Genomic DNA, 68986 nt, shown 5'->3' on the forward strand with positions numbered 1-68986 from the left:
ACTCAGGAGACTGAGGTGGGAGGATGGCTTGAGCACAAGAGGTCAAAGCTGCAGTGAGCCATGTATTGCACCATTGCATTCCAGCCTGGGTGACAGACCCAGTCTCAAATAGATAATTAAATTAAATTAAATTAAATATTAAAGGGACCTAACATTCTGGTGTCGAATTCCAAAAGCTGTTGTCCAACAAAGAGAAGACAGTCCCAAGAACTCAGCCCAAGATGGTAAGATGGACCTCCTCCTTTGAGCAAGCAATTAGACTTCTCTGCCACTTGATAACAAGTAACCGACACTTCTAAGCAGAACCCTTAGGGTGCAGAGAGGATGCCCCATCACAGAACACCTCTGTCTGGGAACGTTGGTGCCATGTAGCCCTAGCTGTAGTTGACAGATATGTGAGGTCCAAGTAGTAGGCAGGTGTCTATGCCCAGCAGCATGTGGGCTTTCCAGGAGAGCTGGGTTTGGATTCCCAAGTGCACCAGTGCTGTGGCCTCTGCTTGCCATTCAAACATGATACAGACAAAGTGAGTGGCGTGCATTCGCTGTGTCACCCTCAGTATGCCTATGCCACCCCACTCCCTTAACTCCCGACTCAAGGACAGGCCCAGATGATAGCTAATTGCACTATGTTTTTCAATACTAGAGCCCTGAACTCCTGGGAGCATTTCATTAAGACTGGCTTCTACCCTTTTAATCTCTGCCACAGTCATAATATCATCCTAGTAAATGTAGATGCCTTCATTTAAATGGCAGGCTTTACCTTGTATAGACCCAATTGCATCAGCCTTTCCTGTTGCCAGGTATGAATCGAAGTTAAATGTGGAGTGTGAACAAGTAGAGGTCAACTTGAACTTGATCCTAGAAATGTACTTCTTTGCTGGGATAGGGATCATAATATTGGAACTACAGAAAAGAAAGTATAATCATAGCCACCTACTAGGTTCTGCAGCGAAAAATTACCTATTAATTTTCAACATTTTAATCAACCTTTGGCCAAATCATGAAAAGACAGAATTATGAATACAAAGCTTAACATAATCAACATTAACAGTGAAAAGCAGACCTGTAATGACAAAGTTTAGGAGGTAGAGGTGGAGGGTCAATTTTATTATCTGTTGTTAATGAAAGAAGAAATGGAGTTTTAAAATGTGATATATGAAGATGCAGATCTGACAGATGGAAGAACTGAGAATAGTGATAGAACTATGTAGGGGGAGTGTTATAAAGTGAGTTAAGTTCTTCCGTATCATAGCAGAAATCGTATCTATTAAAAGATATATTTAAAATTGATGTCAGGGTTGGGTGGTGTGGCTCACGCCTATAATCCAAGCATTTTGGGAGGCCAAGGTAGGCAAATCACTTGAGGTCAGGAATTCAAGACCAGCCTGGACAACATGGCAAAAACGTGTCTCTACTAAAAATATAAAAATGAGCCAGATGTGGTGGTGCGCACCTGTAGTCCCAGTTAGTGAGGGGGCTGAGGCAGGAGAATCAGTGAAAACCAGGAGGCAGAGGTTGCAGTGAGCCAGGATGGCACCACTGCACTCCAGCCTGGGTGACAGACAGAGCCTCTCTGTATAATTTGACTTAATTTTAACCATATATAGAGAGCAGGTTGATTAAAATGTTAATGAGAAGTTTTTGGAGAGATGAGAAAAAGTTTGTCTAGGTCCAAATCAAATTTAAAAGAAAAACAGCAAGCTTTATACAATACAACAAAAGGGTTAATATTCAATATGTAAAGAGTTCAGACAAATTGGTAAGAAAGACAGTATGGTCCTCAACAGATAAATGAGGAAAAGACATACACAGGTCACAAAAGGAGTATGGGGAGGAGCTAATGAATAAATATAAAAAATAATGTTTAATCTTGCTTGTGATTAGAAAGCAATTTTAAATAATATGCCACTTTTTGCTTGTTTAATTAGCATAACTGATTTTTTTAAAATTATTTTTTAAATGGTGCAAAGAGAAAGATACTGCTGGAGAGCCCAGATTTCGTTGGGAGATAAAATTTCACAATCTTTTGGGGAGCAATTAGGAAGTTTATAGCAAAATCCTAAATAATATATTTACTATTGACCTAGTTACCCTGCTTCTGGGAATTGATGCTGTCTTAGACCCTTCAGGCTGCTATAATAAAATACCATAGACTGAGTAGCTGATAGACAACAGACATTTATTTCTCCCAGTTCTGGAAGCTGGAAGTTTAAGATCAAGGTGCTGGCGGATTCAGTGTCTGGTCACGGCCCACTTTCTGGTTTCCAGATGCCATCTTGTGGCATTGTGTAGATGTGTCCTCTATACCATGGAAGGGGTGAGAGAGCTCTCTGGAGTTTTAAATAAGGGCACTAATCCCACCATGCGGGCCCCACCCTCATGACCTAAGCACCTCCTGAAGGCCCCGCCTCCTAATATAATCACTTTGGGGATGAGAATTTCAACATAGGAATTTGTGGGGATGCAAACGTTCAGACCCTAGCAGATACTACTAAATTAACATGTGGAAAATCATCATATACAAAGATATTCATTATGACAGAAAAAATTAGAAAGAACCTGAATGTCCAAAAATAAGAGAATGATCAAATAAAGCATGAAGCGTATACTTGATGGGCTGTTATGCAGTGGTTAAAAATCAGGGTTCAGAAAACTGTTGATAACTTAAAATTCACTGAAATTCACTGAAAATGTGCACAATTACATAAAACAAAAAGAGCCAAACGGTGAGAGTGGCTTTCTATGTCTGATTTTCCTTTTTCCTTCTAGTTTTCTGTATTTTCTAAATTGTCTATAATGCATATGATTTAGTTTTATAGTGAGAAGCAATTAGTGAACTTTGTTTTTAGGAAATTAATACAGTGGATAAAGATAAGTCATTCCAAAACAACTGAACTGAAGTATGAATGTATATGGGATATGAGAAGCAGAGTTACAAAGCTAGTGGATCTTGTGTAACACTCAACCACATGCCAGTTTCTGTTCTGGGAATGTGACATATGTTAGCTCAACACACACACACACACACACACACACACACACACACATTTATAACTACTACCCGGCGAGAAAAAAATGCCGTCATTTTCCTCATTTTAAAAATGTGACAACTGAGGCAAGTTAATTAGTCGGTAAAAGGACTTGAAGCTATCAAGTCTCAGAGCTGAGGTCTGAACCAAAGTCAAAAGGCTCGAATCTTTGTGCTAAGCCACTTGGCTACACTGTTTACAAGACTTAGAACTTAACTGAAGGAAGAAGACATGTATAGAGAAACACCAATGACACCATCACGTCTGTGATGACTGAAAGACAATTAGTTCCAATATCTTTTTTGTCTTTCATTATTTTCTACCAGAGGTTTCTTTTTTCTCCCCAAACTACCTCTTATTTGCTAAAGCCCCCCAAAATATGCCAGCATCTCCGACAGAGAATTCACATTCTCTGTGGATTGCTAAAGAAAAATTATTAAACTTTTAAAAATGGAAGGGCCCCATATTTGCATTTCAACCCCTCTATGTCTGAGGGGTTCGCCTACATTTTTATCTTTTTTTTTTTTTTTTTTGACACTTGCTGTTAACTAGAAATCTTTCTGTGTGTGCATGAGGGATGAGGGGATCTTTTTATCTGGTCTCAGCATGATTCCTTGCCAAGGTCCTACCAATGGCTGAGGGCACCCAGTGATGAGACAGCTGGGGAGGTCAAGAGCACAGTCTATAAATACTTCAGTCAGCCACCATCTGGTCCTGGAGTCATTGGCTGGTGAGATCCAGAAACATGGACAAGAACAAGTCCCCTGTGGCCTGTGTCAGAAGAGACACATGTCACTTGGGTTATGGCGCCCTCTTCCCAAGCCCTAGTGGTATAAAACTCCAGGCCTCATGCTTTCCCGCTCCTGCCTTTTCAGTAGTTGAATTATCCTATTCCAATCCCCAAACCCTCTGTTTAAAAGGTCTACTTCTGGCTGGGAGCCGTGGTACATGCCTGTAATTCTAGCACTTTGGGAGGCTAAGGCAGGTGGATCACCTGAGGTCCGGAGTTCGAGAGCAGCCTGACCAACATGGAGAAACCCCATCTCTACTAAAAATACAAAATTAGCCAGGCGTGGTGGTGCATGCCTGTAATCCCAGCTACTTGGGAGGCTGAGGCAGGAGAATCACTTGAAACAGGGAGGCAGAGGTTGCAGTGAACTGAGATTGCACCATTGCACTCCAGCCTGGGCAACAAGAGCAAAACTGTCTCCAAAAAAAAAAAAAAGAAAGAAAAGAAAAAGTCTACTCCTTACCTTTTTCCAATTAGTTTTCCAAGCCAGCATCTTTCTATCATTCCTGAAGTTTACTTTGACTGAAGCTTTCCGGAACCATTAAGTTGGAGAAGAGAAGTCTCCCAGTGAGGCCCTTCAGATGTCACAATGGTCCCTCTGCTGAGAGCATTCTCCTTCCTCCCCTCCAGTTTCAACCTCCACCCCACCTTCCCCCTTTTCTAGCTAATTGATCCCACATGTCTTAACTAAAATGGCACTTCCTCAAGGAAAGCTGTCCTGGAATGCCTAATATATCATCTTATAGCATCTGCGTTTTCCTTCATATCTCAGTTTTTGTAAAGCACGTGTGTGATTAGATACACCCCCCAGTCTGTAAGCTGGACAGGGCAGGTCCAGATCTCATGTTCACTGCTATATCCCCTGAACCTCCTCAGTGTTAGATTTGTGAATGAGACTTGATAAGTGAGTGACAGAAAACGGTTAAGAGTGTAAACAATCTTTGGGGTCCCAAGGTGGGAGATGGGGACTGCACTGGTCAGGGAGAGGGGAGAGGATCGTGTCCACCTTTCTGTCAGGTGGAATCAAAGCTGTCCCCCTTGCTGAGTCAGGGACTACTAATGGCATGACTTCAATGTTAATGAGGAAATTTCACTCAGCGAATTTCTCCTGCCTTCTTGCTTGGGCCTGAAATCTGCCATGAGAGCTGCATTCTTTTAAGACTTTGGCCCTTGTTAAAAGGCAGGATTTTTCCAAAACGTAATGGCTTAAATATCAACCATTTTCTTGTGATCAATTTCAGATTCTCCAGTGAGAGCAAATATGGTGGGGATGAGGCACAGTGCATGGAAGTGCCTGTAAACAAGGTTCAGCTGCTTGCCAGGGCTTTGCAGGATGAGCTCCCCTGGTAGAGCTGCCTCCCTGGAAGGGAGAGAAGAAACAGGTGAATCCCAAAGGAGAGGAACCTGGCAGTAGGAAGTGTTTTGGCTCAGAAGCAGGGATGTCAGGCACCCAATCATACCTGAACATTATCCTAAAAGTGGAAATGAGTGTGGGGCATAGTGGCTCACACTGTAATCCCAGTACTTTGGGAGGCCAAGGCTGGCGGATCACCTGAGATCAGAAGTTCAAGACCAGCTGACCAACATGGCGAAACCCCGTCTCTACTAAACATACAAGAATTAGCCAGCAATGGTGCATGCCTGTGGTCCCAGCTACTCGGGAGGCCGAGGCAGGAGAATCACTTGAGCCCAGAAGGTGGACGTCGTTGCAGTCAGCCCAGATCGTGCCACTGCCCTCCAGTCTGGGCGACAGAGTGAGACTCTCTCCAAAAAAAAAAAAAAAAAAAAAGGAAAGGAAATCGCAGTCCCCAAAACCTATGCCCATTGTGAGGCCACCTAATATGGGTTTGTTTCTCTATCCTTGATATAGCACCGATTCTAAAATCCTGGAAATGAGGATCTGTGCCTTACTCATCTTGTTTTATACTCCAGCACCTATCATGATGTCTTGCCCTTAGTAGATACTCAGCCATGTCTTGTATAATGGATGGGACATTTATGCTAATGTGTACAGTACCTAATATACTTTAAGATATGTCAGCTGCTATGTAGCACCTGCTATAGACACTGTTGAAAACTAACTCAACACAAGGTAACCCAGTGAAGTCATAGGCATAGATCGTGTGGCCATTAGTAGTGCATAGTTTGCATCTCAAAAAGATCTTTGATTTTTCATTATTTCAGTGGGAAGGATTCCTCGGTTTCCACGAAATGCTCATTGCTTCGGTTCTGTCCGTGGTCAAAAGAGTTGCCTTTCCAGCCTCCAGAAGGGAGCATTTCTTCACACCTAGGATCAGGAGCCAGTGACAGTGAGACCGAAGAGACCCTGAGAGGTATGAGTTAGGGCAGGCGCCGTGACTCACCCCTGTAATCCCAGCACTTTGGGAGGCCAAGGCGGGTGCATCTCCTGACGTCAGGAATTCGAGACCAGCCTGGCCAAAATGGTGAAACCCCGTCTCTACTAAAAGTACCAAAAATTAGCCAGGCGTGGTGATGGGCACCTGTAATCCCAGCTACTCGGGAGGCTGAGGCAAGTGAATTGCTTGAACCCAGGAGGTGGAGGCGGTGGTTGCAGTGAGCTGAGATTGCACTACTGCACTCCTGGGCAGCAAGAGCAAAACTCTGTCTCAAAAAAAAAAAAAAAAAAAAAAAAAAAAAAAAAGGAAGAAAAAAAGGTATGAGTTGTTTCACATATGGTACTATAAATATAAGTCTGTATTATATTTATATATGTTTCCCACTGTCTTTTTATTGATCCCGATTTTTGAAAGTTAAATGAGAGGATTGAGTCAGAATCTCCCTCTAAGGTAGAGTGTTATCTTGTTGCCCACTGTTGAGAAAGGTGGGGAATCCACCCACGGTCACTTAGCTACTTTGAGTGGAAGCTGCTGCACTGTCCACCTGGCCACATTATCTGCACGGGTCTGGGATAAGGACCGCATGCTCTTTGGAAGAGGTTTTGGTGAGGTAGAGACTCCATTCAGTGAAGGCGAGGAAAGCTTGGAGGCTTTGCGTTGCAGTCCAGTCTTCACTGTGGCGGTTTGGCAGAATTCTGATGACTTAGGCTCGAAGGATCTGGCCCAGCCCCTCTTCACCTCCCTTTTGCTCCTAGATCCCAAACACACATGTGAATGTGCATGTCCAGACAGAGGCAGAAGGGACATTGTGTTTTTCTCTCTGGGCTCAGCGGCAGTGTTCACAAATAACACTGAGTAAAGACCCTGAACAGGAGGTGAAAATGGGAATGGGAGAGAATAAGCTGGGTGTCAATAGCAAAGGTGGGGCTCTGTGAGTAGCTGATAGAGGAAGGAAGTGAACAGGGAGAGCTCTCTAACATTAGCCTTGGTGAGGTAGCTGTTTTCTCAAACGTCCAATTTTCAACAAAAGAACAAAGGCCTACAAAGAAACAGAAAATGTGGCCATGGTTTATTGACCCCTGCCTAAATAAAAGGGAAATGAAGTTACTTTCAAGTAAATTTTATTTGCAGACCCCGTCAACACTCATCATTCACGACAGTATTTTATAAATGCACAACAATTTCTTTAATAAACTGAAATTTGCTAAGATTTAAAGTCAAATGTGGTTGAGCGCAGTGGCTCATGTCTGTAATCCCAGCATTTTGGAAGGCTGAGGTGGACAGATCACTTGAGGTCAGGCATTCGAGACCAGCCTGGACAACACGGTGAAACCCTGTCTCTACTAAAAATACAAAAAGCAGCTGGGTGTGGTGGCGTGCACCTGTAATTCCAGCTACTCAGGAGGCTGAGGCAGGAGAATCACTTGAACCCGGTAGGTGGTGGTTGCAGTGAGCCGAGATTGTGCCACTGCACTCCAGGCTGGGTGCCAAAGTGAGACTGTCTCAAAAATAAATAAAAATTCAAATGTACTGATTTGTAAACCTTTATTCCTATTTTTTTAAATGGCAATATTATTTGTCTCCAACACTGTTCTCACTGTGGATGAATTATCTAAGCCTGGATACTCTAAAACTGCTTCCATAAGCAATTCCAGCACCCCAAGATACAATTTAGCTGGTTCTAGGACTTGAACAGATTGAAAAAGGAGGCCTACTCCTCTACCGTCTGCTTTCTTCTCAACATGTTTGCTTTGCTCTTTCCTGTTTAAAAAATATCCCCACGGATAAAAACAAAAACCAGCAAACAGGGAAGGGCTGGACACAGTGGCTCACACCTGTAATCCCAGCACTTTGGGAGGCCAAGGCGGGAGGATCACCTGAGGTCAGCAGTTCAAGACTAGCCTAGCCAACATGGTGAAACCCCATCTCTACCAAAAATACAAAAATTAACCAGGTGTGGTGGTGGCACATGCCTGTAATCCCAGCCACTCAGGAGGCTGAGGCATGAGAATCATTTGAACCTGGGACGTGGAGGTTGCAGTGAGCTGAGATCGCACCACTGCACTCCAGCCTAGGTGACAGAGCGAGACCTGGTCTCAAAAAAATAAAAAAAATAAAAAAAAGGAGGAGTTTTTTTCTTTTCTTTTGCTGATAACAATACCCTCTCAAACAATGTCTTATTTTTTCTTTGAATATATCCTAAAAAGGTCAATGTTCCCTTTGACTTTTCATTGCTTTGGTTTGGCCAGTAGATCCAGTCTTCATAATCTTATCCGTCATTTCCGTTTCTCTCACTCTCTATAGAATCCTCTGCTTTACTTTCTCAATCCCTGCTACTCTGCTTTCTTACCAGTGAGAATTCTGCTTCTGCTATGGCCACCATGCCTCTACCTTTCTTCTCTATATTCTAAACTCCTCCTGCTTCCCACAGTCCCTGGAGAAACCGAGATCCAGATGTCTTCCTGCTTGGTGAGCAGGCCAATCTTTAGAGGGCATTAAATGAAGCTTCTATAGCAAGAACTTCACTTCACTGTGTGTGTGTGTGCATGTGTACGATTGTGAAAAGAGTACCTAGTGGAGCATTGTTACAGAGGGCATGAGCAAGTGGAAGAATCGCTAGTGGCTGCACACTGTAGCATCCTGCGGTCATTGGGCAAGTTGATACAACCTACGGCTTGTTTAGCCATGTACATGCTATAGTCTGACCTCGTCCACTATTGTTCTTCCTTGAATGTCATTTCTTTCTCTCTTTCTTTTTTTTTTTTCTTTTTGGCCTCAAGTGATCCACTCACCTTGGCCTCCCAAAGTACTGCGATTACAGGTGTGAGCCACTGCACCTGGCCTCATTTATTTCTTATAGTTTGTCATGAATGAATTCTAGAAATTGTTCTGGTGCTTATATCATGCAACACTTATTTTCTTTGTACCAAGAAACCAAGGGATTAACTATCATTTTTTCTGAATGTTTTACAGCACTGCCTATACAATCATTTTCACGTGAAAAAGAGTCTCACCAACACAGAAAACACTCGGTCCCAGTCATCAGTCGCCCAGGTTCCAATGTCAAACCCACCCTCCCTCCAATCCCTCAGGGCCGCAGGTAGACCAGCACTTGATGTCTGATCCTAACATGGAAAACTTGCTCTGCTGATGTCGAATTCCTTGCCTTACCTGGCCATGGATCCAGCTGTTTCTCACTCAACCCATTACCCACAGAAGAATGTTTTATCTGCCTTAATTCTCTCAATCAGTTTCTTTTGTGATTCTTTGGCTGGTGTCTTTAGTTTTTTTAATTAAAAAAAATTGTTTCTTAAATAATTTTTAAAGATGTGAGTTTTTTTTTAGAATGTGAGTTATTCTTAGCTTTTAAAAATATCATTTCTTTTTTTTCTATAGCTATAAATAAATTTTTTCCAGCTGCTACCTGCTTGGAAATATCAGATGGGAAAATCTCCCAAGATCTCTGCACTGTGATATACAGAGTGGCTTTCGGATATATCCAACTGGGATCATGCTCTTAAAATTTCAATATGTCCATTTACAACATTCCTGTATGCTCTAGAGGACTGATTTATTTTGTTCTGATTATGAAAGGACTGCAGAGTTCCATTTAACTTGTAGCCAACATGATAGCGACTGCATCTCTCATAAGGAATTAATGTAATTTTCAGGGGTTCTTGACTTGCTTTAGCAACACGAAACAATAAAGAGTAACAGTTCTTTTATTTCACCCTTCTTTGACTCTGATTATGGACTGCTTGTGATTAGATATACTTTTAGACAACTTTCATCATCTTTGTGGTTTCACTTCTTGTCTTAAAAAGAAATACCTCCATTGAGCAGTTATAGACAAGGCTGGTATTCAGCTAGCATGTGCCAGTAAGGCTATCCGGATCGTTAAAACTTTGAGATACATTCCTTTGTACTGGTAAATGGCCTCTTCTCTGAGTACTCTGTGCATGACGACTAGTGAAAAGAGAAGCCTCCACATAGTACTATACTCATTGTTAAATATTTTGAGTATCATAATCCTCTAATGACTTTACTTTTTAAAATATCAAAACCCCTTTTAATAATCCACTTCGCTGTGACAAATTTGGTGGTAACACAATTTGCTGTTGGCTCCTGTCCTCCCCCTAGTCCTGCTCTCAAACAGAAGCTGATGAAAATTCTTTTCTTGGGATTGGTGAGGGTGGAGCCGGAGGACCATGAAGGAGATGACCAGGTTGGGCAGGGAAATCGGAGGCAGCTAAATCCTCTTCAGGTATGAAGGAGAAATCAAGATATTCTGAGATGAAAGAAAACAAAAATAATTTGTTGGCAACAAACCTATCGTAAAAGAATAGTTGAAGGAAATTATTGAAACAGAATGGAAATGATAAAAGAAAGAAACCTGAAAGATCATGAAGGAAGAAAGAAAAATGGAATGAGTAAAAATATGGAATACTACGCAGCCATAAAAAGAATGAAAACCTGTCCTTTGTAGCAACATGGATGCAGCCAGAGGCCATTATCCTAAGTGAAATAACTCAGAAACAGAAAATCAAATATCACATCTTCTCATTTACAAGTGGGAGCTAAACAATGGGTACACATGGACATAAAGATGGCAACAATAGACACTGGGACTCCAAAAGGGTGGGGAGTGATATGGTTTGGCTGTGTCCCCATTCTAATCTCACCTTGAATTGTAGCTCCCATAATTCTCACGTGTTGGGGGAGGGACCTGGTGGGAGACAATTGAATCATGGGGCACTTTCCACCATACTATTCCCATGAGTAGTGAATAAGTCTCACGAGAACTGATGGTTTTATAAGGGGTTTCACCTTTTGCTTGGCTCTCATTCTCTCTTGCCTGCTCCCATGTAAGACGTGCCTTTCACCTTCTGCCATGATTGTGAGGCCTCCCCAGCCATGTGGAACTGTAAGTCCATTAAACCTCTTTTTCTTTGTAGATTACCCAGTCTCTGGTATGTCTTTATCAGCAGCATGAAAACGGATTAATAGAGGGGGCAAGGTTTGAAAAACTTCCTATTGGGTACCATGTTCACTATTTGGGTGATGAGTTCACTAGAAACCCAAACCTCAGCGTCATGCAATATGCCAGTGTAATGAACCTGCACAAGTACCCCCAGAATCTAGAATTTAAAAAAACTAAAATAAAATACATTGAACTGAATAAAAATGAAAATATACCATATCAAAATTTGTAGTATGCATCTAAAACAGTGCTGAAAGGGAAATTTATACCACTAAATGCCTACATTAGGCAAGAAAAGTCTTAAATCAATAAGCTCCTATCTCACGAACCAGAACAAAAGCAAAATAAACCCAGATCAAGCAGAAGAAAAGAATAAAGAGCAGACATTAATGAAAGTGGAAAAAACAGTAGGGGAAAATCAATAAAACAGGACTATCTATTTAGTAAAAACAGATGAAGATAATATAGTTTAATACAAATTACCAATAACATAAATGAAATAGGGGATGAAACTACAAACTCCTTGAATATCAAAAAGATAATAAGGAAATACTACAAACAACTCTACATATGTAATTTGACAATTTAGATAAACTCATTTCTTAAAAAACACAAACTCCCATAACTCACACTGCATGGCATAGATAATTCGAATAACCCTATAAATATATTAAGGAAATCGGAGAATTAGGTTGAATTAAAGAATTCATAATTGAATTTGAAAAAGTTTCTCCAAGCCCAAATGCTTTCACTGAAGAACCAATTGCTAACGGAAGCATTCACACCAATTCTATACAATCCCTTCCAGAAAACAGAAGAGGAAGGAAAACTTCCCAGTTCGTTTTATGAGGCCAATATTACCCTGATACCAAAATCAGACAGACAATATAAAAAAAGAAAACTACAAACCAATATCACTTATATACGCAAAAATTCTTTTTTTTTTTTTTTTTGAGACAGAGTCTGGCTCTGTTGCCCAGGCTGGAGTGCAGGGGCTCCATCTCAGCTCATTGCAAGCTGAGCCTCCCAGGTTCACGCTATTCTCCTGCCTCAGCCTCCCGAGTAGCTGGGACTACAGGCGCCTGCCACTGCACCCGGCTAATTTTTTTTGTATTTTTAGTAGAGACGGGGTTTCACCGTGTTAGCCAGGATGGTCTCCATCGCCTGACTTCGTGATCTGCCCGCCTCGGCCTCCCAAAGTGCTGGGATTACAGATGTGAGCCACCGCGCCCGGCTGCAAAAATTCTTAACAAAATATTAGCCAAAAAAGCCCAGGACTAGACAGATTCATAGCCAAATTCTACCAGATGTACAAAGAGCTACTACCAATCTTACTGAAACTATTCCAAAAAATCATGAGGAGGGATTCCTTTCTTACTCAGTTCAATGAATTTTTAATTCCCTTTAGACTTCCCTGTAGATCCACAGATTATTTAGAAGTGTGTTGTTTCATTTCCAGATACTTAGAGATTTTCCTGCTACCTTTCTGTTGTTAATTTCTAGTTTGATTTCATTGTGGTCAGAGACATACTCTATATGATTTCCATTTTTTTTTTTTCTTTGAGAGAGGGTCTCTCTCTGTTGCCCAGGCTAGTGTGCAGTGGTGCCACCATAGCATGCTGCAGCCTTGACCTCCTGAGCCCAAGCAACCCTCCTGCCTTAGCCTCCCAACTAGGTGGGAGTACAGGTGTGTGCCAGTACACCTGGCTAAGATCTTTTTCCAGGCAGTGACTTATCTTTTCAACTTTTAAAATGTTATATTTTAATGAATAAAAGTTTTTTATATGGCCAACTTTCTCAATCTTTTTCTTTTTGATTTGTACTTTTTACATCTTATGAGTTTCTTTTTTATCCTATTGTCATAAACATAATCTCGGATATTTTTCTAAATTTTTGTTAAGTTTCGCTCTTCAATTTAGGCCTATATTTTACTTGGAATGAACTTCTGTGTATGATGTGAGATAGGATTGAATTTTTTAAAATTCCAATTGTCCCATTACTCTCCCCTCCTAGTTTGTAAGACCTTCTCTCTCATAGATTGTTTCCCTAAATGCTTGGATTTATGTTTCAAATTCTACAAATGCCTCACTTGGAGTTGGTTAGAATTACATTTAATTCAAAAATTTGAGGAGGCTTCTCTTTTTTTATGATACTTTCTCTCCATATCTATAAACATTCTCTATTTATGTAGGTTTTCATTAATTTCTTTAATAAAATTGTGTACTTTTCTTCATAAAGGACAAATGTATCTTTAGTGAGATTTATTCCTAGATGTGTTTTATCTTGGTTGTCATAAATTGAATGTTTTTAAAGGTTATATTTTCTCTGTCTGGTGTATAAAATGCAATTCATTTCTACAGATAACCCTGTGTATTAATTCTGACAATGTACTATAGATTATTTCAGGATTTCTATGCAGATAGTATAATAAAAAATAACAATGTTCCCTTTCTTTCCATTCTTGTTATTATTTTCTTTTTTTCCTTTCCTTTCTTCTTTACTAAGCTGCACTGGAGACAACCTTCAATACAATGTTGAATAGAAACAATGATAACGAGCATCCTTGTCTCACATCTGAATCTGTCTAATGCTTCACTATTAAGTGTGAGAGTTGCTATAGATTTCAGGTAGATAAACTTCTTTGGAGAAAGAAGTTTCATTTTCTTCCTGGTATACTAAGAGTTTTACCATGAATAAGTATTGATAAGAGGGTGTTTTCTTTGTAGGGTACAACAATTTGCAGTATGTATTAATTCAGTCATATTAATTGTATTATTCAAACCATTTATTTCCTTTTTCGTTTTTTCCTACTTATTCATACTGATAGGTCAAAAAACTTCTCACTGTGATAGGGTTTCTGTTCCCTTCTCTTCTTTCCTTTCCCTTCTTACCTCCCTCCCTTCCTTCCTATATTGCTGGATGGTTGTAGAAAAGTCAGTGGTATGTAAGAAATGCTTACAGAAGAATCAGAAGTAAATCCCATACAAATAAAAAGCAAGGAGGGGCAGGAATATTACAATCAGACAAAGGAGAAGTCAAGACAAAAATCATTCAATGATACATAAAACACCTTTTACATTAAGTCAGGTATATCCCATTATTAAGGTATAATAACAGTTATAAGCCTTAATGAGTTGAATAACATGACATCAAAGTATATAAGGCAAAAAGTAAAAGAAATGTAAATTACTTTCTATCTGAATGACAGTACTATCATTTATAAAACTAACAGAATTGCTTATTAAGAGTCTTGTGATGATTAAACTAGATAATGCATCTATGGTGAGTATGAATACTTCAGGCCACAAACTTTTAACTTGAAGTGCAAATCCAAAGTGAAAGAATTAATCTTATTCTCAGTCAATTCAGGACAATCTCAATTAATTCACAGTTTCTCCTCTCTTGCATTTTACTTCGGATTTTATCCAATTTCCAGGGGCTTGTGGGGTTTCAAGGCATCAGGGGAGACATTAGGTTCCTCCCTGAATTCATGAGAAAGTCTTGGGTATTGTCTATTTGCCAGAAAGCATGCCTGGCTGTGGCTGCATCCCCATCATTCTGACCTCTCGAGGTGTGTCAACAGTCTTCTTCATGGAACTTTGGTTCCCTTCATGAAAGCACATAATAAATCAACTGCTCCCTGTGCCAAGAGTCAGGCTCAGCCCTTCTCTGCCTTGACACACACCTGGTCTTCCCCTGACTAGGGGAAGACATATTGAGATGTGGACATATTGAGAACTTGGTGAACCTGATGCCTGGTAGAGCTTTCTATGGTAGAGCCAGGCAGTGGGCATGAAAGCCCTTGCTCTCAGAGTCCCACACTCAGATGAGATGTCTATGGTACCCTGGTCCCTGAGGTTATGCCTCCAAAGTAATTGTTCTCAACCTGGTCTGCATATCAGACCCTTTATAAGCTCCAAAAATACCAAAGCCGACTATCCAACCCAAGCCAATTAAATAAGAATCTATGGGCAGGGAAGCTCAGGCATTGCATTTTTTTTTTAAGTCCTCAGAGTGAGTCCAATGTGCAAATAGATTTGAGAACTGCTGCTCCACAAGGTTGAATGGGGGCTTTCTAGAATGATTTTGTCAAATTTTTTAACTTTTGGCCTTCAGCAGTTTATGAGTGATCATATTAACACACCCTCATTAGCATAAAGTATATTATACTTTTTTAGAATTATTCATTTGTTTGTTGAAAAATATGTTATTTTACTGATTAGGTTTACTATTGTTCATAAGCTTATTTTTTGTTAGTATTTCCTTCTTAATTGAACCACGAATTGTTGGCTCATGTCTTTGTTACATTTTTATTCCGGGATGTTAGTGTTTTTCTCTTATATTTTTGTGAAAGTGATTCAACATTAATAATAGCCTATTCAATATTAACTATGTGGTTCCCATTTGTTATAAATATCCATCTCAATTTGTTATTGGTTTTCATTTATTTTAAGTAGAGAAGTTTTTAACTCTATATTTTCCTATGTAGTGTTTGCTTGTGTATACACACAAATCCTGTCTTCCACAAGCAGCACAGTCCAATAGAGCTTTCTGTGATGATGGAAAGGTGTAGAAATACCTACATTGTCCACTACAGTGGTCACCAGCTCCATGTAGTTGTTGAGCACTTGAAATGTGACTGGTGTGACTGGGAAACTGAACTTTTCATTTTACTTGTTTTTAATTAATTGAAAGGTAGATAATCACATGTGACCAGTGACTACCACAATGGACAGTGCAATTATAAAGGGTTTATCATTATACTTTTGTGCTTTTTGATCCAACAGTCATTTTGAGAGTTTTCTTCCTTATAAGTTCTAGTTTTGGTGAATTACAATAAAGAAATAAAAGTTTGGCTTATGTAGTTTATATTTCTAAATTTTATTAATGTACTTTGTGCCTTATTATAATGTGCTCAATTTTAGAAAATCAGTGGAATTGAAAAGAAAATCTGCGATATAAACTTTTGCTACATCTACTGATTCAGTTTTACTGATTATGTTATTTAAATTACCTAGATACATCCTCTTATTTTTATCAACTTGTTCTGTAATAGACGGTGTGGGATTTCAGTACCTAATTGTAATTGTGTTTCAGTCTCTTTCTTCTTATATATCAAATAGTCTTTTGTTATATAAATTTTGATGTTATGTTAATCAGCTCATAAATGCACAGGACTATTATACCATAATTACAGATTTCATCTTGTTTCAATGGAAAAGAGTCCTTTGTGTTTCATTGTTGTATTGAATTGTTTTTGCTTTGAACTTTCCTTTGAAAATATCAGTGCCACCTGTGCTTATTTTTATTTGCCTTCTATACCTATCCTTTCAATCGTATCTTTTCAATGTAATTTAATTTTGGTCTCACTCTTGATCTTCTTTAACTCAATTCAAATCTTTCATTTCAGTTGTAGAGCAAAACTATTTTAATTTATTTTTCATACTAAGTTCAGTCCTACTTCTACCATTTTGTTTTATATTTTTTATTGAGTTTGACACTGATGTTTTGCTATTTCGCTTATTAGTTTACACTTTTTGCTATACATTTTTTTGCTCTTCTCATTTATAGTAATTTAAAGGGTATATTTTTCTCTACTCTGATATATAACATAGTATTTATTGTTTTTCATTTTTCCTTATCTTTTCCATTCCCACAATTATAAGTTTAATTAGAAATTACAGACTCAGTTTATAGAATCCCATCTCCATTTTTTTCAAATAAATCTTTAAGAGCTGTTTTGACTTTATATTCAATATGCATGTTATTGCAATTCTCTCTGAACTTTTTTAGTAATTTAAATGTTTACTACCAATTGTTTTATATGATGACTGTCTCATGGTCAAATTCTTGATCTAAAAGCCAGAAAAGAAAGTGAGGGGAAGCGAGCATTTTGGAAAATACACAGTAATAGAAGAGTCTGCTTGATTTCTGTATTCCAGCAGGAGAGATGAGAGGTGAGAAATGACAGAATTTTTTTCTTTTCATTTTCTTTGCTATTCCCAGGATATATATCTTTTTTTCTGTTATGCTCAGGATACTGTGCTCAGTGGAAATACCAAGACTTTGGCATATGGACTTAACTTGAGATGTTATTTCTACTACCAGTTACTCTTGTTATTGTTGAAGATTTTTCCTGGATTTTATCAAGCTGTTGTCTTTCACCCCCTTGACAAATTCATTGGATAAGAAGTTTAGGAGAGGTAGCTGCCAATATGCTACCGTATTAACCAGGTTTATCTGCACTCCAATTTCTAGAGAGCACTAAGTTTTCAAAAGTTCATAAAAGTGTGTGCATTTATGTATTTTTATCTCATCTCATTCCAAAAATCTTTGAGAATATTTAGTAGTAAATTCAATTCAATTAGATATAGCACAAAAAGGGCAAGGATATTGGGGCAAAAAGAAAGAAAAATATTTACTATATCAAATGCAAGCTCTAATTGTTAGAGTCACAAAATTAAGCTTCCTGGTAGCCAAAGCAAAGAAAGAAGCGAGCTCCATTCCACAGTAGCAAGACTCATGGTGACCCTAAGACCGTAAGTCAAACAATTGCTCAGAAACAGCACAGCTTTTCTTGATAATGACTTCAGAGACTTTCCCAATTCTCCCAAAGGGGGCAATGGTATGAAGGTATGGACCACCCTCTCAGTAGCTTATAGGCATTAAATACAGTCTTGAGTTTGACAAAGCCACTTCTATTCCTTGTAACGTCTTCTAATGTAGACTATAGAATACGAAATCACAATTCTCCCTACCCTCACCAAAGGCGTGATTTGACAGACATGTCTAACTGTGTAGGAAGGTATTATCATAGAATTATTCACTGTGGGAGACTGCTCTCAGAATTCCTGAGTTCAAATCCTGGTTCATCCCTTTTAGGAGTCTGACTTTAGGCAATTTACTCTGCTCTCCGTTTCTTCATCTGTTAGGCTCGGCCATGGAAGGACTGATGGTGGTGTCATTCACAGAATGGTGGGGGACGGGGTGGGGGAGATGGATGGGGGCATATCATGAATCAGGTTGAACAATATCAGGCAGGCCTCTAGCCTCAAGTCCTCAATTCCCTGTGGCTGCATCTTGGAAGAGAGTTAATAATCAAGTGGTGGAAAATAGAAGGGAAAAAAAGTATTCCATTGATTTTAAGAGGGCATTTTTCACATTTTAATATCTCTAAACTCAGGGCACATTTAAAAATTGATGGCATGCCATGGCTGAACTGGCAGCGTTGTTTTTCTTTCTTGGTGGAATAGAAAATGACGGTGTATATTACAATGTACTACATCCCAGATTCAATAAGTTAAGGTGGCAATAATTATTATAAGAGACCAGCCGCTCCTCAGGGGCAGCCAAGGTCTGTCTGGAGAGGTGGCATGGATCTGGCTAAAGTTCTGACAATCCAAGAGGACCATGTCTGTCCAGTTAGGGTGCCGTCAAGTGAGAAGGTGTTCAGCAGAAGCACAGTTCTCTTATTTTAAGAGGAATCCTTCCTAAGGCTAATCCTTGCTGCTGTTCCCAGCATCCTTGTAATGATGAAAAGGAACCAAGGATCTGCATATAGCAGAAAACTCCTTTTGTTTGCCAGGGAAAAGAGTCAGCCACAAATACACATGAGCATATGCAGGTCAGAGGAAGGTAGGGAGCAGGTTGACAGCCTTCTAGGGGCCTCTCCAGTACCATTTCCCTATGGTTATATGTTTTTTTCACCAGTCAACCAGGACTGTGGAGGTATCATTGCCAATGGATGCTTTCTCTGACCTTTCCCTCCTATGCTGTTGGCAAGACTGGCCCCAAATCCAACGGGAAGGCTATCAGAGACCACCGGGTTTGAGGCACAGAGAAACTCATAAAAACGTGGGAGAAGCAGAACTAGCTACACCATACCTGTTTTGGAAGAGGCTACATCTACCTTCAGGGGAAGTTTATACCCCATTCCCCTTGAAATGTTCGTATAAAGTGCTTGTCAAATGATCGATGCTCCATATAAACATGAGCTATTTTTCCTTTTATAAGTTTGTTTGCCTAGACAGGTTTGGAAGGTATGGAAGATCTATTAGAAAATCCCAGAAACGCAGCTCTGCATTTCATGGTGCCTGGGAATGCACGACGCAGGGGGAGGGGAAGGCCTAGAAGCGTCCCTGTGGGTTGAGAGATCCATGCACCTTGGTCTGCCCTTGGCTGTCTCAGTTTATGTCTAATGTCCCAGCAAAATTATTAACAGAGTCCCCTGTTACCCTCAAAAGTATTCTCATGCAGACAATAATTTCATGATCACTCTACGTGTGGGTCATGTGAGTCCAACTTTCTGTTTTGTTTCATACACGTGATAAATAATTTAAATGTAGAGAGATTAAAAAATGAAATCAGTAACATATTCAAATGCTTGAGAACAAGAATTTCAAACCCAAGAAATCAGGAATAAATAAAAACACACACACAAAATAAATACCATGGTATAGGACATTTCTATATTAGACTTGTTAAATGTAGACACTTGAGTAGTTAAAAGAACTATTCTAATGATCATTGAAAAGTCAGGAAACAACATGTGCTGGAGAGGATGTGGAGAAATAGGAACACTTTTACATTGGGACTGTAAACTAGTTCGACCATTGTGGAAGAAAGTGTGGCGATTCCTCAAGTATCTAGAACTAGAAATACCATTTGACCCAGCCATCCCATTACTGGGGATATACCCAAAGGATTATAAATCATGCTGCTATAAAGACACATGCACATGTATGTTTATTGCGGCACTATTCACAATAGCAAAGACTTGGAACCAACCCAAATGTCCATCGATGACAGACTGGATTAAGAAAATGTGGCACATATACACCATGGAATACTATGCAGCCACAAAAAAGGATGAGTTCATGTCCTTTGTAGGGACATGGATGCAGCTGGAAACCATCATTCTCAGCAAACTATCACAAAAACAGAAAACCAAACATCGCATGTTCTCACTCATAGGTGGGAATTGAACAATGAAAACACTTGGACACAGGAAGGGGAACATCACACACCGGGGCCTGAAGTGGGATGGGGGAGGGGGGAGGGATAGCATTAGGAGATATATCTAATGTAAATGACCAGTTAATGGGTGCAGCACACCAACATGGCACGTGTATACATATGTAACAAACCTGCACATTGTGCACATGTACCCTAGAACTTAAAGTATAATAAAAAAGAAAAAATAAAAGAACTATTCTAAACCAACAGTTCAAAATAAGTATTTTTAAGGTATAACATTAAAACATGTAATAATAAATCTTAAAGGACAAAATAGAGAACCTAAATATTTAAATAGATAAGTTGCACAATAGGATGAATATAAATAGAAAACAAAAGAATAAAACTAGAATGAGAAAAACTCATTAAAGCAATACATAGCTGTATGTAATACACATATATATGTTTATATTTGTAATATATTTATAGATACATAATATTTATCTCCTTACCAAAATGAATAAACCAAAATCTAAAAGAGAAATGGGAAAAAATGAAAATTAGGCGTTAGCTAAAAGTCTGTGAATAGCAACAACTCTTAAATTCTGTGGTCTAATGGTCTTCTCACAGTGCGGTGCCCAGGCAATGTCTATGGCGGGGGGAGAAGAGGTGTGAGGGCACCTGGAAAATGTACCTTTCCTTCCTCTCCCAAATCACATCAAACCCTCTAAAACAAACACTTCTCATAGCAATATTGGTGAGACATTGCATGCATATTCATACATGTGCCATTTAGATTTCCAAATGCATAAGCATTCTATGTTATCATTGTTAACTTTTCTGAAAAAAAAACCTTCCCTAAAGAAGTTGATTAATGAAAATACCCCAATCCCAAATGCTGTTAATAGCACAGGGTGTTGTTTAGAAAGATGATGAAATTAACACATGAACAGCTACTCAGTACAAAAATCAGTGTAGCACCAGACAGGATCTGTGCTATTACTCTTTTTAAAAATCATATGCAGGAAGTTTTGTCAAACAAGAACTCTGAAAAATGAGAGCAATTTGATTAACTAATTACAATGCTTCCATCAATCAAAGTGGCTCCACTAAGGTCATATACAACTTGGTTGCATTTAAGAAGGGGAAAAGTCTGCAGTTACATATTTTCTCTTGTTTACTAATATGTAAAAAACTTCAGGGTTTTTATTAACCCAGGCAGTTGTTGGCATGAGAGATTAGTTTTTGCAATTTGATGAGGTGCATTCCACAGCATGTTAAATTAGAATCCCAGACACTAAAGCCCCAAATCTAATTTTCACCCTGGTTTATAAGGTTCTCTTGAAAATTCTATTCTATTATCCTAAAGCATGCCTCTAATTCTTTAACTCCTATAAAATACCATGCCAATTATAAAGTCAAAATATTCTGAATTGCCACTGTGGAATATTTAAATTTTTGTATTTACTGGATCATTGAGCTTAGGTACAAAGCTCCAATCTATTTACCTAAAATTGCAGTTCTTGTAAAGTGCAGCAAAATTCTGATCTAACTATGAATTCTGCAAAATAAGGATTTGCTTGAGTCACTCAATTTGCCTAAATAATAACTACACTTGCTTGTTCTTGGGCAGGTCCTTAAAAAACTAATCAGTATACGGCTCAGAATGCCAGAGGATGGAGGGAAATGGAGAAACAGGGAAGGCAAGATAATGGAAGGTGAAGGATGCTGGTTGATTTCATTGCACCAGTGTTAAGTTACAACGTGACTTTCACTTATGAAACTGAGCTACAGATGAGAGTGTGAGCATTTCCAGTAACTGTCCCCAGGACACTCTTTGCCCAGATCACCAAAGTGCTTGCTCCCTCATCTTCTCAGGTCTTTGCTCACACATCAACGTCTCAGGTCTTCCCTGATCATCCTATTTCAACATCTGTCTGTCTAGAGCCCCCACCTACACCCCACATCTTTCTCTTTCCCCGCTTCATTTGTCTCCAGAGAACTTTTCAACATCTAACATTTATTTTAATTATGTATCTTGTTTACCATGTGTTTCCTCTTATTAAAATGTAAGCCCAGAAAAGTAGAGATAATCTCGATTGTAAATTTCTAGACTGTGATTACCTTGTCTTGTTAATAGGACATGTTGCTTGATGTTGCTAATTTTTGAGCTTTATGAAAATTCTATCATTCTGTTTGTTGTCTTCTGAGTCTGACTTTTTATGCTCAACCTTATGCTTTTGAGATTCAGCTTTGTTGATGGCTGAAGCTATAGTACATTCATTACTTTTCCACTTTTCCATTCTCTTGTCAACAGCAATTTTAGTCTTTCCAGTTTTTTGCAAAGTAAGCAGTTCTATTATGAAAAATCTTATGTATGTCTGCTAGTACACATGTGAAAGAGTTTCTCTATGGGTATATCCAGGAGTGGAATTTCTGGTTGCAGGGTAGACAGGTCTTCAGCCTTAAAAGATAAATTCAAGTTATTTCCCAAGTTGGCTCTACCAATTTGAGCTACACAGCAGTATATAAAAAGTTTCTGTGCATACACACTCTGTCCAAACTTAATATTTTCTGGCTTTCCAATTTTGGCCAATCTGATGAATGTAATGTGATATGTCACTCTGGATTTAAAATGCATTTCTTTAATTATTAATGTGATCAAATATCCTTTCCTGTTTAGTGACCATTGGGTGTTTTCTATTCTGTGAAATTCCTATTTTTGTAAAATATTGTTCAGGCCTTTTTTGCCTGTTCTTCTATTTAGTTGTCTTTTCCTTGCTGATTTTAGGAGTTCTTTCTGAATGCTGTTTTTTAATATTTTATCTGTTGTATGTATGCAAACATGTTCTCCTAGTTTGTGGCTTAATTATTATCCCTTCATCTTTTTCCCCCTCTCTTCCTTGTCACACTTTCCTCTGGAATATCTATGGATTTGGAACAGGAGGAGAACCCATTCATGTCAACTTGATTCGTCACATTATGCAGAAATTCCCAATAGACTCTTCCTTCCTCTTAAATTTTCCCATGCCTAGCATTTTTGGTAGCCTTTCCTAGATAACTTTGCAAAAAACAAAACAAAACAAAACAAATAGCTAACACCTCTGGTGTGCAAATTATTCCTTTTCATTATTAAATTGGGGAGTAAAATAACTATTTTTATTTCTTCCTTTGAGTACCATTTGGAGTTAAACCATTTTCCAATATTCCTCCATAACCTTAACTAACTGAACACAATGCATAATTTATAGGTAATTTGACAACTGCTACAATGCTTAGCACATTTTAATGTCATTTGTTTCCTGGAATTATTTGCATAAATGATATTCTAAGAGTCAAATCTTTCTTTTTGTTCTTAATTTTTCCTTCCACTAAGCTTTCCATTTTGCATGAATTTAACATTAAATCTATAAAGATTCTTGTTCCAAGATTAGATCTAGATTCTTGGTCAATGATAATATTTGTAAGAACAGGGACTCTGTTGATTTTGCTCAGCAATGTACGCCTGGTACCTAGCATCTTATCTGGCACCTAATAGCTTGCCCAATATATACCTGACTAATGACTTAGGTAAAGTACACAGCCACAAAATTTTCTTTAAGAATCTTAAATATTTGTACTCTAGGGACCAATATGTCTATCCCTAGGTATATATTCTAGGAAGGAAATCTGATCAGTGCAGACATATTTACCTGCAAAGACGTTTGTGGGATTGTTATTTATAGTAAAGTAAGTTTAAGCCAGGCATAATCCCAGCACTTTGGGAGGCTGAGGCGGGAGGATCACAAGGTCAAGAGACAGAGACCATCGTGGCTAACACAGTGAAACCCCATCTCTACTAAAAATACAAAAAAATTAGCTGGGCGTGGTGGCAGGCGCCTGTAGTCCCAGCTACTTGGGAGGCTGAGGCAGGAAAACGGCGTGAACCCAGGGGCGGAGCTTGCAGTGAGCCGAGACCGCGCCACTGCACTCCAGCCTGGGCGACAGAGCAAGACTCCATCTAAAAAAAAAAAAAAAAAAATACAAATAAAAATAAAATAAAGTAAGTTTGGAAACAGTGAATGTTAAATGATCAACAATAATGAATTTGTTTAAATAATTATGGAACATCCACATAATAGACTGTTAAGAAGTCACGAAAACTCACATTTTCAAAGAATATTAGAAATGTATACAAAACAGTGCTAAGTGAATAAAACAACATAGAGCTGTATATTTAGTATGATATTAATTTTGGCATATGGCAGATAGGCGAAGAAAAAACTGGAAAGAAAAATACTAATATTTTTCAGTAGTTGTCTTTGGTTAGTGAGAACCACCACATCAGAAGGGTTGGAGGCACCTTGAAATTTGTACCAAGGTGTTTCAGCTATGTATTTCTATAGCTTAGCTCAGTGCTTGTGAATTCTGGTACTCAACAATTAAATAATTAGAATAGCCCACTTAAAAATAAATAAAATTCTTAATCCTTCACGGCCCATTTTCACTAACTTGTCATTGGTCATGCATTCTAAAACTCTGTGTATCATCTCAAGTTTCTGCTTGCAAAACAGGGCGTGGGCCATGCCCTCCAAGGGCACTCTGGGGACTGGAAATGGCAGAGGCACCTCACAGACTTTTCACCATCTCCTTTGAATGCCTGCAGACTGTGCTGACAACGTGTGTTGTGGAATCTGTGCCTTAGCTGCTCGAATTGAACTCAGCACGCAGCATCCACAGCAGAGTGTGTATGTTCTTGTTTGATTTGAAATAGAAGTATTTCCATTCTCTCTTGGTGGGAGATAGTCAAGCACAAGGCACTAAACATACTGAGCTCAACAATGCTGCCTTCCATCAATTATCTATTATACCATGACTACATTTTGGTTACTCAAGGATGACTTGGGGATTTGTTCTCATTCTAATTTTTTTTTTTTTGTATTACCCATTGGCTGCCAATGTCTGATGCTGGATTGACTATGTGTGACTCCAGCAGTAGTGACTGTGGGGCCTGGGCTTCCCAGGCCATTCAATTATAGGATCACGTATTAGTCCCTTCTCACGCTGCTGATACAGGCATACGTGAGACTGGGTAATTTATAAAGCAAAAGAGGTTTAATGGACTCACAGTGCCACGTGGTTGGGGAGGCCTCACAATCATGGTGGAAGGTGAAAGGCACGTCTTACATTGGCGGTAGGCAAGAGAGAGAATAAGGACCAAGCGCAAGGGGTTTCCCCTTATTAAACCATCAGATCTCATAAGACTTAATCACGATCACAAGAACAGTATGGGGGAAACCGCCCCCATGGTTCAATTATCTCCCACCGGGTCCCTCCCACAACAAGCGGGAATTATGGGAGCTACAATTCAAGATGAGGTTTGGGTGGGGACACGGCCAAACCACATCACAAGTCCTCTGTCCTGAGAGCCCTAGAGGTCCCCTGGCAGAAATGATGCAGAGGACTTTGGGTAAGTAGGGAATGTGCTCCTGGTTCCTCAGCAGAGGGTCACTCTTACCTGTAATCACTCTCAGATAAGACCTTCTAAGATTGACTGATATTCCTGTGGCCACCCAAGAAAGAGAAATTCTCCTTCAGCATCGCAAGTCAAGGAATGGGCATGGAAGCAGCAGCAGAGACAAGGCCACCCCACAGACCACAGAGGGCACAAGCCATACCATCTACTTGATAGAGATGGTGGTGGTTGTGGTGAGTCCTCTTGGAATCTAGGAGAATAATAACAGGAAGACAGAAAGCTCTAAATTAAGGAGGTGCCCCAATCCTTCCTCCACCTCAAAGCTACACTTCCAGTGTTTCACTGAATGTGATCTGCCTCTGCCATCCATTTTTATTCATTAAAATCCTTTTGCCAAGTCTCATTCCCCCACTCCAAGCCCTTTGTGCTCTCTTGCCTGAGGGAAGCCAGGGTTTGGACCCAGGGAAATGCTCAAAGTTAAATGCCCAGGGGTAGCCAAGGCATTGTTTCCAGGGTCAGGCACTGGAGCTGTAGGGTCACCAGGCTTCAGGGACCACAATAATCAAGAATGGGCAGAAATGCAGAAGCCCCCATTCATTTTTTAAACATCACATTAGCCTCCTGGGTTTCTGTTTGGCACCAGGGAAATAAGGGTGCCTTAGCAAAGGTGGAGCTTGAGAGCTCTACCAGTCTGGCAGAATGAGGGCTAGAAATGAGCTCTTGAAATCAAAGTCTTCATAACAATTCTATGTGCCATTCCTTTCACAACCCAGCTTGTGTTGCAAAATTCATACCCATTGTACTCACAACCTCCGGGGCTGTGGGGAGTGTACTGATAACGAACCTGGGCTTTCCAAAGACTTTAGGGACAAATTCCAAATGACATCAACAAATATGGGAGTCAAAGACTCCCATAAAGTAAGAAGTTTTTTGTCTTCCAGCAGATAACAGCAAAGTGTTAATCTTAGCATTGGCGAAATAGCTTCTGTCACTGTCAGCTGCCTCAGTTTTCTGTTACCCCTAAATGCCATTCGTGGTTTTATATTCTACCAAGTGTGCCTCTCTTTACATAATTAACAACTTCTGCAGTGGTTAATGGATGAGGAGAAAGCTCTCTAAGGAAGCGATCTTAATTCATCCCGCGTCTCCTACAGGAAGACACGCTCTTCTCTGCCAAGTGTAGATATGACATGATGGGGGATTTACACACGGCCTTTATAGAGTAATTTACTAGCAAACTTGGGTGTATATTATTGTAAACTGCTGTATACCATGTGATTACAAGATTAAGAAAGAAGGAGTGAATTGCTAATCTTGTCAGTCCAACTGTTTTCTTTCTTGATAACATTTGTGTTATTACACTTTGGGTGATGAAAGATTGTAATTGGCTGTTGACACTGATTGAAGGAAGGAGACGTGGCTTTTTCAAAAAAGAGAATTAATTAGCTTGGTGGGGGGGGTAACACAATTCAATCTACAGCTCTCACAGCTGCAAAACAGAAGTGAACTGTCAAAGAGTGTTTTCATCTCTTTCTTTTCCACCTGTTTTTCTCCTTTTAATGGCATCTTTTCCTAGATTTAACACATTTAAAATGGGCCCATGAAAGAAAGAGGTGTAGGGGGTTGGGGGAGCTGAGAAGCCTTCAGAAGAAAATGAAAGAAAGTAGCTTTCAGGATTCACAGCAGAAATACTGTAAATGTGAGTGTGTTCCATTTGCATGTGTTTAAGCAATGTTTAAGGAAGACATCACAGACAGATTAAGCTCAGCCAAATCTCTTTATGTCACTCAAGTTGTTTTAAACCAGTCATGAACACCTGAGACCTCGTTGCTTGTCTGGCAGTTGGAATAGGATGATCTAGGTAAGTTGACACATCCTCGTTTACTTGGTTGAGTCTCCATGGAGGCTGATTGCATGATTAATGAAAACTTGCTGTCCTACAAGTTACAGTGTATGCTTAAACTGCAACCAGTTCAATATGGCACCTTTTCACCCACAAGAAACCCCAGGTCCAAGAGTTAGGAGATAGAAATGAATGGCTTCTCATTGTTACCCAAAATAACCCCTTGCGAAATTTTTATTTCTGATCCCCACAACTTCAAGAGCTGCTGGTCTAGAAGTTTTAGTTCTCAAGGGAGGAACACTGTCACCAAGGAGTATAACAAAGGTTTAGTTGAGGAGAGAGTTGAGACTGCCACCTGGTCACATTTGCCTTTTTATGCCACTGAAGCAGTAGGCAAGAAAGACAATGGCTACAGTTGCTGGGGGAATTGATCCTGGTTATCAAGGGGAAACAGAGTTCCTGCTACATCATGCAGATAAGGAATATGTGAAACTCAAGGCATTCCGTGTGTTGTGCCCGAAGTCGCGAGACCCCAATAAGTGACCACCAGAGTCCAGAGTCAAAGCCAAATAGCCGGGGTCACTTTATTACGAGTTCGAACCCGGACCTCTCTGCTTTATACAATGGCAGGTAAAGAGAGAGGCCCCGGCTGCTGTTTTAGGGTTTCTTTTATAGTGAGGTACAAACAAGTTACAGAGAAACAGTAGTTATAAGCTTATTATTGGTTGACATTTAAAGTTGAACATTCGGCAGTTTCTGATTGGTTCCCGCCTTTTTTGCAACCTCAAACAGCTGGGGGTTTTTCAGATAAGTTGTTTGTGTAAGCCCGGGGAGTGGTCACATGCATGTATGTTGCAACCTCAAACGGCTAGGGGTTTTCCAGATAAGTTGTTTGTGTAAGCCGGGGGAGTGGTCACATTTATGTATGTTTAGAAATTTTCTCTTAGGGGCTTTCTATCTCACCTGTGTACCTTTCTTAGTACTTGCATGTCCAGTGGTAAAAGTTAACGAACATCATCACCAGTGTAGGCAGGAAAGGGACTTTGAGCTCCATTTTGGGAAAGAATGATAGTATGTTCATTTGCAGGAGGGATAGTCACATCATATTACGAGCATGCTGTTGTTGCTCTCATTTTTCTGTCTGGAAGTTAAACATTATTGTTGAATAGTCCACCACAGGTGTGGACTGTGCTGGATTGCCGGTTGCCAAGTCAGCCGTATTTCCCCATTCATTTCTCCCCTGTACCAGAGGGGCTGGGAGTCTTGGAATCTACGTTTCCCACAATCTTTGCTGGCAGCTTTCTGGGATTCCTGTAATGACAGGTACTTGAGGGGTGGAAGGCGGAAGTGAAGCAGAAAGCATCGGATTGTTCCTCTGGCAAGTGGGCTTTTGCAGATGTGCCATTTTTTTTTTTTTTTTTTTTTAGACGGAGTCTCGCTCTGTCACCCAGGCTGGAGTGCAGTGGCCGGATCTCAGCACTTTGGGAGGCTGAGACAGGCGAATCAGATGTGCCATTTTATAGCAGCTTCCACTTGTTTTCCTTGACAACTTCCTTGAATGACTGACCCAGCCCCAATGTGCCTATCTCCTGTGAAAAATAAACCATCAGATTAAGTGACTGGTTTGAGTTTCCATTACATGCAATTAAACATAATCCTGATAAAATCTATATAAAAGAGATGACTGCTAGTTTTCATTTTCTGACAAAATTACGCATGCAAACACATCTGTAGAGACAAACATTTTCTAGAACTAAACATTGAGCCATAATACAACATGGATCCTTTTTTGAGTGGGGGATGTTAGGCGGTCCGGTGGATAATGGCAAGTATTAAACTCCATTTGTGTCAAAGATACTGAATCACTGAAAATGAAAACTCTTGTAATGATCCTTGTATAATGGTTGAAGGTTTATTATCAAAGGATAATTCAGGGATGACACTTATCCAGGTAGGTGAGATAATAGAATTTAAATGTTTTCTGGGACAGAACTTAGAGAAACTGAAAGACCAATTAATATATATATTAAATATTCTGTAAATTATACCTACTTAAGTAGCATTCATTGATATTTGGATTTAATTACCTTTTTTTATTCTGCATATTTATTATTGCTGATTAACCTGAAAGTCATATGCTACAGATACCAGAGAAAATGGGTACATTTTGATGTGAACATGTGAGAAGCGGAATGGTTTCAGAGTCCTGTTTTGCTGCTAACTTCCTGGGTTTTATTTTCTTCTTGCTGGTTGATACAGCTTGGCAATGTGTTCCCACCCAATCGCATGTTCAACTGTGATTCCCATATGTCAGGGGAGGGACCTGGTGGGGGGATTAGATCATGTGGCAGATTTCCTCCTTGATGTTCTCATGATAGTGAGTGAGTTCTTGCATGATCTGATGGTTTAAAGTGTGTGACTTCCCCTTCCCTCTTTCTCCTGTCACCATGTGAAGAAGGTGCTTGCTTCCCCTTCGCCTTCTGCCATGATTGTAGTTTCCTGAAGTCTCCCAGTCCATGCTTCCTATTAAGCCTGTTAAGCCAGTGGAAGGTCAATGAAACCTCTTTCCTTCATAAATTTACCCAGTCTCAGGTAGTTCTTTAAAGCAGTGTGAAAACAGGCTAATGTACTATAGAACAGATCATAAGTTCTTAGAGAGGAAACAGGACATGAATTCAAACACATAATACATGATAACGACTCAAGACTGATTGATGACATTTAGCATATAAAAATCTACACCATGCAGGGACACACAGGGCAAAGGGAGACTGCAGTCCCATTACTGAGATTTTCGAGGTGGCATAACGCAGGGATTTTTAACAGTATGCATTCTGAAATCAGATTTCACGGGCTCGAATCCCAGCTCCAAAATATAAGAGTAATTGAGGCAAGTTAGGAAGCTCATCTGAGCCTCAGATTCCTTATCTATAAAATCAGGATAATTTTCTTGTCAATGATTTTTCATGGGGACTAAATAAATTGATATAAGTGCCCTGCACGTAGTAAATATATGTTTACTATTATTACTATGTCACTCCATTTAATTGCTGGAATGGAACCTATTATTTTAACAATGCTAAAGATTCTGGGAAATCGATACAGATTTATTGCCTTCTTGAAAGGAGTGTTTCATGCAGTAAACTTCATTCAAAGCTATTACAGGAAATAACAAAACTCCAGTAATTATTATCATAAGCCCCCTTGGCTTTAGAATGCATCTGTACATCATGGAGTCACATGTAAAAATGGAGCCATATGCTAATTCCTTGAAGTGCTGATTAAGAAACAATCAGATGCTAAAATAATTTTCATAACATGATTTTAATTTGCAGATAAAGAACATTACTGAAAAGTTCTATTAACAAACACTTGCATAGCCAGATGTGCTTTGTTTTTCAAGAGAAATTTTGACATAAACACATATTCAACTCATTGATATGTATTCATTTCTTATGGCTGCCTGATATGGGTCAGCTGTGTCCCCACCCAAATCTCATTTTGAATTGTAATAATCCTCACGTGTCAAGTGCGGGACCAGGTGGAGATAATTGAATCATGGGGATGGTTTCCCCCATGCTGTTCTCATAATAGTGAGTTCTCACAAGATCCGATGGTTTTATGTGTCTGATATTTCCTCTGCTTGTACTTCTCCTTCCTGCTGCCATGCGAAAAAGGATGTGTTTGCTTCCCCCTCCGCCATGATTGTAAGTTTCCTGAGGCCTCTTCAGCCATGCAAAACAGTGAGTCAGTTAAACCTCTTTCCTTTATAAATTACCCAGGCTTGGGTATCTCTTTAGTAGCAGCGTGAGAATGAATTAATGTACTGCTGAAATGCTGAATGTAAGACGGGACAAAGAAATTGGATCTTTGCTGACACCACCTATGTGCTTGGAGCCTTTATTAATGAGGGACATCTCTGCCACTGCATTGTCTGCAATTGTGTTTTGCTGCTAGCCCCAGAATCAGAGTTCTGTGTAGAAGTCTCCTCCATTAATGAGATGATACAATTTGCTAGAGTTGAACTAAACCACAATTTTGTCCCCCAGAAGGTTCTTTACCTTTTTGTAGGCTTGTGGTTCATAACATCTTAGAGTTCAACACACTCTAAGGCCTTAATGGCTTGAGAGTGAAAGGGCTTCAGAAGCAGTGAGACCATTCCTGCGTGTAATGACAGGCCCAGGGCTGTTTAAGAACATCCAGCCCTGTCCTGATAAGAGTAATGCCATTTTTAAAGAGATGAATTGTAACTATGCTATATTTAGTGCAAAATTTCTCATTTGTTTTTCTTTTTGTGTTCTGTACCTGGGGGCTACTGCATACCATGATTAAAAATAGGCTGGGTGTGGTAAACTGCTTTGAAGAGTTGCTTTCCCGTTGAGGTTTATTTAAAAGCAACATATCAAAGACAAAGAGAGCTGGTCACTGCAGCTTACAAACGTCAATGTATTTCTAGAAAGGCAAAGAGGTTTTGAGAGATTTGCTACAGAATATACTGCCACAAACCTCTAAAACTTCCAAAAGTAGGCTGATCCTCTTTACCTTCTGACGCGGGAACCGGCCTGAGAAGTGGTTTATTATTGATCCAACTGCGAGGAACTAGGAAGACAGGTTGCTGACAATCGTCTGTAGTAAAATATGCCACTGCCACTTTACAAGGTAAAAATTGGAGAGCTTTTGAAACTGCATACAGGCACTTCAAAGGTAATGGTGATTGGAAACATCTGCAAGAAATGTATCACTTTTATTAAGAAACAATGATGGTACAATTCAAGATAAACCCCAGATGTCTGATGAGTTGTTTCAGAAGGTAAAAAATGGCTCTCTATGAGAAATAATGGCAAAAAGACTCATTCAGTTTGGCAAAACATTTTATTCACAAAATCTCCCATTTCTCCTTAACTCTCTGCTCAAATAACTCTTAAGGCTGGAAGCCGATGTTTGATATTTACACAGCTCAAAATCTGAATACCCACTAATGTCTTGTAGCTGTTCTACATACTCTCAGCTTTCTACTCCCTCCCCCCCCATTCTTTGTTCTTAAAACCTAATGGTAGTACTGAATGAAGAGATCAGACGAGATGAATAAAATCCCCGCCGTCCCTCCCCACCACATAATTTGTTAGGAAATCCTACTTCTAAAAATCATAGTCTTTTTTTGGAGAATGAGGCCATTCTCTGGAATGAAAGCAACTGGCACAGAAATGACTGGCAATCGCAAGTGATACACAAAGGCATTTTTATTGCGCCGGGGAACAACCACTGCTGCTTTCTTTGGTTCACAACAGTCGTCTATGCATTTCAAAAGATATCAGTAAGTCAATGTGCCAAAGAAATCATTACAACTTCTTAGAAAGTATTAGGATTTCTGCTTTTCTTTTTTCACATATCTCTGGCTCCCTTGCAACTCGCCTCATTTGACTAAAATTGACAAATTTTGGTAGGACGGTTAGTAATTTAAGTAGGTAAGGCTCAGGGGAGGTGCCTCAGTATGATACTGAGATTAGACCGACAGACAGTGATCTCCAGGCATCAGCTTCACCTGCTGCAGCTAACCGTACCAGCTATGGAGAGATGTAAGGGTGGGGCTGGTCACCCCAAGCAGCCTACTTCAAACACTTTTAAGAATCTTTAATGTTCTATTAGGGATCTCCTTGCACTTTCTTCCTGAGCATCAAATATGCAAGGTGCTAACTACATAATGCTCTTCCCTTCTACCACCAGGCAATCCAGAGAGCCAAAGGTGAGGTAGCAGGCTGCACACCGAGCAATCGCTGGGGTACTTCCTCCCAGTGGTCCTTCTTCCTTCTCTTGCTTGGAATGTGAGGAATGTTTCCCCTTATTTGCTTTCTTGCTAACCAGCTGATAGAGTGGGAACAGGTATCAGGAACCTTCAGGTTTCCCAGAAACGTGGGGGAAGAAGAGATCTTGGCAAGCATTTATTTGTTCATGTAACATAAGCCAGACCATATGCCAGGGGCTGGCGATACAGAAATAAGACATGATCCCTGGCCCCTCTCATCCCTGGAATGTCTACTAGGAGGAAGCTGCTGGAAAAAGACAACACGCTACAAAGCCAAGAGGGGCCAGTCTCCCATTCCAGCTTGGTACATACTGAACACATCCGAAGCTTATGACTAGTTCTTTTACTTACAAATATTGTTTAGACATATTTTCAAACTTTACGCCAATCAATAATAAGGAATGGATTTTATCTATATTGACAGTTCTTTCAACCTTAAGAGTGAACTGCCACACGTAAGATTCAAATTTTTCAGAAGAAAGCTATTGAGATCAAAATGCTTTGGTTATCTAACAAGGGTGGAATGACTTATAATGCTATTTACTCCAGGCAAAGAAAAACAAAATACAATAGACATAGGATCTTGATTTCAATGTGGTTCTCCTCCGTGTGGTGCATTTCTCTGTCTGCTTAGGTCAATGCCAACTGGTCCACCAGTGAACGTGTCCATCAGCCCTGAGCTAACTCATTGGTTTATAATTATTCCTGACCTAAGGTGTTTTACTTCCCCTCTCCATAGGTATCTGGCACTGTTGAGTGAAGCCAGTTAATGGGAAGGTAAAAATAGCAAAATAAGAAAAGTATTGTTTTCCAAATAGAGAAGGGAATGGTGGTATAGATTCTCAAATAGGGTAGGGAATGGTGGTGCAGATTCTCAGCCCCCATTTTGGGCTGTAACAGAATAAACAAACATTTCTGCATTAACCCTTCACGTTCATCCTCATCTACAGATATGGCATTCACATACTCTGCCAGATATTCTTACTATTACAAATGTACCCCCCATATCAATGCGTATAAGAATGTATAACAAAATACATGCTGTGCAGATATAAATACTCTGTAAAAATCCACAAAAACATCCAGAGGCCCCAAAGAATAGAGGCATAAGCAGATACAAGATCATAGGTCTTTCTTAGCAGAAAACACTGCAAGTGAAGAAACTGGAGTGAAGAAAGTGGGGGAAGGAGTTCGGAAGTGAAATAGAGGAAAGGTGCTCAGGAGATGACTGCGAGATATTTGTTAGAATCCTTGAAAACATCACGCCCTCTTTCCAGAAGAAAAGAGGTTTCCTCTGGGTGGCACAGACCAATTCAGCTTTCATGGTCTTCCTCTGTAGCACTGACCAAATCAAAATCCTGCAGCATTTCACTGTGGTTAACTGGATGGAAAGGAGGAAAAAACTAAAAACAAAGTATTTGGATTTGTCTAAATACTTTAGAACTTGAAATAAATGTATCAGGTACATTACAGTTGTTTTAGTTGGATGAAAAAGAAAACAGTAAAAAATAAACTAAAAAACATGGAGAAGATAACATGTTTCTAATATGACAATAGACTTTTGGCCAAAGATATGCAGACATTAAGCTAATACAATTCAAATAGCCACCATCTTCTGTTACCTTATCTGTTATACTGTCAGGTTATTCAGCAGGCACACAGGTGCACACACACATACATTGTATTTTCTGGCTAGTGTCCTTTGCTATTTGATTCTTGCTCTAGCATAGAGTTTTGGATGTCTTAAAGACTAAACTCTTTGTAAACAAACTATATCCTCATCTCTGAAGCATAAAATTACATGGTCTTGACCCAGAGAAAGAGGAGAGACATTTAATAGACATTTCTCTTCCAGTTAGGTAGGAGTCTGATCTTCAAAATAGTTTATTTGTCCTTTTAATAAAGGTTGAAAAAATGTCCACCCTGGATTGAAAAATCAGTTAACCAAGGGGAACATATATTTTTTTTTAAAGAGTAGTTTAAAAAAGTATTAACTGGTGTCCATTAGACATATTTCCTTATATTCAGCTACTAGAGAAAAACCAGTTCCCAGGGGATTTGGGGCTTTCTGCTTCTATATCTGGTCATCTTGTAAGAGTGTTTTAACCTATTCTGTGCCCATGCATGGCCTCCTATTCATAAGACTGGCTGAAGTATTCACATTGAGATGAACACACACGCTCTAAGACCAGATGCTAAAACCTAATGGGCCCAAGTGCTGTCTACGTACATCAACACATACCCAATAATGAAAACTTGTAATGTTTTCATCAACATAAAATGGGTGTTATTATGTATGTGAGGCTGCATCCTATGAAGAGTTCAGAGACTCCAGATATGTGGTAATCAAGTCGCCTCTAGGGACAGGTTCTTCTATTAGGTGATAAGAAAAAAGTAGCTTTTGTTGCTTTTAAGAGGTTATTTAACACTTGGATATTTCTAGCACCGTCAATTCTGAGGAACTCTACATATTTCAAAGCAAGTGGCTTTTGATCCTATGAATGGGTTCACTTCTAATTGAGCATCTTTCAGAAGAGCCCATTACTGGCTCTAGAACACTGTCAATGTCCAGAGCAACACATTATTACCCTGTAAACTCAGTGATTTAGGTGGAGAAATAATATCCACATTTTAAGTATCAAAAACCCGAGGCAGCTTAAATGACTTCTTCTCCAAGCGACCTGGTGACTCTAGGACATTTATTTCCACTGCCGTAGCTCAAATCCATCAGAGAATAGCTCTGGACAGTGGAATAAACATACCACACCATGAATGAGCCCAGGAGGCCTGGAGAACCACGTCTCAGTTTAAGAACACAATGTGTGCACCACACACACACACACACACACACACACACACACGGTCTTTGTCTACAGGCAAAAGGAGAAGTGGCCAGTGAGTTCAGCTGCTTACAGGGGAGCATGTACTGGTATGTAAGGTCCCAGCTAAGTAAAGAAAGGGGATGTGAAAGCGCAGCCACTTCCGTGCCCTTTGATCACACACAGACTACGAAAAGTACACACAAGCTATGCATATTACAGCGACAGTGTTCCTCCTACTCAAGACTGTCCCGTGACAGGAAAACTGGACCTCTGAAATGATTAGCAAAGAGAGGCATGTTTCCACATACAATAAAGCACATCGAACCATCCTCAATACCCATCGAGAATGGTAAGATACCTTATAGGGCAATAAAATAACAACTTTCAATTGTAGTTGAGGTTTGACCTGATTTACACATCACACACTACATATCTTCCATCTATGCATTCCCCTGACTGCTCGTGACTCTATCAGAATCATCAGGCAGAGGGGAATCTCCTGGTGGTGAAGCTTTATCCTCCCACTGGAGACCTACCCTTCTGCCCTGTGAGTGCCCGGTTGGGCCAACAGGGGCAGCCATGGCTCTTGCGGTGCTGGGCAGGGTCATCCTGCTGTCACCACTGTGGCCTAGGTAACGGGCTTCAGGGGTGCCCAGTCCATAACAACCTTTCTTTTCTTTTCTTTTCTTTCTTTCCTTTCTTCCTCCCTCCCTTCCTTCCTTCCTTCCTCTCTCTCTTTCCTTTTTCTTTCTTTTCTTTCTTTCTTTCTTTTTCTTTCTTCCTTCCTTCCTTCCTTCCTTTTTCTTTCTTTCTTTCTTTCTTTCTTTTTCTTTCTTTCTTTCTTTCTTTCTTTCTTTCTTTCTTTCCTTCCTTCCTTCCTTCCTTCCTTTCTTTCTTTCTCTCTCTCTCTCTTTCCTTTCTTTTGAGATAGAATCTCACTCTGTCTCACTCTGTCGCCCAGGCAGGAGTGCAGTAGCAAGACCTCAGCTCACTGCAACCTTCATCTCCCGGATTCAAGTGATTCTCCTGCCTCAGCCTCCCAAGTAGCTGGGATTACAGGCATGCGCCACCACATCCAGCTAATTTTTCTATTTTTAGTAGAGTTGGGGTTTTACCATGTTGGCCAGATTGGTCTTGAACTCCTGACCTCAAGTGATACGCCCATCTCAGCCTCCCAAAGGGCTGGGATTACAGGCATGAGCCACCGTGCCCAGCACAACCTTTCTATGTTATGAACACTATGTCTGCTGTGAGATATGCTGCAGGGCTGCCCTAACCACAGAAAGCAATGGATAGAAGCATTTGACTTTTGCATAGGAAAAAAAAAAAGCAAAATGTGGGAAAGAGGAGTCCCACTAGTGTTGCTCCGGTGTCACTGGGAATCAGCTCAAGGGAACATCTGTTCCCTTCCCAAAATGCGGGAGGAAGTCCAGCCCCGCTGTTACCGGTGTCTCAGTTTACTTGGCCACTCCTGGTGATGGTGGTGCCTGCAGCGTCTGACTGAACGGTGAGGTGCTGCTGAGGAGGGAAAAGGTGATGGGAGACAAAAGGGATAAGGCCACAGGATGACAATGACTGCTGTGGCAGAGATGCATTAGAACAGCAACAGAAGGGACAATCTTTTCCAAGACCATGGATAGTAAGCCAGTAGTTCATGGAGACTCAGAATTCAATAAACAAGAATAATACTGAATATTTTGGTAAACAAAACAAATAAATGAATGGGCTGTTCAATAGTCCAGAACTGTTCTTTTTTCTATTTTAGGGCTGAGGGGTTTCTATTCAGTCTACACGTGTCAGTATGAGCAATGTGAGAAGTCCCCTCCTCCTGAAGATTTCCTGTTGCATGGCTGGCTCAGCACTGCGGGTAGCTCGGCATTAACAAAAGCGAAAACGGTGGTCCCTCCCTCACGACGACACTGGTCTACATACTCCAGGCAGGCCTCAGTTCTTCTTGTTGTCCTTCTGAGGCTCACTTTTTGTGGTCCCTAGGTTGTTCCACACCTCTGTGTACATTAAGGTCCCAATGAAGACAAACAAGGTGCCCAGCCAGTGCCACAGGGTGAAGGGGTTCTGGAAGTACAAGATGGAAAAGATGAGGCTCACAAATTTGCGCAGGGTCACGACGAGCGTGACGGTGAGGGAGGTGCATTCTGTGGTGAGGATGAACACACCCCGGATGCACACGTACCTGGAGGAGTGGAGTCAAGGTAGTTTTCTGTAGACTATACTTGGGGGGTCAGTGGGAGAACCTTCTAGCATGGTCCCTGGCTTAACTTCTCATATTCTAAAAAACGTGAAGGTCTGCTACGGTAGCTCTGAGGCTCCTCCTGGGGAGAACCTGCAGAACAACTGTCCTGCCATTCCATTTATGGGTACCAATTCGAAACCGCCTAAAAAACTGCCAATTATTCTTATGTTAGAGTCTTCCTATGGTTACAATGACAGGCACCTCCAAGGTAATGACAGAGGGTGACACTCTCAGTAAGGGTGATCCCATTCACCTTTATTTATCTTGCCTCTAGCCCTTCTATCCTCTCCTCCAGAAAGGGACTCTATGGCAAATCAAGGAGCTGACTTCAGAGGAATGAGGTCAACTGCGATTCGTTTTACTATTTCAAAGACATAATTATTTTTATAATGAATGTAAGATCATTCGAAATAACTATTTTAAAAAACGAAAGCTATTTTGAAATTTTTTTTTTTTTGAGACAGGGTCTTGTTCTGTTACCCAGGCTGGAGTGCAGTGGAGTGATCAAGTTTACTGCAGCCTCGATCTCCAGGACTTGAGTGATCCTCCCACCTCAGCCTCTTAATTTGAAATTTCTTTCAGGACTTTGCAGCAGCTTGTGATCACTGGAAATACCTTAGGACACCAAAAAATCACAGGTTGAAATCACAGATGATTCAAGCTATACAGTTTTTTGTTTGTTTTTTGAGATGGAGTTTCGCTCTGTCACCCAGGCTGGAGTGCAATGGCATGATCTCAGCTCACTGCAACCTCCATCTCTCAGGTTCAAGCGATTCTCCTGCCTCAGCCTATGGAGTAGCTGGGATTACAAGCACCCATCATCATGCCTGGCTAACTTTTGTATTTTTGTAGAGATGGGGTTTCACCATGTTGGCCAGGCTGGTCTCAAATTCCTGACCTCAAGTGACCTGCCCGCCTCAGCCTCCTAAAGTGCTAGGATTACAGGCATGAGCCACCGCACCCGCCACTATCAATCAATGGACTCCTATGCTTCCACTCAGGGCAATTCCTTCCGCTGCCCTGTGCCTTACTGACCTACTGCACCACTAGCACCTCTTCTGCCCTCTACAAGGAGTTCCCTGAATGGGTCTCTGTCTCCAGCTTGCTGCAGAAGAAATCCAGCGAAAATCAGATTCAAGTCAACACACTGTTGGAAGACAAGAATGACCATTCCTGTGCCAAAAGAACCTGAAGACGACATAAAGGTGACGGCAGAGTCCAAAGGATACTGAGTGATGATGTTCATGAGGAGGTAGAACCACATGATGGGCAGGGTCACTCCGATGCCTGGAATTTCATATAACTCTGTAGAGGTTACAAGAGGATATAGCCACATCACTTTTTAACAGCTGAATTTTTCATAGTTTGAACAGGGTAATACAGACTGAACATAATAGGAACGGCAACATTGTCTTCCTTGCAAATAGAATTGGACCACACATCACTTTACTTGCCTTGACTCCAGTCTATAGCAGCCACTAAAGTCATTAAATTGGTTTCTTAAAACAAATAGTAGTTTTAATTTTTAAGGAAATGCTTTACCATTTGCCTCAATAGTACCTCACTTTACAAAGAAAGACTGTGAAGCACAGAAAAGTTGAGAATGATAAAATGATACAGACAGCCTTAACTACTCAACACGAGAGGAATGGCAGCTAGTAACTAAATACCATTTGGAAATATGTTCAATCACGCTAGTAATTACAGAATTCCAAAGTAAATAAGACTGTACCATTTTGTAGCTACAAAATTAGCAATTCAATATTTATGTATTTATTTTTCAGAGTCTCACTCTGTCACCCAGGCTGGGGTGCAGTGGCTTGATCTCAGCTCACTGCAACCTCTGCCTCCCAGGTTCAAGTGATTCTTGTGCCTCAGCCTCCCAAGTAGATGGGACTACAGGCGCACCCACCACACCTGGCTAATTTTTGTACTTTTAGTAGAGATGGGGTTTCGTCATGTTGGCCAGGCTGGTCTTGAACTCCTGACTTCAGGTGATTTGCCTGCCTTGGCCTCCCAAAGTGCTGGGATTACAGGCTTGAGCCACTGTGCCTAGCCAATTCAAAATTTATAAATAATATCTTAATCCGGCAAGTTGGTAATGGAACTGGCAGCCACAGGTTGGTGGCAGTATAACTTGGTTTCATTCTTTAAAAAATCAATTTCATAATCCTTATTAAGGGTCTATGAAAGTATTCATACCCATCCTTCAGAATTAATCCTAGTTAATTCCAAGGAAGAAAAAGGTTCTGCACTCATTAAAGTACTATACATAATAAAGGATAACTCTAAATCAAAATCAATCAAATGTCCAATGACGGTACAATGGCTACATAAACAAAGGCACTTTCATTAGAGGAGGCATTGTACGTTTGATAAAAATGAAAATTGTAGAGATTATATAGCCACATAAAACTCAGAAAAAAAAAAACAAATATAAAATTATATCCACCCAAGGATTACAGCTATGTAAGAATCTCTGTAAATAGACATGCTCTAGAAGAAAATCAATAAAAATACAATTAGTAGATGTCTAGGTTGATGGAACTGTGAATAACTTTAAATATACTCTTATGTTAGTTTTAGGCCAGGAGTAGTGGCTCACACCTGTAATCCTAGCACTTTGGGAGGCCAAAGCAGGAGGATCCCTTTGGCCCAGGAGTTCGAGACCAATCTGGGCAATAGGGAGGTCCTGTCTCTCTTAAAAGACAGACAGACACACACACACACACACACACACACACACACACACACACACTCACTCTTATGTTAGCTTTATATAATGACACTTGTACAGTAAATTCGTAGGAGGAAATAAAATATCTAAGATGAAAGAGAATAAAGACATAGAAATCACCAACGGGTTAGTTTTTTTGTATTACTAAATTGTTTTTGGGTTTGAATTATACAGCATAATTTAAGAAATTCTGATATAATGATGCTGAGATCTGGTAAGAAAATAAACATCAATTTTGTTTCACCAATAAAATGTCTCATATATATATACACACACACACACATAAAGACTAAGTTTTGGAACTTGGTTCTGGATCAGTGGGCAATGCCAATAATCTGGTATTCTATTCTTTGATATACTTAGCAAATGTTGAAATGAAAAGGAAGTTAACAAACGTGATTACTTTTTAATAACTTCAGAGATACACTGAATCTCTGAAGGAAAGACAATGAATATCACTTATTTTGATGGACATTTAGCTCTCTTGGAAAATTCATGGATCTCAGACACTTAATCTCAAGAAAAGCAAGAGAAGGAAAATGTATCTTTAACTTGGAAATGATTCTGAAGAAGTTGAAGGCAGATTCTGTAAAACATTTTATCATAAATGCCTAGCCCTGTGATTTTGAGGAGCATTCTAACAACTAAATCACATGGAAATTTGACATTTTAATTTCAATAGCCCTTTGCTGTGTGGGATTTCTCAGAGATCTTAAAAACTGTTGTGTTACTATGAAGAAATGATTATTTGAGTAATTCAGAGCCTTACAAACTTTCTTACACGCTACCTTCACATTTTTGGGGGGTGGGGCAAATGGGAGAGGCAACACTATAAAAGCAGAGAACAGTCATAACTTCACGATTCATGCTCAGATAGCAAACAAACGTTTACTGAGCACCTACTGTCATTCCACAAAATGCACTTAAGCATTTGAGGTGTGTGCAACATAAAACCTTGATTTTAAAAATGTTTATTTGTTCCTTGTGTGTTCACTGTCTATATAATACTGTTAGTAGATAATCAGATCATATAAGTGATCCCTTTCAAGTTAACTGACAATCTATAGCTAATTTATTAACTGGCCATTTTCAAAAATGACAGCTAACTTACACTAGAAGCTTGAAACTAATTTTGCTTATTCATCTGCTGCCTATCTCATCTGTAACTAGGAGAAAAACCTTGTCATCATTGAGCTCCCCTCTTGCTCTGCTCCACGGTAGCTTGGGATGGATCTGTGAGCAGCTCTGCCTTTCACGACAGAGAAGGATAAACAGCAGTCGAGAGAGCTGGACGGCTGCCCAACTTCGCAGGGCTCCAGTCTCTGCAGTGTGCTATAAGTATTCATTTGCATTCTCAAAACATCAAACATTTCACATTCAAATGCAAACACACAAATATCAAAGCAAAATAGAAAACTCGAAAATATTCTTTTACTTCATTTGTAAATAATTGAGAAACTCCTGTAAAAGCTTTTGCTGCTGCAATGACTGGAAAGTGGAATGGAGACATTTTCGAAAGGAACACATGATTTGAATAGGATCATGAAAAAGGCCGTGGTCAAGTCAAGAGTAAAACTGAGACTCTGTCTCAGAAACTGTCAGGTAATTCTACTGTCTAACCCCAAACTCACCAGACTTATTGAATAGAACTGCATGGTCATAAATATCAGAAGCCAAGAAGATGAAACCAGGAAGTGGAAGGGCGTGCTGTGGAAAGAAATTGGTCACATAAATCTAAGTGCAAAAACATTACAGAATAATTAGAGTAGCTTTACAATGATTAAAAGTTGTACAGGTTATTTGACAGCAATATAAAGAAAAGCAAGTTAGACTTAAATGTATATGGTGCTTCTTGACTACTTCACATTGTATGGCAAGATATCAACTCCCAAATTATGGTTCTTGCCTTTATAAGGTCTGAGGGCCATCACAGACAAAGCAAACAATGGAGCCAGCATCCTTTCTTCAACAACAGGGAATGGAGAAATTTAACCATATAGTCATTCTGCACAAAAGGATTTGCTAAATATGCAGACACAATTTAATTCGCTTTGATTGATTGTGTCATCTCGTGCAGTGAACTGTGACTCAGAACCCACCAGAGCATCCCATCAAAACTGCTTCAGTCTGTGGGTCTTAAAGCCATCTACCAATAATCAACCTTCAACTACATCAGAAGAATGGGAAGAGTTCACTTGGAGTAACATTTTACATCAGAAGAATGGGAATAGTTCACTTGGAGTAACATTTTACAACTTAGGAATTTTCATGTTCCCAGGTTCAACAAGTTGCTTACATTATAAAACAAAGCCTCCTTGGAGTGTTTCCCAAATTGTTTGTAGAGAGTCTCTTGGAATATACCCATCCTTGCGGACATCAGAAGAGCGAAAGTCAGTGCCCCAATACCTAAAAAACATCAGGTTACAAGATGTCTGCATTTGTTCATTTCCAGATGTTTTTCTTGAAGAACATTATTGTTTAAAGTCCTGCAAATATTACAAACTAATTGTAGAACATGTACAACATTGTAAAAAGAAATAAAAATACATTATTACCATCTAGTCCTTTACAGCTTTCTACATCTCCTTATATATTCATTTGTGTAAATTTTTTTACACTAAGACAGGATCAGATTGCATGTGGAATTTTATATCTTGCTCTTTTCATGAGCTTTTGCCTGGACTTTTCCTTCAAATCAGTTATTAAAATTTTTTCAAAAGAATGCTTTTAATGACTATGATATAGATGTAGCATACTTAAACGTATGAGAATGGTTATTTCTAATTATTTCATTATTAAAATCAATGTACATCCTTGTATACAAATCTTTAAAATAAGTGGAATTACTGAGTCAAAGGCTGTTGGACATTTAAAAAATACAATACTTTTTATAAATAAATATATTTTAAAAATATATATATATATATATTTCCATAAAAGCTGTGTCCATTTATACCCAAATTATTTTTATAAAAATAGTTGTCTTACTGTACCCTCAGCAGCAATGAGATAACCATTTATCATCTTGCCGGTATGATAGGCCAACATAAACAGGTATTGCATTTGGGTTTCAATTTGCACTTCTTTGATTACTAGACTAGTGAGGCTGAACCTAAAATTGTTGGGTAGTACTATTCTTCCCATGAACTATGTGTTCACATCCTTTGCACATTTTTCTCATTGGGTATTTTTCTAATAGCGCATGAGGATCTTTCTATGTTACAAACAGCAACCTAAAGGGATAAAGTTTCAAAGTCAAGAAGCAAGGAGAACACAGTTCTTTCACTGCTATTTCTCTTCCACTTGGTCAGTCTCAATCTGTTATTGTTATCACTGAAAGCCCCTGGGACGATCTCACCTCCATATCAAAAAACGTGAGAACAAAGCTCTACAGGAGCTGCCTATTTAATTCCACAAAGAGGTCCTTGTATTTTTAAAAATTCCCCAGGAGATTCTGATGATCAGTCAGGTTTGGGAACACTGCCATATGGAACAGCTAACCTCTGAAGAAAATAAGTCTTTAGAAATGAGTCCCTCGGAAATTTAAAGAGTCAATTGCTCTAACGTGCCCTTCTCTTGCAGAAGCTTCAACTTGGCAGACAGATTGTGAAGAGATGGATGACATTCAAAGAGTGTGATGGGCAAGTAGACACGCACTTCTTTCTACACCAGTGGCATCCCAGAAAAACACGGATCCATGTTGTAGAACATATTGCCACGAATGTGGGGGCATTTTCTTTTTTTCCTTTCTTGAACGCTAAGGTTCAGAGAAATAGCATCCCAGGTGCCTCTCTTCCATGGCATAATTTGTTTAGCTGAAGCTTCTTGCCAAGAAACATGTCTCTTAGGAGAAAACTCAGCAAACACAACTGCAGAGGCAATTAGCTTTATTATAATTATTGTACTTGCCTAGTAACCACCACACAAATGCCTGGAATCCATCATTCTCACTCAAGCTGGACTGGGAAGTCTAGGAAATAAGAAAATAAACTAGGTACAGAGAGCAGAACTACATGCAAGGCACCAACATACAAGGGAAACATTTACGTTAGCCATTTCCCTCCCCTCTTCTCTTTCAAAATCTTTGTATTACCTAAAAATTTGAATTTTATTAATTGCCTGGTAACTGGGCCCCAATAGCAAGTAGTGAACATAAAATGATTTGTGAGCTTCTTACCACCTGCTTTGCTGACATAAAAGTGCAAATAAATATCCCCACAGACACCAGGGCAATGGAGGTATATTTGAATATACTGTATCTGCAAAAAAAAAAAAAAAGAAGAAGAAGAAAAACACCTTAGGAAAGCACAGATATGGATTTCCCAGTGATATTTACAGTCAGATGGTGCGTGAAAACACAAATCACTAAAATATGACAGACAGGATTACTTTCCAGCACAGTCCACAGAAGTATGCATATGAATGAATCAGGATACTGACTGGTTTCTAACCAACACTTTTCCTTGGTACTGTTTAGTCTGTCTCCAATACTTCGTGAACCAATCGATTATTTCATTAGGAAATAAACACAGAAATAGACCAGATGTGATGTTGCATTCTGCTCTCAAGAGTCTAAATGAAAGCCTGACCCAGTCCTTACTAGGATCTGTTGCTTTTCCTGTCTTCGGGGGGCCCAGATCTGTGTCCTAGGACACACTATGCAAGTGCAAGAACAGGTTATCAGGTGCAAGTAGCAGGATTCAATACTCAGAACATAATCCAATCATCCATTCTCTGGGGGAGGCTTGTTTTTTAAAATCTCTGAATGACTTAATGTTGTTTTAAAATGTTGGCACAGTTGGATAAGGGGAAGGATATTCAGATTATAGAACTACAGGCAGTAATAACAGTACCATTTCACATTAGCTAGTATCATTAGCACCCTCTCAGATTCTTGGTAATCAAGCAAAAGGCCTCAGGCGAGGATTAAAAGAAATTTAACTAAGAAGATGAACCATCCCAGGTTTTCTACTCAAATACATAGTATTGTTTTGGTCACAGTACTTTGTAAAAGGCCAGCAGAACTAGCTAATAAGCAGAGAAAGGGACCAAAAGGGCCAAGAAGACCATGTTAGAGAGCAGTTGGGGAGAAGCAGGTATGAGCGGATGTATGGTAAAAAATAATGAACCTCTTCAGTCCAGAAAGATCACGCTGAAGAGGTTTACAACGCAGGCCAAAAAGAATAATAAAGGCATGGGTAAGGTGAATATAGATTTGATCTTCAAATCTTGGCATGAGGAGCACACTATGAACTTGAGGGTCTTCTACCCAAGAGAAAAGGAGATAAGAAGTTAATTCACTCTATTGGAAAGTTAACTTATGGAAATTCCTGCTCTATGGGAAAGAGATACACATAGAAAAGAGTCAAAAGGCTTAGACAGATGCAAGATGACACCCTCAGAACAAGTTCTTAAGGGCAACAGATGCTTGAGAAAGACCCCTAATATTTTGCGGCAATACCAGGAGAACACAACTCCTCTTATAACATGTTCTTTGGTATCCTTGTTATGAGCCAGAATCAAAGGTTGGAAAAGAGCACAGGCCTGTCCCAAGGCGAATTCCACACTATAAGAAGCATGGTGATCACTTCAAATGTAATAAACCTGACCATCATATGTATATATGTTGAAATGCAGAGAACCAAGAAGAAAGAAAGAAAACTACAGCAGTACTTTTCAAGGAATTCATAAGCCTCAGGAGATAAAGGGTCCATGATACGGAGCCTAGTAGGACAGGACAGTTATTCTTTTCATGACACAGCCTTTAATACTTAAAAACTCTAGGTTCTCGCATTCTGAATTGACAGCTACTTTCCAAGCACGTATAGAGAGCCTGGAGCTGGATAACAAATACATTGAAAAGTTGCCATCAACTTGTATAATTTTGGTCTTACCAGTGAACTTTCCCTGAGAAATTTCCCAAACTGTATGTGTTGTCTCTCGCTAACATCCTTCCTGCTTAGGAGTGAGGGGGGAAGCTCAGAGTGAAGGTGAGAGACAAATACTTTGAAAAAGCATCCCAGGAACTTCTGGTACTTCCTGCTCCTATCCCAAAGACAGCCATTGGTGACAGTCACAAAGAACAGCCCTGAACCTTTCCTTCCATCTTGTTGGCTATTTGGGCCTTTGTTAGGAATTTCCTTTTTAATATGTACAACCATTCCTTAGTTCGCTATGCTGTACTGATAAGCATCTTCTAGGGCAGCAGTGTCCCATGGAATTTCTGGGATGTTAGAAATGTTCCACATCTGGGCTCTCCAACATGGTCGCCACCAGCCACGTGAGTCTACTGAGCACTGAAAATGTGACTAGGAGTTTGAGACCAGCCTGGACAACATGGCGAAATCCAATCTCTACCAAAAATACAAAAAAAATTAGCTGGGCATGGTGGCACACACCTTTGGTCCCAAATACTTGGGAGGCTGAGGTGGGAGGATCACTTGAACCTGGGAGATGGAGGCTGCAGTGAGCCGAGATCGCACCACTGTATTCCAACCTGGATGACAGAGTGAGACCTCGTCTCCAAAAAAGGAAAAAAGAAAAAAAAAGTGTATGTGACTAATGAAACTGAGACACTAAATATTTAATTTTCTTTAATTTTGAAAAATGTAAATGTAAATAGTCACACGTGGCTAGTGGTGACCATACTGCACAGTGAACCTCTCTATCATCTTTATAAGGTGGCTTCGCAGGTTAGCATGATACTAAAATTCAACGATGGCAAGAGCTATTCAGTTCTACATAGAGACACCACAGGTGTCGCCTCTTACCTGGTCAGCTGCTTCAGGACATTGCATGATTGGGCCTCACTGGTAAAGAACTAAGAAAAGAGGTAGATGGCCAGAAGCAAACTTATCACTACTTTGGGACAAGGAATCCAGACGACTAGCTTATGGACAGGATATCATTTCCATACACAAAATATAGAAGTATATTGTTTACCTTTTCTTCAAAATGATAATTCCTAGAATCATGTTGGCAATTAGAGAACCCTGCAAAAGGAGACAACAGTAACAGGTTTAGTGCACTAGGAAAAAAACATAATTTGAGATGAATAGGAACATGGGCAAGGGGGAAAAACCTGGAATGAAGGAGGCTAGGATGAATAATTAGTAAGATTTAGTTGTTCTTATGACGGCAAAAGTATAAACCATAAAAAGCTATTATGATGGCCGGGTGCGGTGGCTCACGCCCGTAATCCCAGCACTTTGGGAAGCCAAGGTGGGTGGATCACCTGAGGTCAGGAGTTTGAGACCAGCCTGGCCAACATGGTGAAACTCTGTCTCTACTAAAAAATACGAAACTCAGCTGGGCATGGTGGCAGGCACCTGTAATTCCAGCTACTCAGGAGGCTGAGGCAAGAGAATCGCTTGAACCTGGGAGGTGGAGGTTGCAGTGAGCCAAGATCGCACCACTGCACCTCCAGTCTGGGCAACAAAAGCAAAACTCCATCTCCAAAAATATACGTATACATATATTTGAAAAAAAAAAAAAAAAACCTTATAAAGATGACAATGAGAATAAAACGGATCAATTCTCAATACAGTCATGATCAACCCTCCTTACAGGCATGCTTTACATCCCACGAATACTGTATTTTCATATTTGTTTGAAAAAAATTCGCATATATGTGGATCCATGAGGTTCAAACCCATGTTGTTCAAGGGTCACCTGTAATGGGTCAGTGCTGAAGCTAGGGCTAGCAGGAATAAATGATATCATAGACTTAGATTTGTCAAAATTTCCATCGACCTAATTTATAAGAGCTTTTAATAAGCTTCTCCCCATTACCTGCACCCTCTACCCCCGACCACTTTTTTTTTTTTTTTTCTCAGACAGAGTTTTGCTCTTGTCGCCCAGGCTGGAGTGCAATGGTGTGATCTTGGCTCACTGCAATGTCTGCCTCCCGGGTTCCAGTGATTCTCTTGCGTCAGCCTCCCAAGTAGCTGGGATTACAGGCATGTGCCACCACTTCCAGCTAATTTTATATTTTTAGTAGAGACGAGGTTTCTTCATGTTGGTCAGGCTGGTCTTGAACTCCCAACCTCAGGTGATCCACCCACCTCGGCCTCCCAAAGTGGTGGGATTACAGGCGTGAGCCACTGCGCCCAGCCCCTGACTAGTTTTAATGGGAAAAGTCATGCAAGGATCTCTCTGTTCTCTAAAAAGGCGACAATCAATCAACAGGTGTTTATTGAAAGTATACTATGTTTTCAATGCTTTGAAGGTCACCTTAATTATTATAATTGCTTTGGAAACTCCCTTCGGGAACAGTACAATCTCACAAAAATCTCAGACCACATGGAAATGTTACCATCACAATTATCAGCCTTTTTTGCCTGGAGTGCTTTGGGAGAAACCCTACCTTCATCAAGAATTTCCCTTTATTATCTCAAGTCTCTGCTTTAAAAAATAAAATCAGACAAGTATCTCTTTCATGTTCTGGAAGTAAATGTACTTTTATGAAAGAAAGAAGTAAGTGATAAGAAATACGTTAAATAACATAGCATGTTTGAATATAAAATCAAAGAGATGAGGGAAAATGAAGGCAAAATCTGTTTCCTAGGGAAAATTTAATTTTCTTTTTATTAATCACTCATTAGACCTCAGATGAATAAAAGTAAACCATCCACTTTGAGATTTCTCTTTTTGCCTTACTTTTCAGATGAAAGCCATTTTTGCTCATGCATTCACAAACCTATTCTTCTACCCAAGACCACTTACTACAAGACCCTTCTAGTTCTGCCATATATTCAATCGACCTACTTAACTATACTTTTCAGACGAACATACACACGGGACACGGCAGCACTTACGGATCTAAATATCATATGCAGGGGCATGGCAATGTTGAGATTCAGGGCATAGTTGTTCACTACGCTCACGGTGAAGAACATGGTCACCATTATGGCATAGTACCTGAAATGCAGACAGAACAGCTCATCAAACAGAATCTAGGATTTCAAGAAAATCAAGTATAGGAAATACATATTTTTGGCTAAAAAGGCATTTTGCATATTTCCTCTGCGTTACAAGATTGCATTGCCATTATCATGCAATGTCAACTACTAAGTAAGTATCAAAATGCTTCACAAAGCCAGACTAGCATGGGAAAGTCTGAGTTATAAAATACATTTAAAGAAACACTATTTAATATTTTTCAAGTGTACATAGCAACTTAAAATGATTGCATTGGTTCTTTGTAAATAATTTTCATATACCTCTGAAGAACTTGCAAATGGCTGCTTCTCTGAAATACCTCCTCTATACACTTGTTTGTACTGTTAATTTTCGCTGTTTCTAAAGAAAGTATTTGCTAAGTTAAGGATTATTTTCAGCCTAGCAGCTGCTAAATTCTCCCGCATTCTGAACTAGTGGCCTCCAAATTAATGAGGACATGGTTTGACTTGTACAGATTTTTATTTAAAATCAGGGTCTCTGTTTTTTGAAAGTTTGTCTTAATAACAGAAAAAAAAAACTAAAAAAAAAAAAAAAAAAAAAATCCAGTAACCCTAATAACTTACAGGGATAAATACAAATGAATAATTATGAACAGATGAATAAACAAATAATTTTACATTTGTATGTCATCACTGTGATCCAGAAAATACATAAGATGCCTTCTACATTTATTGGGCTAAACCATATAAAATTGCCAGTTTTATAGGTCAACAAGTTGAATGCCAGAAATTTCATATGACTCAACTTACCATATTCAGTAAGAGAAAAAACAGTATTTAAAATAAATAGCTAAAGAATGCAGGGCAACGGCAAATAAGTGGTTCCATATTCTTCAGGAAATGTTGATCTTTGAGATTCCCAACCATTTTCCACCTTTGCACAGCTGAAGGATATGACGGCACTAAGTCCTAAGTGATCTTCCCTCAAAGAACCCATTCTGCGTTGCTAGTTAGGTGTGGAGCCATACACCACAACAGGCCAGTCAAGCCAAGGCTAAACTAATACAGTCTGGATAGTCTGAGGAACTTGACAACGAACACACATGCAAAATTACCAGCAACAGCTTCTTCACAGCTTCTAAATAACATACTATCTGCAACTTTATCAGGTTTCTTGCCAAATTTTCTTAGTTCTATCTTGACGAGGTGCCATTTACAGAGAGTTTGTCAAGGTCTTTTAGGACAATTAATTTATTCCACATTGCTTGCCTAGAAATTGTTGATGGGGATGAATGACATGAGCAAAATTGTGATTATGGCTCCACCTACAGAAAATAAAATGGCCACCACACATAGGACATGCATGGGAATATGGTTATGAGGGCAAGATCACAGAGACCCTCAAAGGGCAGGCTAGGGAGTCTGGATGTCATTCAGAACATCATGGTAACCACAGAGTGAGGCCACATGGTAAAATGATACTAAGTGAAATGGACGGATGAAGAGGTGCGAGGCAGGGAAGTCAGTCAGCTAGGATGCTATTATAAAAGATATGGTGACAGGGTATACTTCCTGATCTATGCTAGTGGTAGAGACAATGGGGAGAGACAGTGGGAAGAGGCGGGAAAGGGCCAGAGAAGTCAAGAAATGCTGGGGCTTTTACTGCAATGTAGATGCTGGTCTTTAGGGGCAGAAAGTTTTATGCAGATACTAAAGCCAATGAAACAAAAAGTATCTGGAATATCTAGCATCGCATTGGGAACTTTAAAAGTATAATATTAACAAAATTCAGCCAGATTTTCTGTAGCAGGCTACGTAGGAATGCTGCAAAAGAAAACCAACAAAGACGGGCTTTCGCCTTCGTACTTGGATATATTCATACCAGAATGTCGCTCTAAAAGGGAGTAAGTGACACCATCCTACTAAATTCTCACAGTTGGATGGATTACACTTTTATCTCGAGTCACTCGCAGCAAGACAGGTGAGTTTTCAATACATTGTTTATCATAAGAACTGCCTTGTTTTCTATTTGGCCCCATTAGTACAATGAGGCAAATTTGGACTAAAGAATTACAGGTCTGGCATCAACAAATTTTGATTTCGCTTGCCATGCATTTTCTTTTAATTGAGGCGAAATTCACCTAACATAAAATTAACCATTTTAAAGTGAACAATTCAGTGGCATTTAGTACATTCAAAAAGTTATGCAACTACTACCTCTATTTATTTCCAAAAGCCATTCGTTTTTAAAAAGAAACAAGGATACTCCTCTTTTAGAATGTTTGATAACTTTACCAACACAGAAGACAGTACAAAATTTGTGGTCACACTAGGCCTTCTGACTAATCCTATACTAAATAAGAACACACACACATACACACTCTTGTCTCCATCATGGTTATTTTAAATCTTGTGGCAGAAATTTTAGTTTGGAAGTAGGCACCCTGGATTTTCATAACGTATTAAATTCAGAAAATGACTTAGTATTCTACTGATATCTCTGAAATAAATCTTACAAAAGAATGTCTCATACTCCTTTTATACAGGTACCACCTCTTTACTTTCTTAAAAAATCCAAAAGCTAAAAGAGACTGTAATGTACCATACCTTATCGGGATAGCTGGTGGCTTCCTTCCCAAATCAGCTTCAAAGAGGAAGCCTTCCACAGCAATAAATAAAAATTGTGCAAATGTCACAATGTTCCCACATCCTGGATGCTTCCTGTATAGTGAATAACAAAAGAGGAGGGGAAGGCACAAAAATTGAGATAATACTAAAATGCATTCTAATTAGAGGGCCAGAATAACAGGGTGGAGGGATTTTGATTACCCACTGTCCTTTATCTCAATGTTCATAGCCTTTGGATCACATATACTTAGCATTGATCTCACAGAGAAGAATGTCAAGCTTTCTTATTTTACTCTTCCTTGCGTGTACCAGGTCATGAGTGAGAATTACTGTGACACATTTGTTTCCAGAACTATGATACGGCTTTCCTAGTAAACTGTAGGAAATTGGTCATAAGTTCTTATCGGGATCTTTGCTTCACCAAAAAGGTCTTTAATGAGGATCCTAGTCAGCTTAGGCAGCAAAGCCCAGGGACAGAACTATGCTCGGGTCTCCCGGAATGTTTATATATCCCTTCTGACCAGGAATCACCAAGACTGCTGTCAAATGAAAAATGAACCCAGTGTTGATGATAGGGACATTACTTTAATGGTAATGGTGCCCAGCAACGGGGAAGAACTTGGTTTCTTGGGATGGGGGGAATCTTATTCTTTTTATAATAATAAAATACAAATATACCTACAGTACCTGAACCAGTACACCTGGGGGAGGGATTAAGAAAACAACGTCTAAAAAATATCCTGGAGGAGGCATAATGAATAAAAGACTGAAAAACACTGCCGTAGTCTACTATTCTTCACAACCCTTAACCCCGTGTTTTGAATGTATTAGGCACTCAAAAGATGCTTGTGGAATTCAATAGATTCTCTTTAGCGGTCTATGAGATAGTTGGGGAAGATACCCCACATTCAACAGTGATTGTTAGGAACAAATTTACAAAGTTAAAAACTTTCTCCTGACATTCATCTTGAGGTACTCTGAAAACCAATCATTTAAAATGTTCAGGTTTTCTTGAGTGTGTCTTCCATTCAGCTCTGCTCAATCACTGGAAGAAGAAAAAAGTGAGCAGTTATCTTTGCTCTCCTGAAGCTTCCAGATTTCCTATAATCCCAATATTCACCCGCCTTCGTATTGTGCGTTTTCATCTCGACCAAAGGCATTTACCTGAAGCTGATGAAGAGAGGGATGTAATTGTATTATTACATATTAATATAATGCTACTTATCAGAAATGACTCCATTCACCATTGGTGGTGTTAGTATTATATATAAAGCAATGCCAAGATATACAAGTCCTTAAATATACCCATCAGGCACAAAAATAAGACAGTCCAGGCAGGAGCCATTCCTACAGAGCTAGGCTTACTAACTGAAGCAGAACTGCTGCTACTCTTTAAGCTCTGCTGCCTATGAAGGTTTCCTTGAAAACTGCTACTTATTCAATTCAACAAGTTCTCTTTTAGCACTTCTTATGTTCAAAGGACAAGGCTAAATGCAGGAATCCATAAATAATCATGTAAGACATTTACCTCATTCAAGGAGCTAATTAAAACCATTAGCCTAAATATGAGCAACAGAAAGAACTTTAACTCTAGATGGTTGCTAGCACGGTGCTTTGGAGTGCGGGCCAGCCTACTCTGCTCTTTAAAAACCTGTTTCCCAAATGGTCGGCACGGTGGCTCACACGTGTAATCCCAGCACTTTGGGAGGCTAAGGCAGGTGGATCACCTGAGGTCAGGAGTTCGAGACCAGCTTGGCCAACGTGGTGAAACCCTGTCTCTACTAAAAATACAAAAAAAAATTAGCTGGGTATGGTGGTGCATGCCTGTAATTCCAGCTACTTGGGAGGCTGAGGCAGGAGAATCACTTGAACCTGGGATGCGGAGGTTGCAGTGAGCTGAGATCGTGTCACTGCCCTCCAGCCTGAGTGACAAAGCGAGACTCTTGTCTCAAAAACAAACAACAAAAAAAACCCTATTTACTCAAAGAGGCTCACTCTCCCACTTCTAATTTGATTAGTCTGGGGTAGGACCCTGGAATCTGTACTTTTAAAAGCTTTCCACTTTATTGTCATGTGCAGCCAGGTTGGAGAAATAGCAGTTGAGATGCAGGGAAAGGGTTCAGAGTGTGTGTAAGTGCATGTATCGCTGTGTTTGTGAATGCACAGGTAGTTCTTAGGTGCTGACGCAAGGTTGGGAACCACCATGCTCCACTGTGCTTAAAAGTACACACTGACATGCGAGATGCTGCTCTGTCACTTGCTGTGTGACAGAAGTGAATTATCTAAGTCTGGTGTTTTTATCTTTAAAATGGAAACCATATAAGGGCCTATCTCTTTGATTTATTGTAGAGTAAATGAGTCATCCCTGAAAAGCACTTAACACAGTGCCTGCTACAGAGTGAAAAAGGCAAGTATGATGACCAGTATTCAGGATCTTGCATATTGAAAGGTCTTCAATCTTTAAAAGGTCCTCCCCCTTTTAAAGACATTCCAGTTGACTAAGTTTTCTCATCTCTAAAATGAAACTGATTTCACTGTTGTAGTGAGTATTCAATGAGAAAATACATATAAGCGCCAAGCACAAGACTTAATCCAAAAGAGGCTTAAAAGTTTCCTTCTATGTTCTCTTTAACAAGCTTCGGCCAAGTCAACTAAAGAACAATGATCAAGACCCAATTATGTGTAGAGTTAGGTGGCAGCTTCCGGGGAGCCCCCAACTTGAAGGGGACTGGATCCCTGCCCAAGAGGATGACAATATGAGGGAGCCAGACATGAAGGAGGAGGCCGTCAGAAGCCAGTGCCTTAGCAGGGATGGTGAGGGGACAGACCATGTCCCTTTACCTTTCTGCTCTCCCTTTCGGGTCAGTGACCCACCTTCGCTCAAGCAAGAGAATGAATGGGAGGGTTCCAATGTGATCTAGAATCTTATAATTTCTACGAGAGAGAAAAAGAGATTTAAGAAACGATTCACTTTACATGTGTATTCTCTACAGGATTTTTTAAAAGGACATCCTAGTACTTTTTATTTTATGGAGGTGGGTATTGATATGCCCATTTCATTCCATTGCTAAAGACGCTGAGGGTCCCATTGCACTGCGTTAGGTAAGAATCCCAGGGGTCAGTGGCAAAGAAATGGCATTTGTGGTTACCCTTAGCATTATGATTATTACAATTCAGTGGGGTTTGGTATGGGTTTTTAGTTGTGCAATAATTGCCACTAATGTTAGGACACTCCCAAGAGATATTCTACTCCCATTTTGAGTCACTTTCCATTTTTTGCTTTTCCCGGTCCAGCAACAACCCTAATTTACTTTTTGTTTCTGTTTCTATAGAATTTACAAATCTCCCTAATCTGCTCAAATAATTTTTGAAAACTCAACTTATGAAGCCTTTTTGAAACACACTGTTGTTTAGCTACCAATGGAATTATTTATTTTAACTTGAATAATTCATTTTAAAACTTCAGAGTAAAAACTTGGATCCCTTAATCTTGTTTTCTTGAGCTCGATTCCTCAGGAATTGTAATCACTAACTGCAAACAGTTTCTCCCACTTTGAATTCTCTTGGCAAAAATTCAAATTTTTATTTAAAAAAGGATGCAACTTTGAAGAGAATGAATTGGGCAGATAGTTTATGCCTTTTGCATTTCTTTTGCTGAATTTAGGAAACGATTTAATTCAAGATCAGGCACTTGAATGAAAAATAAAATGGGAAAAAAAAAGTTTCAGATTGTTTTCCTGATGTAAGGCATGTAATATCTTGCCTAGTTAGCTGCTGTGTGTATATCTTGTTTCCAAGGTAGAATGTAAGCTCCCTAGGGAGGAATATCAAGGCACTCGTCCCTTACTACCTATCTGCTCTGTCCACTGCATTGTGTTTTAATATTGGTCCCAATTGTAGGTATAAAGATCAGAAAGAAAAGCCTAAATTTGTTTTCCAGTTTAGGGAAAATGGTTAAAAATGTCCTCTTCTTCCTGCAAGTCACTTAGCATTTATATTTAGTATTGTACTTGCTACTTATTAGGGCACCTAATGGCTCCAAGCCAGCCAATATAAAAAGCACAGTTCCTACGCTATAAAAATTTATGGCCCTTCCACTGTGATGTCCCAAGATAAAGTCACAAATTCCGAGGCCATATCTAGAAAGAACCTTAAGGCCATCTGGTTCACTAGCTCTTATTTTATTGATCTGTAACACAAGAAGTGGAGACTTGTCTAAGCAAGTTAGGAAAGGGCTCTATTCAGTCTGGTGCGCCATTGATTATTTTAATAAATGCACCTCCTCACCACTTTATGAAAACCCAATGTTTTATGCAAAAAATGCAGATTTACAAAAAAAAAAAAGAAGTGATGATTTATTTACAAATTATTCAAAATATTTTAAATAGAAGCTCCTATAATGCATGAAAATATTTTGTAAAATCAGATTTGTCCAGGACTTTGCAGGACCATCTCATAAAAGAAATATATCTGTATTGAAACCAAGTTGTTGGAAAGAATGGGAAGCCCTACAAGTGTGCTTTAGGCTTTACATGCACATCTCACTTCATCCTTCAAAACTCTGTGAAGTTGGAAGAACCATCATCACCATCACCCCCTTTTACAGTTGGGTCAGACTAAGGGAGATCAAGTCATTCAGTCAGGGGCTCACAAAGTAGTAAAGAGAGGATTTAGTTGCTTGCATATTCTCATGTCATACAGCCTTTGGCAAGATTTAATTTAATGGCATATTCAACACAAATATTACCATTATTCCCTGACTTTCATTTCCATGGCTGGCCTGATGAAATCACTTCTTGATATTTTCTTTTTTATTTTTTGAGACGTAGTCTTGCATTGTTGCCCAGGCTGGAGTGCAATGGTGCTATCTCGGCTCACTGCAACTTCTGCCTCCCAGGTTCTAAGGATTCTCCTGCCTCAGCCTCCTGAGTAGCTGGGATTACAGGTGTCCGCCACCATGCCCAGCTAATTTTTATATTTTTAGTAGACATGGGGGGGGGGGGTCTCACCATGTTGGCCAGGCTGGTCTTGAACCCCTGACCTCGTGATCCACCCACTTTGGCCTCCCAAAGTGCTAGGATTACAGGTGTGAGCCACTGTGCCCGGCCGACTTTTTTATATTTTCACATCAACTGCTGCCAAAGTGGCCTTCCTTTAAAAGTGTATCAGACTTACAGTTGGATACAATTTTTTTTTTTTTGCCATTTTTATATCCCTCACCACCCTCACCCAAGTCAAATAAAAGACCCCTACCCAAGTCAAACAAGAGACCTTTATCAACACTTTCTGTATAACAAAATTTCAAGCTCCGTAACAGCAAAACTTAACCCCATACAGAGTTTACCTTAAATAAACTGGTTGCTTTGGGATGACTTAATCAATGATATCCAATAAAATAAACTTCTAGTAGGCACCATATGAAGAACTGGATAACCAAAATCTATGGGCTGCTCAAGTTCAAAACTGGCAGGGAGGTTGAAAAAGGTACTGGACTAGGAGCTTAGATATCTTGGCTCCCATAACTTCTTTGGACCATTTCCACGTCAGTAAAACAGTTTATAATTCTTGACCTATCTTCTGCACAGGATTGTTCGGATGATCAACAGAGATACAAGTTGAGTATCTTTCATCTGAAAATCTGAACTCTGAAATGCTCTAAAAAATCTGAAACTTTTTGAGCACTGATATTACAAGTGAAAAATTCCACACCTGACACCTTTGCTTTCTGATAGGTCAGTGTATACAAACTTTAATTCACGTACAAATTATTAAAAATATTGTATACAATTACCTTCAAGCTAAGGTTATGTGTGTAAGGTGTATAAGAAACACAGATGAATTTGTGTTTAGATTTGGGTACCATCCCTAAAATATCTCATTATGTATATGTAAATATTCCCAAATCCAAAAAAAAAAAAAAAAAAAAAAATACAAAATACAAAACACCCGTTCCCAAGCATTTCAAATGAAGGATACTCAACTTGTAATGTATAGATTCAGAAACACGAGCTAGAAAACACTATAGGTATTGTTTTACTGCCAGGAAAAGGAGGCCTAGAGAGGCTAAGTGACTTGAAGGGCTACACAGCCAGTGGATGACGGAGCCAAGAGTGAAATTTCACAACACAGCTTTTTAGTCCTGGAACCTTTTCCACACCACCTTTTCGACACAACCTTTTTCGACACAAGCTGTCGTCTCTTCTCTAATAGCTTCTATCCACTGAACTTTGCACATTCAATGCGACCTCAAAGAGCCCTCTCGGGTCACTTGGACCGATCTTCTACATAATTTTTTTTTCTTTTTGCACGCCACCTCAAAGAGCACTCTCCGGTCACGTGGACTGATCTTCTACATAAAAATCTGTTCTACCGCATCATTTATGTATGCACTCATAACCAGCTCCAAGGCCAATAAAGCAAATGCTTTGCAGGACGCCGTAATAAAAGTAAAACTTTCTTTGCAGCATGTACAAAGACTGCTTTATACGTCAAAAACCTCTGCTCAAGTCCAGCCTGTGCCATTTAACAGGATCGAAAAAAGAGCTGGAGTTGGATGGGAAGGAAGAGAGAGAGTGGTTTGGTGAAGGAACCTTGGTTCTGACACAAGCTCTCCGCCGACCTTGGACCGGTTATGTGAAAAACTCTTCAGGCTTCAATCAATCCCCCCCGAATGTGGAAAAGGGGTGACGACAGTAACACCTTGAGTGTTCCCCTCGCAGGAATGCTTTGAAACTGTTAAGCGGGACTGCGGCCGGTGCGCAGTTCTGGGAAGCAGCACACTCAGCGGGGTCCCAGGCTGCCCAGACAGGACGGATTGTTGGGGGGCTCAGGCCGTCCTGCACCGGGCTCCGTAGGCGGCGGGGTGGGGCCAGGGCGTGGGCGCGTCCCGAGGGGACCTCTCCTCCGGCTTCCTCCGCCCCGCCCGGGAGACCGGGTGCGGCACGAGCGGGTCACTCACCGGGCCAGGAGCTCTAGGAAGATCACGTTACTGCAGCAGCCTGCGAACACCAGGCCCACCGCCAAGGCCGGGCGCATTGCCGGTGCAGGGTTGGGGGAGCGAGCGCACAGAGTAAGCGCCCGCTTATACCGCTACCCCAGGAAGCCGGCCTCCTGCCTCGCCACAGCGCAGCACATAGCACGGTCCTGGAGAGCCGCTCTCACCCGGGGCCGCCGGGTCTCCCCTTCCCCCGCGGTCAACACCGACGCTGCCACCAAGGAGCTGTAGTTCGCAGTCAGCCTCGGTCCCATTCATCCGAGGGGGCGTCCGAGCCCCAGCCAGACTACATGTCCCAGTATGCCGTGCACCTTTACGCCAGGCTGCGCCGTTCCCGCTTCCGCCAGGCAGCTCCGCCACAGAAGACAGGGGGACGAGGTGCCCGCATCCCTCGCGCGATAGGCGGCCGCGGGGCTTGCTGGGAAATGAAGTCCCAAAGCTGACTGTTTATTGCGAGAACGCCCAGAGCGCAGAAAGTAACTCGGCCGCCAGGGTAACAACAACAAACTTGCTGGCAGCGGCGGTACTAGAACTACAGAGCTGTGATTGCTTATTGTAGATACCTTCTAGCATCTGAAACAACTCTGCTTCCTGAACTAAGTGGAAGTAGAAATTCATCTGAACTTACCTCTCTACCTCTAGTAAAGAATAGTGGGACTCAGAGGTTCTGAGGTTGAATCTTGGCTCATCAGCGCTGCTGTCTCCGGCAACTTCTCTGAGCCTCAATCTCGCCTTTGGTAAAGAGGGGATCAAGAATGCCTATCTTACCTGGAGGTTGTGAGAATTAAAAGATATGATCTCTGAAAAGCCTAATACTAAGTGTATTGCTTTTATATTATCATTCTTAATGAGGCACCCAGCGCACTAATTGACTCTGTTAGCAACTCTATTAGCAACTCTATGGTGAGGACTCTTTCTTTTCTTCGCTTTCTCTAAGAACAAACCTTCCTTCGTAGCTTCCTTTCTTCCTTCCTTCCTTCCTTCCCTTCCTTCCTTTTTTTTTTTAATTTTAATTTTTTTCACCCAGAACTTGTACTCCGGGACTTTCTTTCATTCATTGTTGTAATGTACCAGCACTGTTCAGACTCAAGACGGGTGCTCATTAAATACTGAATTTCACAGGTAGTAGGCATTCTATTCATGTTAGTTCTTCTTCCTACTCATCTTTTTAAGGCAGCAGTTCTCAAATTCTAGAATGCATTAGAATTAGTGGAGTGCTTGTTAAAAATACAGGTTTCTAGAGCCCATACACAAGGATTTTGACTTGGTAGGTCTAAAGTGAGACCCAGTAATCTGCACTTGATAACGAGTACCTCAGATGACTCCAGTGTGATCTCACAGCCACGGGGGAAAAAAGCATTCCAAACTATGTTGTAGATCTCGAGAAAGACTTCAGCGTGTTCGTGTCTCACAGGAAATAGCAAAAACAACATAACACTTCAAAATCCTACCTAGCTTTGTACCGTGTACTTTGCTATTGCTGTTGGATTATATTCAACGGAAATATTTGATGTGGTAAAATACTGAGCAGTAATGCTAACCTTTTATAGTAGACACTGGGAAGCAGAAAGGAAGTGTAAACATGTTTCCATCAAAAACTAGTCTTGCTGGGTAGATGAAGTGTGCATACCTATTTTACAAATAAAGAGCAGTGGGGCACTAGCTTATGTACATAATATGTGCTTAACAAACACTTGTTAATTGAGTAAATAAAAGTCAAGTCGAATGGCTCAGATTGTAAGTGCTATGAGAATACCCCTGTAAGAAGAAGGAAGTGTGCCTTCTTTTCACCATTAAGATCTGATTGCTGATACAGGCATTTTTGCTGGTAGAAGTGCCTGGACGTTGGCAGTTTTCAAAGCACCCAGGTGATTTGACTGTGGCCTGAGCAGGGCCAGCTAAGTTTGAGAACCACTGAGGTAAAGGAAGGGAGTACCTTAAAGAGCTAGGATTAAGGATAATAGCAATGGATCATCTTTAAGACTGCACCTCAGTCTAATTGAATCAGAATGGCTGGGGGTGGGACTTGGCTATCAGTCATCTTTAAAGCTCTCCAAGTGATTCCAATGTACAGATGTGGTTGAGAGCCACTGCTTTACTTGAATTCTCAGTGATTCTCAATCCTGGCAGCATAATAGAGTCACACTATATATATACACACACATACACACACACATACACACAAACACATATATATACACACACCAATTATATATATACACACACACATGTGTATATACCAGTTATATTCATATATACATATATATACACACACACATATATCTATAACTGGTATATATACAGGTATATAGTAGTGCCAGTTCTACTTCAGACCAAATAAAGCAGACTATCTGGGAGTGAGGCTGAAGCAATGATACTATCTCCACCTCCACTATAGATAATCCTACCAAGGGGAAGGCTGATCTGGATTTTCATCTGGATTTCATTAGAGGAGATTTCTCATCACACAGACCTTCATTTTCCATATATGCCAAGAATTTGGAAGCCCTTAAAGGATGTTCTAAACATTTCTCATTACATCTCAGATAAAAACCATAGCATGCCTAAGTGATTGAACAAGAAAAAATGGCCTGAGTACTGTAGTACCTGCACGAGTTCTGTATCTTCCTTCCTTCTTCCACATTTCTGTCTTGACCTACTGCAGTGAGTATTAATTTAATGTGCATGTTAATCACCTGGGAATCTTATGAAAATGCAGATTCTGATTCACTAGGCCTGCAGCGTGGCCTGAGATTCTGCATTTCTAAGAAGCTTCCGGGTGATGCTGATGCTACTGACCTGTTGACCGCAGTTGGAGAGCAGAAGCCTGTAAAATCGTTAACTCTGAAGACCTCTCTATCCTCCCCTGATTTGCTCAGAGAACTTTTGCTAGCAAACCGGTCCTCAGACCAAAATCATGCTCAAAGAAACTAACTTATCTTTCTTCCTCCCTCATTTTACCATCAACTATCTTGAAAGAGTAATCTATATTCGTAGTCTGTACTTGTTAAACCTTCAATCAGCTTATTAAACTACTCTGATCAATGCCAGGATATTAAAAGTAGTCCTGTTTAGAGCCATAATGACTTTTTAATTGTCAAAGCCATATACCACAGTCTCACCTTACTTGACCTGGCAGTGGCTTTTTACAATGAAAACCCATTATTTCTGGACATTGTCTTGTCCCTCTGTTTATAAGACATGAGTCTCCTGTTTCTCTTTTGACTTCTCTGACTTACCCTTGCCAATTTCCTTAATGGGCTCTCCTCCTCTGACCGCTGGGTTCTCCTTTCAGAGTTCCATCATTTATTCCCTCCTCTTATTGCCCTGCACAAGTTCTCTTGGCAATTTCACCTGTGGAATTTCCACCATTGCCATACGGAGCAGTGATCCTACAGTGTATGTCTATGGACAGCCCCCATCTTCTTTGTGTCCTCAACCAAAATTTCCAGCGTCTTTGGAATGTTCACTAATATTTCCCTGTAAACCCCTCACCATCAGGGCATACACATTTCATTACCTACCCTCCCTAATAGGCCTTTATTTCTATTAAGAACATTGTACTCTACTTCTTCTCTTTGGGAAAAACCTGAAAGATTTAGGTCTTCCTCTTTTTTCCATGGCACATTTATTTGCTCTTTATATCCCATTGGTTCCACCTTACAAGTATCTCTAGATTCCAGCCTTTCTTTTTTCTTTTTAATTTTTTTTTTATAATACTTTAAGTTCTAGGGTACATGTGCATAACGTGCAGGTTTGTTACATATGTATACATGTGCCATGTTGGTGTGCTGCACCCATCAACTCGTCAGCACCCATCAGTTCGTCATTTATATCAGGTGTAACTCCCAATGCAATCCCTCCCCCCTCCCCCCTCCCCATGATAGGCCCCGATGTGTGATGTTCCCCTTCCCAAGTCCAAGTGATGTCATTGTTCAGTTCCCACCTATGAGTGAGATGATGCGGTGTTTGGTTTTCTGTTCTTGTGATAGTTTGCTAAGGATGATGGTTTCCAGCTGCATCCATGTCCCTACAAAGGACACAAACTCATCCTTTTTTATGGCTGCATAATATTCCATGGTGTATATGTGCCACATTTTCTTAATCCAGTCTGTCACAGATGGACATTTGGGTTGATTCCAAGTCTTTGCTATTGTGAATAGTGATTCCAGCCTTTCTTTTCCATTCCCATTGACATCCACTTCTCCTCCTGTAAAGGCCTCCTAACATCTTGATACCTTCAGCCTCTGTGTTCTTTAACCCATCCTTCCTGCTGCCTCCAGGCTGATTCCAAAAACCCCAAATCTTCATGTCCCGTTGCTATTTCAAGATGTCCATTCCAATTGTGTAGTACAACATAACAAACCACCCCAAACTGTAGTGATTCAAAGCAAAACAAACAAAGAGAAAAACCCAAACACTGTATTTCTCACTCAGGTTCTGTGTGTTGACCGTGCCCAGCACACAGCTACTCTGTCCTCTGTTTGGATTCTCATGCAGTTGCAGTCAGATGTGGGCTGGGGCTGGAGTTCACTGAAGGCTTGAAAGGGTTGATCCCCGAGATGGCAGAAGCAAGTCTCTTAACATGGTGTCTCTTAGGCTGTGCTTGCTCACAACATGGTGGATTCAAGATAGTTGGAATTCTTAAATGGTAACTTATTTCACCTAGAATAAACATTCCAAGATATTAAGGCGGAAGCCGTGGTGACCTCTGAAGTCACACAGTGCCACTTGCGCCACACCCTATTGATTCTGTAGGACCAAGCTTGATTCACTGTGGGAGAAAAGTAACAAAATCATCAGTTGCATCTGTGTGGGAGGAACGTCTTTGAAGTGTAGCTATATACAGTGTTCCTTGATTCCTTGCGTAAAAGTCACACTTAGTAGAAGGCATATAAACATCACAGTCAAGCCTCAGTTTACCTCTTTGGTTTTATCTTGTGTCATTCTCTCTAGAGCTACCTGGGCTCCACTCCCATAAACTCACTCTCTTCTCTGAGTTTACAGTAACTTTCAAAATTCCTACCTGTGCATATGCTGTTCTGTCTGCTTGGACTATCCTTTTCTCTTTAGCCAACTCCCGTTCATCCTTTTACAGTGGCCAGAGAGGACAGTAGAGTGAGTAGATACCTCTACGTTGTGCAGGAGGAAGGTGCCATACTAAGATGTCACTTTTCTGTGTGTAGCTTTTCTTTCCTCTCTTTTTTTGGTTTTGGAGGGGGAGTTTTGCTCTTGTTGCCCAGGCTGGAGTGCGATGGTGCGATCTTGGCTCACTGCAACCTCTGCCTCCAGAGTTCAAGCCATTCTCCTGCCTTGGCCTCCTGAGTAGCTGGGATTACAGGTGCCTGCCAGCACGTCTGGCAGATATAAATATATGTATAAATATATATACAGTATTTTTAGTAGATAAGGGGTTTCACCATGTTGGTCAGGCTGGTTTCAAACTCCTGACCTCAGGTGATCCACCTGCCTCAGCCTCCCAAAATGCAGGGATTACGGGGATGAGCTACTGCTCCTGGCTGCTTTTCAATGAACCATTCATGGCTCCCTTCTCTATAACTCCAGCACTCCTCCATATCCCCACTAATCCATTAATCATGTTGCACTGTAGTTACCTGTTTTCATGTTGGTCTCCCCCTCTAGACTAAGCCTTTGATGAACAGAATCCACAAATAACTAATTTATCTCTAGATCCTCAGCATCTTACATGGTGACTGGTATACAATATGTGCATATACTTTCTATTCAATGAATGAATGAATCAGCTTGACGTAGTCAAATAATTCACACCTCCTGAATATATGATATTTTTCAGCTTGACTAATTTTAAAAATGTAAACATCAAAAATGTACTGCTCAGTGAATTTGCATAAACAATGGTGTATAACCAATAGTCAGGTTCAGAAATAAAAGAGTACTAGTATTCCAGCAGCACCTGTGCCCCATTCCAATCTCTAACCCCTACAAAGGGCAGGCACTATTCTGACTTTCTAGCACCAAATATAAGTTTGGTCTGCTTTTGCACTTTACATAAATGGAATCATGCAGTATATTTCTTTTGTTTCTGCTTTTTTTGCTCAACATTATGTTGTCAGTTCAGCTGTGTTGCTGTGTGTATTTGTAGCTCGTTTATTCTTATTGCTGTATAACATTTCCTTGTATGAATATACTACAATTTATTTGTTCTCTGGTGATGGACAATTTGGCTATTACCAATAGTGCTACTATGAAATACCTTGTACATATCTTTTGTACATTTCTGCCGGATATCAGCATATCAATCAAGGTCCAGTCAGGAGAGAGAAATTATACAGTAATTTGAACAGAGAAAGTTTAATATAAAGAATTATTAACTAATAGTATTAACTAGAAGATTAACTACTATAAAGGATTAAAAGATCTCCCTAGATCATAGGAATAGCAGATACAAGGAGTAGCCACTATGTAAGACTGAGTCAGACTACCCAAGAAAAGAACATATTTGGAAAAAGGTCCTCTCCCCTCTTCCCCAAATGGAGATTCAGCCCTCATTGAAGGGGGTAGGGCTGTAGTCCTCTGGCTAGCAGAGAAGTTCAGTGAGGTGCTGGTGAAACTCACTGATGGTCACCCTCTGGGGTCCAGGTGGGGCACTGGCCAGCTCATTGAGAAGCTGCTGGTGGAACTTTTGTACTTGCTAGGAAGCTGGGTGGAACTCTGACAGAATTTTCTGGATACCAGCTGTAAGGGTACTGCTGAACTCACCAGGGTGAATGCACCAGGGTGTCCTACATGCTGGCTGAGCACTACATGAACAACACGGAGGAAAGCACACCAGAACCAGGAAGAAAACCGCCTCCTCCCTCAGTGTCCCTGCAGCCCCCTCTGTGACAAAGCTCCACACTGTGCCCCCTGTCAGAGGAGAAACGTCCACAGGGTCCAGCTCCAGCATCCCAAACAAGGCCATGAAGGATGTATTTTCAGCGGAGAGGCCATAAATTGGCAACTAGAACATCCAGGAGTTTTTTTAGGGGTCGTGTCAACTTTGACATTTTGTTTTATCATAAAAACAAAGTTATGAAGTATAGTTATGATTTCATCTCATAGACCTTTTTTTTTCTTCTTTTATTACCCTGAGTTCAGAATTCTAACATTTTTGAATGAATAGCAACTTCTTAGACACCAGCTGGGCTCAACATGTTTAAACCTCTTCACAGCCCTCTTACTTTGTAAAGAAGGATCTATCGTTTTAGGAATGTTCATCATCTTTGACCTAGTGTTGTCAGTGGGAAAAGCTGTCAAGCTTGTTCTAAAAGCCATTTTTGTATCTAGTTCTAAACAGTCAGACATATTTTGAATCATTTGTAAAATTCACTTACACAATTTATTGAGAAAAAATTAAATAATACAACTCTGATGGAATACTGCCTGATAAGTCTCAAATTGCCAGTCCTACAGAGATCTGTCATTTGATATTTTAAAACCTCTTTTCCATATCTATCTTATGAAGATTATTTTCTCATCTTTGCATTATGTATATCTTGAGATATTTAGAGCTGTGCACTATAAATATACTTAAGATATTATTCATAGAGTCAAAATATTCTTGTTGTTTGTTTCATAGGTCAGATTCAAGCAATGCCCTGGTATATTAATAGACTTATGAACTCTAACATTTTCAAGGGCATTATTTGAAGATATATTTTTTCAGATTACTGTAATTTGGGAGCATGACGTTTTGGCTAGAAAGAAAACCTTCTTGACCAGAATATTAGTGGCCCAAGGACAAGCGCTTTGTCTTATTAGCCACAGTATCCTCCACATCTGGATGACATCTGGCTTATAGTAGGTGCTCAGTAAGTAACAGCTGGAGGGAAGGAAGGAAGAAAGGAAGGAAGGAAGGAAGGAACAAAGGAAGAAAGGAGGGAGGGAGGGAAGGAAAGAGAGAGAGAGAAAGAAAGAAATAGAAAAGAAAAGAAAAAGAAAGAAAGGAAAGAAAGAAAGGGAAGGAAGGAAGAAGGGAGGGAGGGAGGGAAGGAAGGAAGAAAAGAGAAAGAAAGAAATAGGAAAGAAAGAAGAAAGAAAGAAAGAAAGAAAGAAAGAAAGAAAGAAAGAAAGAAAGAAAGAAAGAAAGAAAAGGAAGGAAGAGGACGTTTCAAAAAACCAGTTACTTTTTAAGGGACTCATAGGGTTTGAAAATGGTGCCTGCTATGAGAGAAACTAAGTACAAATAATTACCTGAAGAAAATTTGCAAGGAACTCAAACAACTCAACAAGAAAAAAATATTAAAAAGTAGACAAAAGTCATAAACAGACATTTTTCAAAAGATGACATGCAAGCAGCCGATAAGCATGTGAAAAAAAAGCTCAATATCACTACTCACACCATTACACTAGTCAGAATGACTATTATTGAAAAATCAACAAACAACAGATGTTGGTGAGGATGCAGAGAAAAGGGAACACTTATACACTGCTGGTGGGAATGCAAATTAGTATAATCCCTATTAAAAACAGTATAGAGATTTCTTGAAGCAATTCCACTACTGGATATCTACCCCAGAGAAAAGATATAATTATATCAAAAAGATACCTGCACTAGTATGCTTATTGCAGCACTATTCACAATAGTAAAAACATGGAATCAATGTAAGTATCCATCAACAGATGACTGGATAATGAAAATGTGGTATAGATACACACACAGTGGAATACTACTCAGTCATAAAGAAGGATGAAATCAAGTCTTTTGCCGTAACATGGATGGAACTGGAAGCCATTGCCTTAATGAAATAATTCAGAAACAGAAAGTAAAATACTGAATGTTCTCACTTATAAGTGGGAACTAAACAATGTGTACACATGGACACAGAGAGTGGAATAATAGACATTGGAGACTGGAAAGGGTGAGAGGGTAGGAGGCAGGTGAGGGATGAGAAATTACCTGATGGGTACCATGTACACTCTTCAGGTGATGGGTACACTAAAAACCCAGACTTCACTACTATGCAATATATCCATGTGACAAAACTGCAATTGTATCCCCTAAATCCATAAAAATAAAAAATGTAATTAAGAAAGAAAAAAATAATAATTCCCTGAAGAAACAAACATTAATGCCCATGACTGTGGGGGAGCTCCTGAACAGCAGATACCAGAGCTCGTTTGTCTATGTGCCTTATCATTTTCCCCTTCATTGTTGCTGAGAAGATGTTTGTTAAATTATATTACTGAACTGAGGTGGCAAATCTAACTGAGGAAATGAGACTATTTATACCACCTTTAGGCGCGGTGGCTCACACCTGTAATCCCAGCACTCTGGGAGACCAAGGTGGGCGGATTACTTGAGGTCAGGAGTTCAAGACCAGCCTGGCCATGGTGAAACCCCGTCTCCACTAAAAATACAGAAAATTAACCGGGCGTAGTGCACTCCTGTAATCCCAGCTACTTAGGAGGCTGAGGCAA

General features: G+C 40.1%; 2 protein-coding genes across 2 annotated transcripts in view; one reads left to right on the forward strand and one right to left on the reverse strand.

The window, feature by feature from the left end:
• Positions 1–9901, forward strand: part of LRGUK (leucine rich repeats and guanylate kinase domain containing) — a 130921-nt gene extending 121020 nt beyond the window's left edge. Inside the window, exons 19-20 of the mRNA XM_023207812.3 lie at positions 6004–6152; positions 9150–9901. Coding sequence (XP_023063580.1) covers positions 6004–6152; positions 9150–9280 — 280 coding nt within the window. The 3' untranslated portion in view covers positions 9281–9901. The remainder of the gene's footprint in view (positions 1–6003; positions 6153–9149) is intronic.
• Positions 9902–37769: 27868 nt separating this feature from the next.
• Positions 37770–59945, reverse strand: SLC35B4 (solute carrier family 35 member B4). Its single transcript, XM_023207824.3, has 10 exons — positions 59510–59945; positions 52531–52644; positions 49840–49942; positions 47966–48015; positions 45201–45282; positions 44933–44993; positions 43320–43429; positions 42655–42730; positions 39516–39591; positions 37770–38226 (listed from the first exon to the last, which is right to left on the reverse strand). The coding sequence occupies exons 1-10, from the start codon at positions 59584–59586 to the stop codon at positions 37980–37982; spliced, it is 996 nt and encodes a 331-aa protein (XP_023063592.2). The 5' UTR covers positions 59587–59945; the 3' UTR covers positions 37770–37979.
• Between the last annotated feature and the right edge of the window lie 9041 nt (positions 59946–68986).

The sequence above is a fragment of the Piliocolobus tephrosceles genome, chromosome 8 (assembly GCF_002776525.5).
Source record: "Piliocolobus tephrosceles isolate RC106 chromosome 8, ASM277652v3, whole genome shotgun sequence".
Classification (NCBI taxonomy): domain Eukaryota; kingdom Metazoa; phylum Chordata; class Mammalia; order Primates; family Cercopithecidae; genus Piliocolobus; species Piliocolobus tephrosceles.

Coding starts and splice junctions, on each gene's coding strand:
- SLC35B4 (XM_023207824.3), bottom strand. CDS start 59,586: ATGCGCCCGGCCTTGGCGGTGGGCCTGGTGTTCGCAGGCTGCTGCAGT. Junction 48,016..49,839: donor TGCATATGATATTTAGATCC/GTAAGTGCTGCC, acceptor CTCCTTTTGCAG/GGTTCTCTAATTGCCAACAT. Junction 42,731..43,319: donor AGGAGGCTTTGTTTTATAAT/GTAAGCAACTTG, acceptor TTCTTTCCACAG/CACGCCCTTCCACTTCCTGG.